Source organism: Lampetra fluviatilis, chromosome 4 (genome assembly GCF_964198595.1).
Source record: "Lampetra fluviatilis chromosome 4, kcLamFluv1.1, whole genome shotgun sequence".
Classification (NCBI taxonomy): domain Eukaryota; kingdom Metazoa; phylum Chordata; class Hyperoartia; order Petromyzontiformes; family Petromyzontidae; genus Lampetra; species Lampetra fluviatilis.
In genome coordinates this window covers 19,462,920-19,534,512 of record NC_136278.1, presented here as the reverse complement: position 1 = coordinate 19,534,512, position 71,593 = coordinate 19,462,920, and the positions used below count along the sequence as shown (strand labels likewise).

At 50.2% G+C, this 71,593-nt stretch overlaps 3 protein-coding genes across 7 annotated transcripts in view; 1 reads left to right on the top strand and 2 right to left on the bottom strand.

The window, feature by feature from the left end:
• The window catches only part of LOC144931635 (chymotrypsin-like elastase family member 2A), a 14,679-nt gene extending 1,418 nt beyond the window's left edge, over nt 1–13,261 (top strand). Inside the window, exons 3-8 of the mRNA XM_078855737.1 lie at nt 10,034–10,131; nt 10,437–10,565; nt 11,195–11,331; nt 11,662–11,804; nt 12,519–12,671; nt 13,157–13,261. Of these exons, the coding sequence (XP_078711863.1) occupies nt 10,034–10,131; nt 10,437–10,565; nt 11,195–11,331; nt 11,662–11,804; nt 12,519–12,671; nt 13,157–13,261 (765 nt within the window). The remainder of the gene's footprint in view (nt 1–10,033; nt 10,132–10,436; nt 10,566–11,194; nt 11,332–11,661; nt 11,805–12,518; nt 12,672–13,156) is intronic.
• Nucleotides 13,262–14,024: 763 nt separating this feature from the next.
• Nucleotides 14,025–21,600, bottom strand: KLHL38 (kelch like family member 38). Its single transcript, XM_078855109.1, has 4 exons — nt 20,857–21,600; nt 18,693–19,475; nt 18,185–18,290; nt 14,025–17,552 (listed from the first exon to the last, which is right to left on the bottom strand). Exons 1-4 carry the CDS (start codon nt 21,598–21,600, stop codon nt 17,260–17,262), a joined length of 1,926 nt encoding a protein of 641 aa, XP_078711235.1. The 3' UTR covers nt 14,025–17,259.
• A 15,128-nt stretch (nt 21,601–36,728) lies between these two features.
• LOC144931634 (uncharacterized) lies at nt 36,729–66,245 on the bottom strand. 5 transcript variants are annotated; one of them, XM_078855731.1, is made up of 10 exons: nt 66,094–66,245; nt 55,527–55,649; nt 53,208–53,366; nt 51,648–52,160; nt 51,287–51,376; nt 49,987–50,067; nt 47,763–47,864; nt 45,988–46,014; nt 45,185–45,376; nt 36,729–44,678 (listed from the first exon to the last, which is right to left on the bottom strand). In XM_078855731.1, exons 2-10 carry the CDS (start codon nt 55,612–55,614, stop codon nt 44,545–44,547), a joined length of 1,386 nt encoding a protein of 461 aa, XP_078711857.1. In that variant the 5' UTR covers nt 55,615–55,649; nt 66,094–66,245; the 3' UTR covers nt 36,729–44,544. The 5 variants fall into 5 exon arrangements, with proteins under 5 accessions (XP_078711857.1, XP_078711859.1, XP_078711860.1 ...); XM_078855733.1 differs by lacking the exon at nt 66,094–66,245 and adding an exon at nt 65,970–66,073; XM_078855734.1 differs by lacking the exon at nt 47,763–47,864.
• Nucleotides 66,246–71,593: the final 5,348 nt, after the last annotated feature.

Genomic DNA, 71,593 nt, shown 5'->3' with positions numbered 1-71,593 from the left:
AATGCTAACGGCCGGGCTAACATCATCAATCGCCCCCCCCCCGCTGCTAGGTTCCTCTCCCATGGTGTGGGAGCCGTCGCCCGAGGATTCCCCTCCACCGCGGGTCCGCGTAGTAGGCATGGTTGGATACCGCGTAGTATTATGTCCCCCTTTACGCTACCACGATACCTCCCTTTCCTAATCGCGTACCTGCGACCCACACGGAGCGAACGTACGCACACACACACCGCTCCGTGCGCTCCAACTCCACACTGACTACTCGCGTTATGATCGTACACCTGTATCACACACGGAGTGAACACACGCGACACCCACTCTCGCACCGCTCTGCGCCGCGCTCCCCCGAGGCGAGCCGCAGCACTACAGAACCACTGCGTACACACGCTCACCCACGCGCTCACGCTGCACGACAAGATCACGCGAGACCACGCTTCGCTATTGATGATTTATTATCTGCTACCTGGTAATTTAATGTTATGTCAGTATGAGTCGACGAGGCTGGCCTATCCTACTTCCCCTGGACCTATTCCCTATTTATCGGCTTACGATATCCTACTTCACCTTCTTACTCCCTGTTAGATGCCCACGGCGGTTCGTTGATCCCGTACTCGCAGTGTGGGGGTCGCTAGCCCCCGAGATCCCTCCCTCGATAATGCTAACGGCCGGGCTAGCATCATCAATTGCCCCCCCCGCTGCTAGGTTCCTCACCCGTGGCGTGGGAACCATCGCCCGAGGATTCCCCTCCCCCGCGGGTCCGCGTAGCCGGCATGGCTAATTACCGAGTAGTATTCTGCCCCTCCCTACTACGATACCTCCCTGTCCTAATCGCGCGCCTGCAACCCACACGGAGCGAACGTACGCACGCCCACACACACACACGCCGCTCCGCGCACTCCAACTCAACTCGCGTTATGATCGCGCACCTGTATCGCACACGGGGTGGTCGCACGCACACACGCGCAGCTCCCCACGCGACACACTGCTCAACAAGATCACGCGAGACCACGCTTCGCTATTAATGATTTATTATATGCTACCTGCGAATTGATGTGGAATCAGTGAGTCGACGAGGCTGGCCTATTCCACCCGAACCTGTACCTATTCCCTATGTATCGGCTTACGCTACCCTACTTCACCTCCCCACTCACTGTTTGGTGCCCGCGGTGGTTCGCTGCTCCCGGTGCTAACAGCGCACCTCGATGCGTCGCACGGACGTCCGGGTCGCTGGCTGGAGCTGCTGCGGGTCCGCTGGCCTGGAGAGAACCGTCCGATTTCCCCTTTGCGCTTCCCATTTATCCTGATTCCCGGACCCCTACCCCCTTCCCACGCACCGTGCGCCTTCGCTATGCTAATTAATCCTTTGTCCGCGCGGCGTGAACTCCAAACAATGGCACGCGCCCCCCTCGCCCGGGCCAGGCAGCTCCGCGGTGCCTTTGTTCCGCTAATCAATGAGCGACCTGCACGGCGCAAATTCCAATCAATCCTTTTCTCACGCAGGCCCCCCTCATCGAGGTTCATGCGGCGGTGTCCATCACAAAGGCCCGTCGTGGGAAGCTGTGCATGGCTCCTCGCGCGCCTCCCCTCTCCCAATTATTTATACTAATAGCCTTATCCTTTAACTCCCCTAACAATGGTGCCTGCGCGCTCAAGCGTAATTATCCCAACCCTCCATGACTATGCGCAACAGCTCCTGCGGTCCCGCTATTCGTGCTGTCCCGTCCCTCCCCTGCTTGCCCCGTCGACCCGTGGGGGTGTGTGTGGGGGGAAAATGCACCTCAACCGCGGTGGCCGAATGCCCCATGCCGCGACCACACCATATTACGGCTGGTCGCAGCGCCGCGGCGCAACGTAGCACAGGGGAGGTCGTCCAATTCCCTGATCGCCGGAAACCGTGAGAGTTAACCCCGATAAGGGTTTCTCGGATAAAAACCGGTCGGCCAGGTGACCTCCCCTCGGAGCTCTATGGGGGGGGGGGGGAATGCGTGCGGGTGTGTTCGTGTGAGGTGAGGTGAGGGGGACGCGGGGTTGGCTCCGTTGCTTGGTGGTGGCGAAGTCGGGGGTTTGGGCGCCTGCCGAACGGCTTCGTGGCGGCGGCATCACATAGCCCCCCGAGGTGCCAGTCCCCGTCCCGGGTTGACTGGAGCACCTCGCTTGGGCCGCGCCCACGAGGAAACGTTGCGGGGTCCGGGGGATCCGTCCGGACCTGGTGGCTGGCCTCGGGGCGGGTGGTTCCGTCCTCTGTAGCTCCTGCGGCGGTCTCCTCCTCCACTCCAGCGGCTCTCCCCGTCCTCCGGCACCTGTGGGCTGGGGCACAAACTCAGCAGCGGAAGGGTTTAGTGGCCGTCGTCCGCGTCTTCTCCGGACTGGATCGGGGCGTCTCGGGGGCCCGGCGGGGCCCATGTAGTGTGCGAGGCCCCCCAACACGAGGGGTGCGGGTACTCCGGGATTTCGGGGCCTTCGGGTGACGGGGTCCTCTCTCGCCGGGGCCGCTTTCCACGGTTTTAAGCGGCGGACGTTGACCACCGTCTCTCGATCCCTCTCCCCGCCATAGATTAGTACCGTCCAGGGGGATATCTGCCGCACCACGGTCCAGGGTCCCCGCCAGTAGGTCGTCAGTTTCCCCACCTGCCCGGCCCCGACGCGAGGGGTGTGTAGCCACACCTTAGCACCTGTCAGGAATAAGGGGGGTTCCATGCGGGGTCGGGTGCCCTGTTCCTGCCGCCGATGCGCGGCTTCCCCTTGCGGGTATGCTCGGCCTCGGGCTTCTCGCAGGGTCTCCAACAGGTGTTCCACGGGGCGGCTTCCCTCCTCCGGCTGGGGGGAAGGGACGCCGAATAGCAGATCTGCGGGTAAACGAGACTCACGGCCGAACATCATTAAAAACGGGGTTTGTCCCGTCGACGTGTGTACGGTGGTGGCGTAGGCGAAAAGGGCGTAGGGGAGGTGTTCGTCCCAATCCCGTTGATTTGCGGCCGCCATACGTTTGAGTTTCCCCGCTAGGGTCTGATTCATGCGCTCCACCATACCGTTCGCTTGGGGGTGGTACGCTGTGGTTCGGTCCTTCTGGATTCCGAACTCTCGGCACAGTGCCTGGAACAACTCGGCCTCGAACTCGCTACCCAGGTCGGTGAGGACTCGTTCTGGGATCCCGTGCTTAAGTACGTAGTGTTCCACGAATGCCCGGGCCACCACCAAGGCCGTTTTATCAGGGATGGCCACTGCCACGGGGTAGCGGGTGAAATACTCTACTGCGACAAGGATATATCGGTTGCCTCGATGGGATCGCGGGAATGGCCCCTGTAGGTCAATCCCGACCAGCTGATTCGTGCGGCTGACGCGGAACGGCCTTAGGGGCACCTGGTATCGTGCCGGTTTCGGCCCGCACTGCTGACAGGCGCGGCAGCCCTGTACCCAGGCCGCCACGTCTTGTGCCAATTTGGGCCAGAGATACTGGCGACGCAGGGTCTCTCGAGTGCGTCGTTCCCCATCGTGGCCCCCGAGTGGGTGGTCATGCACCAGCCGAAGCAGCTGGGGTCGCACCTGGGCAGGAACACAGATGCACCCCGGCTGGCCGGCCTCGGTTAACTCCCGTACCACTCCGTTCTGCACACACAACCGGGCATACAAACCGCTCCAGGGTCCTGGTAGGGCGCTCTTTTCCTCCCGCAGGGCCGCCTCCACTGCCGCCAGATCGGGATCTCGCTGCTGGGTCTGTCTCAGCTGCTCGTCGTTCAGGCCCGGGAAGGCGCAGCCGACGTCCTCCTGGATCCGTCCGATCGGGTCCCGAGCCGCGGGTCCCGCGCTTGCCGGGCGGTCGACGGGATCCTCGGTGCCACCTGTGAGGGCCTCTGTGGCGCACACTGCACTCTCTCTCGCTGGGGGGGGGTCAGTGGCCGCGGCCGCTCGGGGGTCCGTTGCCTGCCGGCAGCGTCCCCCCGTGAAACACGGGCAGGCCTCCTCCGCCCTTGTCTCGGCGTACAACGTGGGTCGCCTCGACAAGGCGTCCGCGTTTGCATGCGTCCGGCCAGCCCGATACTCGATTTGCAGGTTGTACTCCTGCAACTGCGCCAACCACCGGGCCATCTGCCCCCGCGGCTCCTTGAATGTAAGAAGGAACTGCAGAGCATAATGGTCAGTGCGTACGCGACATCTCCTGCCGTACAAATACGGCCGGAACTGTTTGCATGCGAAAATCACGGCGTACAACTCTTGGCGGGTCACGCAATAGTTCAGCTCGGCCCCACTCAAGGTCCGGCTGGCGTACGCGATGACTCGTTCCGCCCCATCCTGTACCTGTGACAACACCGCGCCCAGCCCGCTGCTGCAGGCGTCGGTGTCCAAAATAAAATCGGTGGTAAAATCGGGGAAAGCGAGTGTGGGGGCGTGGGTGAGGTGGTCTTTGAGAGTGGTGAAGGCCGTCTGGCAGGCCCCCGTCCACTGATAGGGGTGCTTAGGGGAGGTGAGTTGGGTGAGGGGGCGTGCAATCTCGCTGAATCCCTTTACAAATCGACGATAATAGGTGGCGAGCCCCAAAAATGATCTGATCTCCGTCAGATTCCTTGGCCGTGGCCACTCCACTACGGCGCGTACCTTCTCCGGATCGGTGTGCACGCCTGCCTCGCTGACGCGATGCCCGAGGTACCCCACCTCGCGTTGTGCGATGTAACACTTACGTGGCTTGAGCTTGAGATGAGCCGCTCGCAGTCGCTGGAACACCTCTCGAAGCCTGGACCAATGCTCAGACAAAGATCTACTGAACACTATCACATCGTCCAAGTAAATCAAGCACTGTTCCCATTGCAAGCCCCGCATCACCAACTCCATCAGCCGCTGGAACGTCGCAGGCGCATTGGTGAGTCCGAACGGGAGTACTCGAAACTCGAATAGTCCCATCGGGGTGGTGAATGCGGTTTTCGGCCGATCCTCCTCCGCCATCTCCACCTGCCAGTACCCGGACGCGAGATCGAGTGTGGAAAAATACCGCGCTCCGGCGAGGCTGTCGAAGGTGTCGTCGATGCGGGGTATGGGGAAGGCATCGCCGAGCGTGACTGCATTTAGTTTACGGTAATCGACGCAGAACCGGGTTGACCCATCCTTTTTCGTTACTAGTACCACTGGGGCTGACCAGGGGCTCGCCGAGGGCTGAATTATGTTATCGCGAAGCATGTCCCCAACTGCCTCTTTGATCTGGGCGCGTTCGGGTGCGCCCACTCGGTACGCAGGGAGTTTGATGGGTCGGGCTGCACCGGTGTCAATTTGGTGCTTAACAAGATCGGTCCGACCCACGTCCGAGTCGTGTTCACTGAATACGTCGGCATACTCCCGCAGTAACTCGCGCAGCCGATCGGCCTCTCCCTTAGGTAAATCCGCCCATGGTACATGTAACGCGTCGAGCAGGGGAACGACCTCGGCTCGGGGAGTCGGGCCGACTCGCCAGGCCAGGTCCTGGTCACCCTCAGGACGCCCGGGGTCCTCAGCCCAGAGTGCAAACACCGAGTCGTTAGAGTGGCGTGCGTGCAGGGGGTGTACGGTGGCTATCGGGGTGCGCCGCCGCAGTATCGCTGGGGTACTGTGGGGGTTAAACATCCGCATAAACAATCGGTCCCCATCTGCGTTTACCAACGTGGCGGATCCCACTATCCCATACCGTTTTGCCAACTCCGGGTGAGGAGTTAGCATTACCTCTCCTGATGGTCGGAGCGCGGGGTCGGTGGGGGATGTTGCCACCGGCACCAGCATCTCGGTGAGCGGGCCGATGGTGACTGCCGTCGCCAGGATAGCGACCACAGGTGCGAAGCGGGGGCGCGTTGGTTCTCGTCCCAGGAACGGTATCCGCTCGCCGTTGCTCTCCATGGTGGCGCATCGCTGGCGGGGTTGCACGTTGAGTCCCAGCCGTTCTAAGAGGTCGGTACCTGCGATACACTCGTGACACAACGCACTCGACACGTAGAACTCCTGGCTGCACACCTGACTGCCTATGCGGACCTCTAGGGTGGCTCTCCCCAGCAGCCCCATTCCGGCTCCGCTCGCCGTGTGCAGCGCGCGGTCCGGTGCCTGCAGGTGACGCACGTCGACCCCGATCGCGCTGCAGTGCGCTGCGCTCACGAGCGAGGCCACCGCCCCCGTGTCCAGCAGAATTCGGGTACGCACTCCGTTTACCTCCCCTTCCACCAGCGACGTGGCCCCCGTGATCCCCGCCACCAGCTCCCGTAGCCAGTCGCCAGGAGTCACCGTTTCCGTGGGCGTTGTTGCTGGAACCTGTGTGGAGATCACTCGCTCGCCATTACTCTCATCATCGTCTATTTGTATCGGGACCGCGTCGATTGCACCCCTAGTTGGTCCGCTCTCTAGGGGGCGTTGGAGTTTTAACCCCCGCGTCTGCCTAGCTCGGGTGATTTCAGGACAGTCCCTCATTAAATGCCCTCGGCGATCGCACATATAACATGCCCGGGGAGGGGGGGCGGTTCCGTAGCGGGTCCCCTGTCCGCTCCCTCTCCCTCCCCCAGTACGCAGTTGTCCCAAATCGGACTCTAATTGGGACACCCTCCCGGCTAGTCCCCCTACTGTCGAGCGTAGTTCCCCCATCTCAGTCTCAACGGTACACTGTAGCTTAACCATATTTCGGCTCATTTTATCGTCTATTTGGGTTACCCTCTCACCTACTTGGTTTATCATATCTCCCATACCGGCTTGTAACCCAGCTACCCACCCCGGGGTTTTCTCGCTGGGTCTCTGGGGCTCCCTTGCCCGTCCCCTTACTGCGATGGCGATCTCTTCCTCTTCGTCGGAAAGTAGGCTCGCTACGGCGCACTCTCGTCCCCTCCCTCGAGGCTGCGCGCGCTCACCCGAGAGTTTCTCGCATTTGCGCGCGCGCTCGACGAGGGTGTTAAAGGAGAGGCGTGTACCGTCGACATTTGGCTGCCACCACGAGGTGTGTGCCAAATATCGCTGGATTTTACCGGCGGCGAGGCCCTCAATTATTTTGGCCTCGTACTCTGGGTACGCGAGCTGGGTCAACATGCGTACATCCTCGGCGTAATCTCGTAAATCTTCGCCGGGTTGGCGGCGGCGTGCCTCTAAGGCCGTCTGCGCATCCTCCTCGTCATAGGCGCCGAAGCGCCGTTCTAGTTCGCACATTAATTTTTCCCACTGGGTTTGTGCGCTTGCGGGCAACGCTTCTACAAAGTCTGCTGCCCGCCCATCTAAATGTAGCTCTAACTGCTGCAACGCCTCCTCATCTGACCACCCATTAACCTTTTTCGCTCCCCTGATGCTGCGGGCAAACGATTTCCATGTTGGAATTCCTTTGCCCGTAAATGTGCATTTGATTTTAATCTGGGTTGGGGGGCCTCTTTCCCTTGGGGGTGCGGGGGATCGTCCCGTTTCTGACACCACTGTGTGGGGGTCGCTAGCCCCCGAGATCCCTCCCTCGATAATGCTAACGGCCGGGCTAGCATCATCAATTGCCCCCCCGCTGCTAGGTTCCTCACCCGTGGCGTGGGAACCATCGCCCGAGGATTCCCCTCCCCCGCGGGTCCGCGTAGCCGGCATGGCTAATTACCGAGTAGTATTCTGCCCCTCCCTACTACGATACCTCCCTGTCCTAATCGCGCGCCTGCAACCCACACGGAGCGAACGTACGCACGCCCACACACACACACGCCGCTCCGCGCACTCCAACTCAACTCGCGTTATGATCGCGCACCTGTATCGCACACGGGGTGGTCGCACGCACACACGCGCAGCTCCCCACGCGACACACTGCTCAACAAGATCACGCGAGACCACGCTTCGCTATTAATGATTTATTATATGCTACCTGCGAATTGATGTGGAATCAGTGAGTCGACGAGGCTGGCCTATTCCACCCGAACCTGTACCTATTCCCTATGTATCGGCTTACGCTACCCTACTTCACCTCCCCACTCACTGTTTGGTGCCCGCGGTGGTTCGCTGCTCCCGGTGCTAACAGCGCACCTCGATGCGTCGCACGGACGTCCGGGTCGCTGGCTGGAGCTGCTGCGGGTCCGCTGGCCTGGAGAGAACCGTCCGATTTCCCCTTTGCGCTTCCCATTTATCCTGATTCCCGGACCCCTACCCCCTTCCCACGCACCGTGCGCCTTCGCTATGCTAATTAATCCTTTGTCCGCGCGGCGTGAACTCCAAACAATGGCACGCGCCCCCCTCGCCCGGGCCAGGCAGCTCCGCGGTGCCTTTGTTCCGCTAATCAATGAGCGACCTGCACGGCGCAAATTCCAATCAATCCTTTTCTCACGCAGGCCCCCCTCATCGAGGTTCATGCGGCGGTGTCCATCACAAAGGCCCGTCGTGGGAAGCTGTGCATGGCTCCTCGCGCGCCTCCCCTCTCCCAATTATTTATACTAATAGCCTTATCCTTTAACTCCCCTAACAATGGTGCCTGCGCGCTCAAGCGTAATTATCCCAACCCTCCATGACTATGCGCAACAGCTCCTGCGGTCCCGCTATTCGTGCTGTCCCGTCCCTCCCCTGCTTGCCCCGTCGACCCGTGGGGGTGTGTGTGGGGGGAAAATGCACCTCAACCGCGGTGGCCGAATGCCCCATGCCGCGACCACACCATATTACGGCTGGTCGCAGCGCCGCGGCGCAACGTAGCACGGGGGAGGTCGTCCAATTCCCTGATCGCCGGAAACCGTGAGAGTTAACCCCGATAAGGGTTTCTCGGATAAAAACCGGTCGGCCAGGTGACCTCCCCTCGGAGCTCTATGGGGGGGGGGGAATGCGTGCGGGTGTGTTCGTGTGAGGTGAGGTGAGGGGGACGCGGGGTTGGCTCCGTTGCTTGGTGGTGGCGAAGTCGGGGGTTTGGGCGCCTGCCGAACGGCTTCGTGGCGGCGGCATCACAGCAGCGTGCCTCGATGCGTCTCACGGACGTTTGGGTCGCTGGACTGGAGAGCGTCCTGTCGCCTGGCGCTGGAGAGAAGAGAGCCCGATTTCCCCTTTGCGCCCACTATTTATCCTCCCTACCTCAAAGGGAATGCGGCTCTGGACAATAGGCTCGCGACCCTCTGGCACGCACACCGCGGTTCCGGGCGCTTTTGATATGCTACTTAATGCTCAACCTGCGCGGCGCAAATTCCAATCAATCCGCTTTTGATATGCTAATTAATGCTCAACCTGCGCGGCGCAAATTCCAATCAATCCCTTTCTCATGCAGCCTCCCCCATTATCGCAGTTTATGCGGCGGCGTCCGTCACAAAGGTGCGCCGTGGGAATTTGTGCATGGCTCCCCGCGTGACCCCGCTCTCCCGATTACTCATACTAACAGCCTTATCCTTTAACTCCCCTAACAATGGTGCCTGCGTGCCCGAGCGTAATTATGCCGTCCCTCCGCTCCCTGTGCGGGGGGGTGCCCGATTATGCAATTCAGATGCGCTGCGTGTTTTCTAATGATGCTCCTCCATCACAATGCTTATTCCCTCTGCCTGCCCTGTCGATACTTGCGTGTGTGGGGTGTGTGGGATGCGTTTCACCCGCGGTGGCCGAGTGGCCCCTCGCTGCGACCTTGCAATCTTAAGGCCGGTCGCAGCGCCGCGGTGCAAGGTAGCGTCGGGGGAGGTCGTCCAATTCCCTGGTCGCCGGAAACCGTGAAAGTTTAATCCCGGTAAGGGCTTCTCGGATAAAAACCGGTCGGCCAGGTGACCTCCCCTAGGAGCTCTATGGGGGGGGGGGAAATGCATGCGGGTGTGTTCATGTGAGGTGAGGGGGACGCGGGGTCGGCTCCGTCGCTTGGTGGTGGCGAGGTCGGAGATGGGGCGCCTGCTGAACGGCTTCGTGGCGGCGGCATGACAGCTACATTCCCAGCGACTGCTAACGTCAGTTGTGAGCGAACTCCTAACTAGTCCCAGGTTAAATCTCTTCACAACCAGCTCTGGCAAGCATTTGTGAGTCGATTTACAAAAGGGCTAAGTTAGTACTGTATTATTCGATATAGAAATTGGACTCATTCCGAAAAAACTACCGTAATCACCACCGCCACGCTGTGTGTGCATTGCAGGCGCTCGTGCAGAGGTACTCTGGAGGAAGATGGGTCAACTACTGCGGAGGAACCCTCATTGATAGTCAATGGGTGCTCACCTCTGCGAGCTGCTTCACGTGAGTCACGGCACCAGTGGCGTCGCTCTCGTGTGTGCAGGCGGTGCAACTGCACCGGGGCCCAGGTGTTGTAGAGTATGTTCTTGTACCACATTGCAGCCACCATTGGTGGAGCAGTGGATCTTTGGAGCAAAGAGGCAGCCTCTATAAATGACCTTTACACGATGCCGCAATGTGGCAGTGAAAATACCATGCAGTAACTCGCATAATTTCTGTTTATTAATTCCTCACTGCAATGTTTACAGGTGTAAGTGATTAAGACCTCCGTCGCTCTGTTTTCTCCCCACATCCACCACAACGTGCAGGAGTGGCTACAGCTACAGGGTGGTGCTGGGAAAGCACAGTGTGTCCACATCCGAGTTCGGGGAGGTCACCCCTCCATTGAGCCTGGCCGTCTGGCATAGCTACTGGAATCCCAGCATGCCGGCGAATGGGTGAGAACACACACGGGCGCGCTGGTTCCGTGACACCGTGACATTCTCAGTTGCAATCAACAGATACACATACATGGAGACAAACATTCATAGAGACATTCCAACAGACAAAAGACAGATTATTTTTAAACAAAGATTATCATGGACATTGCCGTAAAACGAAAGAACGCATAATTTGAATATCATATTTCAGTTAAGGATTATTTGTAAACAGTAGAATTGCATTATATTATAGAAGGCAGTGTTAATGGCAAGGCGATGAGTTGTCTTGATTTGTACTCGTACACTGTTTCCAGCACATGCCCATTCTTTGTTTGACAAAGAGACAGACAGATGCTACACAATGCTATTGCTTCCTCTCCTACAATGCCTCTGATAATCCAATAACTGGAATATAGTTATTGTGGGAGATGTGGCGTCCACACAATCTCATATTATCCATGGTCCAATTCTTCCTATTATCCGTCATTTCCCCACCATACATCAGTGGAGTATTATAACAGATAATAGGATCTGCGATATTGATCTCCCACATCACCAAAGGTGCACAGCGCTGAACCCCCATTGCTTGGTGTTATGTTCGTTGTTGAGCGTCGCATCACGGCTGCCCCTGTCTCGATCCCCCACAGGTACGACATCGCCATGTTCAAGATTGCGTCGCCCGTGGCTCTCTCAAGCAAGGTGCGCCTCGCCTGCCTGCCCAGCGCCAACCAGATACTGTCCAACAACTACCCGTGCTACACCACGGGCTGGGGATCCCTCGACGGTGAGTACCGTTCACTCAGTGTGCATTAAACACAAGATGAGGCAGAGCTATGTATACTTTGCATCCAATTCCATGTATCTTGAGGCACCCTGCGGCAGCCTAGCCAAGGGGACCCCATTGGCAGCTGTCCCTGTCCACCAGAAGGGGAATGCAGCATCCACCTACACGTGGGCATAATGATGCCAATAGGGTGGCGGTGTTGCTACGTGGCTTTTCTCCTTTGAGCACTGAGAGTTGGGCAGTTCGCTTGGGGAGCGCCTGTTAACGCCACCGAACCCCGATGCTTTCACCAACGCTCTCCGTCTCCACATTTTCTTTGCGCGTGAGCAGCCAGCGGCCCCTTCCCCAGCGCGCTGCAGCAGGCCAGCCTGCCCGTGGTGGACTACGCGACGTGCAGCCAGCCCAGCTGGTGGGGGAGCAGCCTGAGGAGCAGCGTTATCTGCGCGGGGGGCAGCACCCGCTCTGCGTGCTATGTGCGTACCGAGCGCAACGCGAGCCAACCCGCATCAATTCCTTAACGAAAATTACTGATGAGAATAGTTGTCAACAAAATGTTTCTTTAACATCTTAATTTAGTCAACAGTGACTGTGAGTGGACAACAATCACCAAGCATGGTGATAACTGTGACCACTGAGATCACTGATTGGCTGACCTGGTAATTAAGGGGGAGCGAAGGGGGCGCACATTCAACCCATTTAATAACTCGAGTCGACAAATAGTGTGACTGTTTTAATCGCCTCGTCTAAGAGAATTACTAAATGAAATCCATGGAAACTAAGATTTGACTAAAATTTCACAGTGTATGCATGACTGCATTAAATCAATAAATAACAAACAAGAAAAGAAAATGATGACCAAGTTAACGCCAGAACCAACAGGGTACGTATTGAGTTGTCACTTGTCATATTTTTACTTTTCCAGACCCTGCCACGTATGTATAGCTACCAGAGTAGTGTGGGGCAAGACACAGTAAGGTGTTTTGGAAGGGATCAGGCCTTGGGGTTGTGCGATATTACTCTGTTAATTAGCAACACGGTCCGAAAGCACACTTACTAAATGTTCTCATCCAGATATCGATACAAGAGCTCCAAGCTCTTGTACTTACCCTTGCTGGCACCTGCCATCATATCAAGTTTTTACCCAGAGTTAACGTGGATGCATGTCTGTGCTCTGCTTTGCATCGCAGGGTGATGGAGGTGGCCCACTGAACTGCCAGCGGTGGGACAATGCCTGGGTGGTGCAGGGAATCACCAGCTACGTCTCATCTCTGGGCTGCAACACGATCCGCAAGCCCACCGTGTTCACCCGTGTGTCAGCCTACAACAGCTGGATCAGCACCGTGAGTGCCGAGGCTATCAATGTCAATGTTCTTACCATTACCTCGCTGTCAACATCAATATTGTAGTAAAATGGTACAGTCAAAAACATTTTCAATAGCTCGTCACTATCAATATCAATACTGTTATTGTTAATTCTCAATGGCAATATCATTGTCAATGTTGAAATTGTTGTAAATACCAATGTAGGTGCATAGTCAGGGAAAGGTTGTATGGATGGGGCATGTGTGGAGGATTGAAATGGACATGTTACCATGAAAAGCAAAACAACCAAATGGAAAAATTAAACCACAAGATAGGTCAGGCGTTGACTACAATAGAAGAAGCGATGGCTCAGTGTGATGACCTATTTATCGTTATCGATGACAATGCAAAGGTGGCATGTAGACTCAGTGTGGCTGGTATCGGCAAGGTATAATTGCAATCATGTTCGTTTATCTGTAGGTACTGACGTTCAAACACCACCCATTTCCCGTTCCTCCCGCAGGTCATGAGCGTGTACCGTGAAGCCCCGAAGCTCGCCGAAGGAGAGCAGAGCATCAACAGCGGAGTTAATGCCACAATTGCCGCATTCAAGAAGCCACAGGCTTAAAGCATCACGCTCTTTATATCAATGCTACCACTAACCCAAGAATTACAGTTCCTTGCTATTGGTATGGCCTGTTTAATGTGGAACTGGGCCTGTGAGCATAGGATGGGTGGTTCTAGTCAGTGAGTTTGTGTGGCTATGCCAGACATGTTATTAGTGTTAATGACACTGTCACAATATGGCATTTAGATCAGATGATGAACAGTTCTATATTTTGACAACAAAACATTTATTTGGAATACCAACATGTATATTGCACATCCAGTACTGAAAATACAATTTGGAAACATTTTTTTAATTGAAGTTCCATCATAACACTACACTTTGCATACCAAGTTAAAATCCTTTACCTTTGTGAAGACATTCTTAAACAATATTGCATATACACTACTCTTCGACTGATGATACATGCTAAATTTAAACATCATCCATTCATCTTCTTGGAATATGAATCCCTGCAGTCACGAAAGCTTTAAATCAAAATCATCCATTCAGTTTACAAATTATATATTCCCAAGCCACAGTTGGAGTTGCAAGCTCACCGGACTATTAGACCACCTATTAATGGTTTCTTTGTTGCACATGTACAGCCCCTACATATCCAGGAACTTATATTACATTTAATTATTGTCATTGAGGCTTTAATATGTAGGTCAAGGAAAGGTAGCAATTGTGCAATTTCTTCCAATAGCAATTGAGTTTGGATTGGATCACGAGATATAATGCTGTATTGTGGAAAGGCAGTTGATTCAGGGTGATACAGCATTGTAAAGAAAATGTATTTGTAAATGATTCATGCATCTGATGTGTTTTCTGAATTCGTCATACTGCATTAAGCTCTATACATTTCTAATCTGCTGGTGTATAGTTTTGATTGGTGAAAAATAAAATAAAAAATGCGAACAACATTCTGATTTATGTAAACTACTAGTGAACGTTAGTGCACATTCACCAGACACCTAACACAAAGTCACGATTCACCAAACACGCTACTCACCACTCATCCTGCACTCACTGGACACGGTACAGTACTCATTCACCAGGCACTGCTAGGCTATGTATGGTGCGAAAGAAGTTCAACATACAGTACATACGACTCGCCTAACCATCTCTACTCGGCTGACCTTCAGACACCACTAACCTGCAACTCATCCGACACACTAAAAAGACGTGCATCGCTCACTTAACACTCACCACTTTCTAGACGCTACCGACTCCCGTTCTCACTCCTCACTGAACACTTGCCAGTCACTAGCTATGCACCCATGCCTGCAAAGCAAAACTTCGGTCTGAGGGGCTGTAAATACACGAATTGCAATACCACAATCAATATGGCAGGAAGAGCACAACTCAGCCATTAGCAGTCGCAATGAGTTTCTGCTGATCATATCCGGTAGTTGTCTCACTGAGCTTGTCCTAAGTTGAACTTTTTGCCGAATCTACAATGCCTTGTTTAATATTTCACAAGGTTATTGTAAAATAACAGTGCATTTTGAATATACAGTACTAGAAATCATTTATAAAACGGAGATTTTTTTTATGCGGTGGCAGTGGTGTTCAGGGGGTTCAGTTCCTGGTGATGCAGAGCAACCGTGGGAATTGGAGTAGAAACCTGACCTGGGGGCCACCAACATCATCATGAGCAATGCGGAGTTGCATAAGGATGGACTGTGTGTGGTGTTGTTGCCCACACCCCTCCAGGTATTGTCTGAGCCTAAATAGGTGCTACTCATCAGTGAGCGAGTGCGGGGCTTGTAGCACATGTTATAAAGGGGCCCTAATTTTTATTTTTTTAAACACAAAAATATTAAAACACACATTTTTTACTTGCATAGTAAAGTAATTGTATTTTTTCAATTGCTATACAGCAAGATAATACGACAAATCGTTAACCTTAAACACTCAGGCGTTCATAAATGTTGAAGGTAGTAATAGTACTATAGTAATAGACCAAGTGCAGAATCACTGAACTGAAATTGATAGCATAGCTTGAAAGCATTTAGCGCAGGGCCCGTAGCATATGCTACTTTTGCTACTAGGATAATACGGCACTGCTGCTCACCTAACAACACTTGCAGTGGCAGCATGTAAGACTGAAGTCAAGCCAAAGGTCAAAGTGTGTCGGTTGTCCATCAAGAATCGGGAAATACTGATCTTAATTGAAGACCCCTGCGCCAAGAATGAAATCTCCACAGAGCCTAAATATTGGATGTTCACGATTGGTGTGGTTTACAACTGGCAGTGTGTCCGCATTGTACAAAATTTCGTGTCCAATGCATTGTCCATTACTTCTACATCTAACACATCAATTTACAATGAACAATACAAATATGTAAAAAAAACTAAGCAAACACCGCAGATGCTGTGCATAAATTCTAATAAAATGTAATACTTTCAAAGTACTACAATTATATGGAATATAACAACACTTATAAAATGCAAAAAATGCTCGTGTGTGTTTATTGGAATTACTCAAACTCTACTGACTGTGGCGATTCGTGTCAATATTAATAATCGAGGCACTAGGTTTCACCTTGTGCCACTGGGTGTCGCTCTGGCAGAGTGCTCGAAAATCAGAAAGTTGAGTTCCAATCCAAAGCATGAGGATCATTGTGCATAGCCAAGTCAAATCGTCTCCCTGCCCAAACGGGCACATGGGATGGTCCTCATATCTCAGAATCTTTGTTAATACTGGAGGAAAACGATGAGATATCAAGCTCTTTTTCACAGATGTCCAGTATTTAATGGCCCAGAGCCATATATAACTCCTGTATTGATCTGTCCATGACCCAGAGTCAGAGGTGGAAATTCCACATTCACAGGTCATTGGGTGTCATTCCCAAATACGTGCTTCGTACAAAGTGACACGTCTCTCATTAACTCACGGAGAAATTATGGGCAGATTTTCACTTCCAGCTTTTCAATTGTGAGTTAACTAGTCTAACCTATGTGCAAACTATTCCATTATTACACAATACTGTATAAGGACGCGTCGTTCATACGTTATTTATCAGCAATACTGAGTGCTTGCGTAATGGACACAAGTATGATTGTTTGTTGATCTGAAAATCGAAATACTGTTGACTCCGCTTGTAACATTGAATGCGATAGTACTGAACCGTCACGTTTGTACTCTACAACACTGCACTTCATCATCATACTCCACTTGAAAGCAATATTACTGTGTACACATTCGTTTAACATGAATTAGTGATGTCAAGATTCTCCACCACCACAAACACTACAATTTGATTGCCATAACTTAAAGTGACGATTCCAATCGTGGATGAATTATTTTTGGGAAGAACAATAACTCCACGTGTACAATATAACTCCTACATTAATATTAATAATGTAGACAAATGTTTATTATCTAGAAAAGCCTCACTTAGTCTCAAGACATTGCTGTCAGACAGGTCCTACATTCAGATGTTTGGCAAATTCCTCTTCGACAGAAACACTCTCAAATGGCATACAGGCAGGTCCAGAACCCACTTGCTGTACTGCAATATGCTGCCCATCATGCCTTGCATCAATTTGAGTCTTACAGCGAGCGACGGCATCTGCATAATGCACTGTCATGTCACAGACCTGCGCCACTGCATTAAAACAGCTGAACGTCCTGGTTTTGCCAGGAATTCCCTTATTTTAGAAAGGATGTCCTCGTGTCTCGAAGCACATGCGCAAATCAGGATCTTTCAAATGTCCTGGCCTCATGCTCGACTCATGACATGAGCAAAGGGCGGGCTGCCCGATTTGTGCGCAAGGCTGGCAGAGGAGCAGGCGAGGCCCGTGAGCAGTGAGCAGGGCTAATGTTAGAGAGTGGGCAGGAGGCTTGCTCACTGTGTGGGCCAGGCTAGTGGTTGAGTGGGCGTGGCTATTAAAGAGTGGGTGGGGCTAACGGCAGGAGGCGCTCCCAGCTCTCCGTGCGTCCCACTTGAGCTTCCCAGGCACTTTAGTTGTTGTAACTTTACACCACGGCTGACACTGCGATCACATTCTCAAGTGGCGCCGTCGAATAGGAGCAGGGGGCTGCGCAGGGTGACGCACGAGTGGTGGAAGAGACGGTACGGCAGTCTTCCCGCGGGCGCCCACGCGTCCACGGCTGGGTCGTACAGCTCCAGCGAGTCCGAGTCCACGACGCTGGGCGTGGGCGTGATGGCCCTGCCGCCTGACACGAGGACGCGGCCATCCAGGACGCACGCCGCGTGATGCGCGCGGCGTTCCCGCAGGTCGGCCAGCCGCGAGAAGCGGTTTGATGCCGGGTCGTAGGAGAGCACACGCCGCGTGTAACCTGCACCACGCGCACCAGTCAGGGGCGTTCGATCAAACGGGCGATCTGTCGAACGTTTATCAGGCCAGGTGATGCTGTGCTGCATCATACATCGAATTGGTTAACTCGGGAAAAGACCAAGCATTGAAATGTGGTTGTGGGGGAGAGTACACGAGCCAACCGAACACTATCGTTACCCCTGACTTTAACCACCTGGCTAACCAGCCACTAGTACTAGCCCTTCCCTCTATCACTAACTAGTCAATCAACAATATTATCCATACCTCTAACATGAACCAACTAGCCAACCAATCATGAATACTAGCCCTACCTCCAACACTAACCAACCAGCCATTAGTAGTATTCCTTCATCTGATGCTAAATGACTATTCAACCAGTCACTTATACTCGTCCCTCGAGTACTACAATTACCTAATTGGAAAAACCACATACCAACATCACCCCTACTGGGAGCCAAGATCTGTTTCCGTGAATCACAGTGCTTTCCTTCATGATATCCTTGCATTCTAAGAACGGCACATGCACTGTGGGAATGGTTAATACCACCTCTGGTTTAGAGCCACCCTGTTTCTCAGTTTAGCAAAGGGACACTTCTGACATTGACTCGAACTCCTCTCTGAGTTGCCACGCACCGCCAATCACGATGATCTTATCATCCACGACCACAGCGGGGGCACTGATGTTCTTCACCATCCGCGTCTCCAGTCTGAACCACGCGTCGCACTCTGTGTTATAAATCTACAGGCCACATATCCACACGTACATAGACACACACACAAAGATAAATACCCTGATTAAGTGCGCAACATTAAATCGGGTTCTGCATTTAAATTGGCAAAATTCCGGCTCTGAAAATGAAAAACATTAGTTTGAGTGCCATGCAATGAACGCTGCACTCGCTACTCTAATGTGGCAGCCATGCACTAAAATGCTGCCCCCTTCCACGTGTTCCGGAGGTCACTTTTAGTATCCTTCTGCGGGCCATCTTCTAACAAGGCGGGTGGGCTCGCACCACTTTGCGAGAGATCCCAATGGATCCATCTCATAACAGGAGGCATCGCTGTTAATCGGTCGCACAATCAGCCTAAAATCCTGGTGGGGGTGGGGTGGAACGACATCAACAAAAAACATTTAAAATACCTGGATGATGCGCGCGGGCGTCTTGGACCGCAGCTCCTCTCCGCCGATTACGTAGATGCGTCCTTGCACCGCAGCCACAGCCGGCTGCCCCACGGCCACGGGCATGGGCGCAGCCCAGCGCCACTCGCCCTCGGTCGACTCGTACCGCTCCACCGACAGCAGTGCCGCCTCCCCGCTGGCGCCGCCCCCACCGCCAACGCCACCGAGCACGTACAGGCGGCTTCCCACCGCCACGCTCTGGTGCCCGTACCGCGGTGCGAGCAGCGGCGGCGCGGGCTTCCAGGCGGCGGCTCGTGGTGAGTAGCGGTGTACGTCGGTGCACGGCGCCCCCAGCGAGGCTCCCGGCCCCACACGGATCCCGCCCGTCACATAGACGGCGCCGTGCAGCGTGGCGGCCGACGGCTGGCGGTAGCGCCCGGGCAGCTTGGGGAGGCTCAGCCAGGAGGTCAGTGGCTGCTCCTCGAGCGTGGCGGTCTCCAGCAGCAGCACGGAGCGCGTGGTGCGGGCGCCGTCCGCACGGCCACCCAGGATCACCAGGTGCTCACGCAGGAAGCAGTGGCGTGGAGGCGGTGAGGAGCAGCCGGGCGGCGAAGAAGAGGAGGAGGAAGAGGAGGAATCATCCTCGGAGTTGTGGCAGTTGTTGTGGCGCTGGTGGTATTGCGGGGATGTCAATTTGGCGACGGCGTTGTCGGCGCGGGCGCGGCACGGAGGAGACGCGCGTACCAACTGATCGCGGGCCACGAACACGGCCAAGAACTGTGGGTCCACGTACTCGAGCCGGACCTGCGCAGCATGCACGTGCGAGAGTGTGCGCGCTAGTTAAGAACGCTGCGGTATTGAGGTGGCCGGGTGGCTCCAAGATCAGGGTGCTGACTTGGCATGGCTGAGATCCTGGGATTTAATACAAGCAGCCGCCCGTGCATAGTGAGTTGTTGGTCACAAACTGGTCACCAATGATTGCACAAAACAACCACCCCATTACATTTGGTTCTGCAACTACAGTTCCTATGGGGCAGATAAAGTATCACTTCATGGGAAGTCAGCACTGGTCATCCCATAGTGAAACTCTTCTCCACCATGGGAATGTGGAAAGTCCTCCACTGTTTCAGGGCCACGATGAAGAGGGTGCTGCCCAACGCTCTTTGGTTAGGGAAACATTTTGACTTGACTTGGTAGGTGACCATCTCACACTATCTGCTGCCAAGCAGTTACACACTAAGTGTTCGCCTTTCAGTGTCCCGAATCTAAAAAATATTCTCAGGAAGAACTAGCATTGGGATGTTGGACCAAGGTAAATTGTTTTATACATATAAAGGTTTTTTTTTTACGTGGGAGAAAACGAGAATATCCAGAACAAACCCACAAATATGATGAGACAACACATTAGCAATCAGAACCCATTTTCTGTGCTGTCACATTATACAGGACACCCTGATGATAGCTCAAGAGGTTGCATGCAATTGCATTCAGAGTAACGGATTACAGGTGTCTGCTGTAAACGTGAGAAGTGAAGAGTGAGTACAATTTAAAGATGCGACTGCTGAGGTTTTTGCGGTGGCGCTGCTCCCGGTGAAGTTCCCACATAACCTTAGAACCAAAAGTTGGCCACCATTTCAAACAGAGATCATAATAATGGCAATGGTGGGCAAACCGTTAGGACAAAAAACGCTCAGCCAGCAGCCTTCACCTAGAGCAGTGGTTCTTAACATGGGGTGCGAGATGCCCTTTCTGGGGGTGCGAGACATTGCCAAAAAAAAAATCGAAGGTAAATCATCAAAACACAAATTAAGCAAGAGCACATAAGTACAACTACTTTTTTTCATCAAACCTATGTATTTATTAACGTACATTTGTTTTACGATTGAGAACCAAAAGGGTGCAAGGCTGGAGTAAAGGTTAAGAAACACTGACCTAGACCTAACAAGCTAACCAAACACGAGCCGTAAGCCGAGCTCTATCAAACCAGATTCTAGCACTGGCCCTACCCCTGGACCCTACCTCTAACTCTAGCTCCACCTCTGTCACTGCCCCCCCCCTATTCGACATTTTATAAAAGTTATCTTTCCTTGTGCTCAATCATCCCCTGCACGTCCAGCGTGGCGTGAACAAATAAACGACCGACCGAGCGATTTAAACAAAAAATCAATCGCTCGAGCGAACGAACCTTCATGAAGAGTCGCTCGAGGTGCTGCAGCCGGCTGCCCGGGTCGTGCCGAACCCACGCCACGATGGTCTGGAAGACGGTCTCCTCGTCCGCGCACAGCTGGTCGTCCTCCAGGTAGCGCGCGAGCTCCTCCCCCGTGAGCGCCAGTGCCGCGCCGCTCTCCGCCACCTCCCTGAAGCGACTCAATGCCATCGCCCGCGCCCTGCCGCACAGCCCCGGGCAGCCGAAAGTGTCGGCGAGCGCCATGAGGCTCAGGCAGTTCTGGGGACTGAGCCGGCGCTCGAGGAACGAGCAGCAGGCCCCCTCCACCTCCCTGAAGTGCAGCATGGACGCGGCCTGCAGCAGCTCGCCGACATTCTCCTCTGAGATGGACACCTCGCCCGTGTAGGCGAAGTCGAGGAGCGAGGCGAGGGTGCGCGCCGGCACGGAGCCCAGTCGCACTGAGTCCTCAAGCCCCTCGCGGAATCCGTGGGAAAACATCGCCCGAAAGTAGGGGCAGCAGGCGGCCAGCACGACGCGGTGGCAGCGGAACTCGGCAGCGCCGCAGTGCAGGGAGATGTCGGTGAGGATGCCCTGCAGACGGAACTCGTTCATCTGAGGCAGCAGCTCCAAGGCCGGGGAGGACGAGCGGAAGATGAAGGTCTCTGGGCACCCGTGGCACGAGTCGTCCGTGGAGACATTACAGATGTCCGTGATGAGAGATGCGGGGGAAGTGGGAGACGCAAGCGGTGGCTGTGCCTCCATTGTCTCGTTCACGGTGGCTTGACTCACTGCTGGAAACTACCGTGCACTAAAGTGTCCCAACTAGTGTGAGCGACACGTCTATCGAAGCGACCTCAGAAGTAGTTCTGTGAAGTCATGTTTCTGGAACGTTCTCTGACACGAGGTAAAGTTACACTCCTCACTCAAAGGGTTCCAAGTGAAGATTATTTATTCTACAATGAAATTGTACTTAATGGCTTTATGGTGTTATTTATGTGCGTGTTCTATTCTTGGTTGTGCCATGTGGCGCTCGAAGAAGAGTTGCTCTGGTGCTGGTGAACTCTGAAAGTGAAATACAAAAATAACATGTCCATTTAGATGCGGTTTGAACAAATATAAAACAGCGCAATTATCACTGTTTGTGCTGTCTTATAACAGAAAAATAAATAGTAGGAATCTTGGGCTATGACCAATCTTAAAAGAATGGAGGTAATGGTCGTGTTGTTTTAGGAAGTGCTACTTCCATCCATTACAGAAAATCGATCATAAATCCGTGCACCAAATCTGTATTCCTTTTCGGTGATTGAACCAGCGTTTATTATAATCATTTTGCTGGAGCTGGGTAATTGCAGAGCCGCAACACGGCTCTACTGTTGTTGCAGGATTAAAAATATTATCTCCCTGTTAAGCCACTTCCTAGAAGTCAATGATTGGCGAAAATAATGAAGTAACCGAATATAAATCCATTCTAAATATCAAATTGGTCACTGCGCTCCTCTCCCGAGTTCACGTGCGTGTTTACCCGAGTGCTCTGCATTCCTCAACGCATCTGACCTTCACCACGTGCAGCGTGACGTCACAGACATTACCAGGACACCGGCCCTGTCTGATCGAGCGCACGTGGACAGGAGCACGAGCTAACCCAATCCATTACTGTAATCATATTACCAGAGGCTGGTAACGTTAATCACATGCTATTACACTACATTTTCAATGTGTAATACCTATCATATTCTGAATTATTTATTCTTAAACTTTTTATATTTTATATTCGTCCTGGTGGCTGAGTGGTAGAGCGGGCAGTTTGCAAGCAGAAGATTGCGATTTCAAATCCTGGTTGAAGGTTGACTGAACCCATCTCCCTACGGGGTAATTAAAATAAATATACCACTTTGTGGGGAAGTCAACAGTGGTTGCCCTAAGGGCATTAGAACGTTGAATTTCTATCACTGAGCAAGATTAACACATTGACATTTGACTTGACATTCTGTTTGCAAAACATTATAAAATGATTTTTTAATCTAAATTTCGGTATTGTCAGCCTAGGCTATGTGAAGACAGCGTTCGTGAATATCGATCATTTATTTGCAATTACGATATCTCAACATTAGCAGCGAAATTTCCAGAAGAGAGAAAAAAAATCGTTGAGTTGGAACACAACTGAGATGCGGGCATTGGTGGAGTTTTGGGGGCACAGGAGGGCCCCCCACTAACTGGACACTTTTATTAATTAATTTTCAGTAGTTTACCATTAAGATTAATAATAAATACATTTATTTTTTGCGCCCGCGATTCCTAATGTGAAGGCCAAAGCGAACATCTGCCCCTCCCCCGCCCCCAAATATAGAAGTCAAACTCTGCCTATGGATGCGGGATAAGGAGAGCAGTTGGTGTGCTTTCCAAAAACACCCACGGCACTCCGCATCATATACAGTACTTTGGTTCCCTCTCCGAGTCTCCCGTCACGTTACCCCTGCCCGCCTGCCCGTCTACCTAAATATAGGACGGGCAGACGTGTTTGGCCGTGTTGCTGGCGACTCTGAAGCTGTTATTGACGTGTTGCTATTTTTGTTTTAATCTGTGGCCGTAAAAAACAACATACAATCCGTTATTACACAACAGTCGCATCAAGAGGTCATCCTCATCACCACCACCACCACCACCATCGCGTCCTACCTTCTGCTGGATCCTGCAGTTGATACCCAGTGTTTGAGGCCCACTCATACAGTATCACCACGACCCCCACTAAAAGTCAGGTCTTCCCATTGTTACGCAGTCAACGTGTCCTTCAAGGAGCACTGGCCATATTATCCCAACTCGAGATCGTGCTTCCCCACGCTATGTGAAGAGTTATTTGGCACACATGCGCCGTCAGATTACTGTTTATTTTCTGTATTTTAGGCTTACGTTAGGATGATGTAAACAAACTACGTTCAATTGTTTACTTTGTGCAGTCATTGGTGATCTAGCTGAGACAATAACACTTATTTTAAAAACGGTGCTTGAAACATGTCAATCATCCTATATATTTATCACCGAAAGATCGCTTTGACCATATTAAGTCACACCAACATTTAACTAATTTCATAACTTGTTTTAATCACAGGTGGTTGAAACCTGGACTCAAACCCCTACTCTCAGGGATGGTGACTCACTACCCCGATACGACCATTATGAGCCCCCCTCCTCGAGTCAACTGGCCTGTTACAGCTAACAGCCGAAGGTAAATGCGCAGCCCTGCAATTTCCTTCTCAAGCCACACGCAGAGGGGCCTCCACTTTAGGGAATCCTCGACATCCCCCTCTAGAGGGTGTTTGACCTGCTCTTCCATGGTGGAACGTACCCACATTTTGTCCCACCACATGCGACCTACCAATTAACTAAACTCTTTTTTATTGTACCAGGAAAGACCCACTGAGCTATATAGCGCTTTTTCAGAAGCGACCTGCCCACAAATGATAGCTCAACTAAGTGGCTTATCATGTTAACATTAATAGCAGCCAAATAATCTAAACGCATGTTCCTAAATATGGAGGGAAAAGCCGGAAGACCCGGAGAAAAATCCACGCGACTGCAAACTGTATACATATAGGGTCGGGATCGAACCCACGACCTCCTGTATACCATACTAGAGAGTTAACATTTCGCCACAGTGGCTAACTTTGGTGTGCCCATTTATACTGCCGTATGGACAAATTTCAACGGCTGTGGCAGATTAAATCAAACCGACGGCCTCTGGATTACAAATCAGGCATGCAAACCATCACACCGCTGCAGCATCACTTAACAATCAAAAATCTAACCAAACTGCTGCCACTGAGCATTTGGCGAACGTAGGTTAGGTCACCACCATACCTTGAGAGTTCATTGCAGGGCACGCATCCTGATCCTCGCTCTCCCGCGAACTTGTCAAGATTCCGACGCTTGCACCTGGGGGGGGGGGGATAAGTAGGCGAAAAAGGGCTTCTTTAAAGACGATTGGCCCTACGCTGGGCGCGCTCTGGCCCCGTGTGTGGCTGTGTGCTCAGCTACTATTTGTTGCTGGCGCCGTCTGATGCGGCGTCGTTATATACGGACCACGGGACGCCTTGCTTTCTGGGCAATCTGGACCGCACAATCCCGGCACGTCACGTGTCTGTGTTATGCGTGTGCGCGTCCACACTGGTCCGGGCATGTGTTTACACCGAGTGTTTATTTTTCCAGCGCGTGGTTGGGAGTGGAAGTGACGCCGTCGGGTCATCTCAGTTTCGTCGCCAGTGATGCGTTTATTTATAGGGGCCAACTTCGCCGTGCGCCTGACATTTGAGATCCTTGCAGAAATTCTCAGAGGCGCCCACTAGAAGTGGAGGCGAAGGAAACAACAGTGCGAGGGAAATAAAAGACTGCGGAGACGGGACCGCGTGTGCCCTGTGTGGTGCTCGGTATCAGTCTCAGGGAACGTCTCGCCGAGGAAGCCATCTGTTGTAGCAATCTCCCGTCGTAGCTATGCCACGAGGTGTTGTTTTGTGTTCCTCACACAGCGCATGGGAAACTTGAACGATGTACTGAAGCTCAGCACTGTGTGACTGACTTTACAATGTTTTCAACTACTTGACGTGGCTTGTGGTTATTGGGTTTTTTGTATCTTATTTGGTAATGACCAATTATATCGGGGATGCTTTGGTTAAATCACCGGACATTGCTAATATTAATACAATAATCATCCCTCAGATTTGGATGCAGTGAGCTCAACGTTCATGAGTGTTGCCAGATCTGGGTGATAAACAAACTAAAATGACGGATGTAGATTCTCAGAAAACAACAAAATGTTCCCAAATCAGCCACCTTAGCAAAACAGGACATCAGTTAAAGATACTCTGGCGTCATTCGGAAGAGTAGGCCATTGTGTGCAATTCCAGAGTTCAAATGTGCCAATTGTGATTATACACTGCAGGAATCATCGCCCCCCCTACTGCAGATTAATGCCCCAGGTCACTATTGCAAATTATACTCCTATCCTGCTCTCTTGGAGTATATCCTGGTTTAACAAAATACATTTGAAACGTGAAACCGCCTGACTTTAGGTCTTCAGATCGGTGACGTGCGCCGAGTGGCGAGATGTTATCTCCCTCACCAGCTATGCACGAGGAGCTGGGTTCAAACCCGGACCCTGGCGATGCCTGTTGTATATTTGGAGTTTCCGTGATCTCTCCCCCATGGTGATCACGTGGATTATTATCTGGGTCCTCCGGGTTTGTCCCCCTCCACATTTAGAAAGACGCGTTTAGTTTATTTAGCGGCTACTATAAATTCTCACATGTGATTTAAGCCACTTTGACGAGCTATCATATGGGGCCAGGTCGCCTCTGAACAATAGCTAATAGCTCAGTGGACTTTACCTGGTAAAAATATATCTACTCAGAGCCGGCCCAGCCACTAAGCGACCCTTGCAATTGCAAAGGGCCCCGTGGCCAGCAGAGGGCGCCCTAGAGTCACTGCTAGCTAGTGGGTGAAACAAATCCTACATCAAAGGGGCCTCCAACCAAATTTTGCTTAGGGCCCCCAAAGGTCTAGGGCCGGTTCTGTATCTACTGTACAGTATATTAATCTACTTAACGTCTAGCAGTGTCATGCGAAATTTGAAATCGCTCAACCGGTAGAATTTACAAACCTGTGATGTAAAAATAATATCTTTATGTTATAAAAAGAAACGTGGGTTTGATCCAAGAGAGGGCCACAGTGGTGGTACGTGATAAGCGATTCTAGCGATACGTGTCGAGCAACTTCAGTGTTTCTAAGAATTGTTGGTTGCTGCAAGATGCCCAAGTAACACCAAGTCATGCTTAACGTTGTTACGATTCAGTGTAAATGCCAGCCGATGAAACAGCCAAACTAAAACAATCCATCGAAGACGCAGAAGTCAGCGGGAGAAACGGCCGAATCTGTTTAAACTGGGTGCCTTAAGGCTCTTATCAGAGCGGTTACAACGTGTTACCAGCAGGGGGCATTGTTGCCTCTATTGCAGTGTTTCTCACACTTGTTTGACTCGCGGACCACTCAGCCGATGGAAACATTTCCGTGGACCACCCAGCCCCACACCCCTGGTGACATAACGCATTCACTTACGTCTCTCAATACCACTCATGCTAAATGATTAATATTGCCGGAACATAAACATGTTGTTTAACACGCAGCGATAAGGTGTTTTTGCTTCTCCATGATGAGTATTTAGATCCTAGGCGCCGTCCATAAATGACCTCACGCGATTTTGGCCGATTTTTGACCCCCCCGTCCCCCCCTCGTCACACGGCGTCACAAAAAGTCAGACCCCCCCCCCCCTCAAATATGACGTAACAAAGCTTTGCCCCCCCCCCCCAAAACATATTTCCATTTTCAAAATAAAACATGCTTCAAATCACTTTAAACTATTGTCATTGTAGCGCGTATTTAATGTGGCGCTGCACTGATGTTGTAGGAGAAAACATGTATAACAAGTATAACCCGTAAAAACTAAGTTTTTCACTATAAATCCTTTATATGTGTGGCTGTTAGAGTCTTCTCGTTCTCTGGCTTGAGATGGCTGCCACCTATGGGTCAGATGATTGTCTGCCAGTATTAAGCAATTGGTAATTAAATATTTAATTTGTTTTCCCTAAACAGTGTAAAATTTTGGAGAAAAAAATTTCACGAAAATTAATTGTCACACACGAGTCTGTGTGAAAAATGTCAGCTTAATTGGATCACGGGAAGTGGGTTAAAAAACGAGCGAAAGATTTGCACGGTCCTAAGCAAGCAAGCGAACTTAATATAAAGGATTTAAAAATATATTCGCCTGTGGAGGACGTGGGGATCGATCCTATGACCTTTGGCATGGGAAGCGATGGCGCTACCAACTACGCTACTCCGCCACGGCCTGTGGAGGGGTTACGCTCTGGGCTCCTACACTGTGACGTTCAGCCAAAGCCATGAATGAGTTCTACTTGAATAAATGTAAAATAACAATTTTTTCCAAAAAAGTGTAAAAAAAATTAAAAAAAATTTCACGAACATTAATTGTCTCGCACAACGAGTCTGTGTGGAAAATGTCAGCTCGATTGGATCACGGGAAGTGGGTTAAAAAACGACCGAAAGATTTGTACGGTCGTAAGCAAGCAAGCAAGCACGCAAGCAAGCAAGCACGCAAGCACGCAAGCAAGCGAACTTACTATAAAGAATTTAAAAAGGAGGCGTTGGAAAGCTGAAATTTAGCATAAAATTCCCTTGAAAAAATTCAACGTCTAACTAATGGAGAAGCAAAATGCTCCTTCATGGAATAAATAAAAGGTGACCTTAGTAAATTTAAATAATCAGAGTTAATAATGAAAATTTATCAAAATTAGTGTTGTTATAACAATTCTATTTAATTAATATTTATTTAAAATTGCGCATGTTGATGTGACGTCACATTTCTCAACCCCCCCCCCCTCCCCCCTTGTCACACATCGTCACAAACATCTGACCCCCCACTAGGTGCGTGACGTCATTAATGGACGGCCCCCTAGGGTTTGGGTAGTTTAATCAGGGTAGTTTACCCAACTTCATTTTTTGTTATTAAATATCACGAGTAAAATATGCATTAATGTCCCAAAAAAAAGTTAGAAAAATTGTCATTATTTACGGATCAACCTGCATTTGCATTACAGCCCCGCGGACTACCTGGAGGAGCGTCGCGGGCCACACTGAGAACCACTGCGCTCTTCTATTCTTGCGTCCGATGGCAGCAGAGTTCACGAGCTAAATGCCAATGTCGAGGTTTGCGAGCCACAACGAGAGGGCGTAATGAGACAGTTTGTGTAGTTTTCCGTTTCCTCCATGGATGCAGCACAGACTACAGCGGTGGTTGTACGTGTGTAATAAAAGACTTGACCACGATCTCTGGCTCAGTGTCCTTTATTCGGTCCGTACTGCGTTCCCACACGGCTGTCTCTCTTATTCTCTCAGTGCTGGTTCCGATGTCACTCCAGTCACCATCAGCAGCCCCGCTGCTGTTCTTGTCGCTCTTGCAGCCCCACAGCAGCTCCGCTACTGTACTCCCACACAGCTCCCTTGGCTGTTTCTGCTGCAGCTCTGACAGCCTCGTGCTGTCTCGCCTTCTCGTCGCTCCTGCGACTCTTGGCAGCCACCCCGCTGCCCCTCACACACAGCCTTACTGCCTATCTCTATCTGCAGCTTTACACCTCCCAGCAGCTCCCTACTGTTCCCGGGGTTGGCTCCCGCTTCGACGGTGCCCCCTCGGCTCGTACGCCCGCGTGGCCCCACACCTTTCCATTCACACCCCGACTGCCTTCTCTTTCTGGTTTACCCGCTTAAAGACCCCAACCTTTCACCCACGTCACCTGGCTCCGCCTCCTCGTGACGTCACATCCGGAAGGTCGCTTTCGCCCGCATTACACCACCCTCCCCCATAGAAAAAACCCAGCCGACCTCGGCTGAACAATACCAAAGCGTAATGCGGTGAACCGACCTTCCCCCTTAAAGGACACTAAGCATGCAATATAACAACAAGAACAACAACACAAGTAACATCGACGAACGTACGAAAGCATGCGATAAATACGACGGCAAGAACAAGAACAATAACAACATACAATCAACGAAACGTAAGCGATTTGGAACGAGTGCGGGTCGCCGGCCCGTCCCGGACGGTCGGCGGCCCACTTGTAGAACGGGGACGCGATGGAACACGAGGAATGACAGGGGGTAATTCCCCTGCTGCGATTGGAAGTCCACCGACGTCTCGTGTCCCTGACGAATCAGTCTTGGTCGTATTCCGCGAATGCGCCTGCAGCGGGGTCGGAAGGGTCGCCGGGCTTGAAGGTCCCGCAGCCCTGGCAGGCGCCCTCCGAACAGGCCCACTCCTCCCCCGCGGTGTCACGGTCGGCCTGTCTGGAACAGGTACGACAGGCGCTCTAGCAAGATCAATGGACGCAGGCGGGGAAGAGTCAGAGTCAGCAGCAACAGACCCCGGCAAGGCAACATTGGGAGATGACGCATCACGTAGGGGAGCAACATATGGTTTTAACCGCGACGTATGAACAAACCAACGGCGAGACCCAATCTGAACACGCGCCGACTGTGGATTGGGAACCTCAATGAGGCGCACAGGACCATGCCAAGGTTTGTGCAATTTAGGAGAGGTCCCCGGCCGCACCTGCGGGCAATGGAGCCAGGCCAGGTCTCCCACCTTCCAGGGGCACTCCCCCTCAGACCGCCGAGCATACCGCTCGTTCCGGGCCTGGGCTTTGGCCGTAGCCACGCGGGCGTTTTCCCGCGCCTCCGTAACCCGGCGAACCGTGTCCTGAATGTATTCAGGGAGTGGTTTACGAGGTCCCTTCACCCCAGTACCCAATTGCACATCCACCGGAGGCACGTTTTCCCGACCATACATAAGGTAAAACGGCGAATACCCTGTAGCCGCATGGGGCGTCATCCTGTACGCCGAAAGCACTCCGGGGATGTGCAGATCCCAATCTGATTGCTGTTCACTCACAGTATGGCAAAGCATGGCAGACAATGTCCTGTTCAGCCGCTCAACCATACCATCCGTCTGCGGATGGTATGGAGATGTCCGTATTTTCTTAGTCCCAAGGCCTGCGCACACTTCAGCCAATAATTTAGAAGAGAAATTTCGGCCCTGGTCCGTGAGGAGTCTCTCAGGCGCCCCCTTGTCCATAATGTACCCAAACAAAAAGGCGTCGGTGATGGCCGCGGCCGACTGATTGGGCAACGGCCAGGCCATCGGCCAACGGGAGAGATACTCAACCCCTACCAGCAAATATTTATTTCCCCTCGCCGATGGTGGGAAGGGTCCCAATATGTCCAGTGCCACCAATTCATTGACTCGAGACACCTGAATCGACTGGAGAGGCGGCACGTAAGGATGTTTAGGCGGCTTACGCCGGGCGCATTCAGGGCACGCGCGCACGTGCCCTACGACATCTGTCACCATGCCGTGCCAAAAATAATGACGTTGTAACGTCAACAAAGTCTTCTGCACCCCTAAATGCAATAGTGTGTCACAATGGAGAGTTCTAATCAACTCAAATCGCAAGGACGTTGGTACCACCACACGCCAGCTTTCCTGGAACCTTTCTTGCCACATAAGCAGACCATCTCGGAGAGCGGTTCGCGGCCCCACAGCCGAACTCGGACTCCCATTGTCCCTCATAGACCGCTTCCGCATGGACAACAACGACTCGTCCATCATCTGTTCCCGAATCCAGACAGACCGCGGCAGATTCAAAACCCCATCAGTCGGTCCCGGTTCCATCGGAGTATCCGACTTCCCGACGGCCAACGTAAGCGGCTGAGGGGGGTTCAGAATCGGCGAACACCTATGCGTCCCCGACGCACATTTACAAGGGGCGCGCCCTGGTAATCTGGAAAGTGCGTCAGCGTTCGCATGGCGCACTCCCTTCCGATGTTGAATTTGGAAGGAAAATTCCTGCAGCGTGTCCAACCAACGTGCCCACTGTCCCGATGGCTGGTCCATTTTGAGTGCATATTGCAAGGCCGCATGATCCGTACGCACAATAAACGAACGACCGTAAAGGTACGGTCGAAATTGGCGTAGGAAAAAAACAACCGCCAAAAGTTCTCTACGAGTGACACAGTAGCGTGTTTCCGCAGGCGACAAGACTCGGCTACCATACGCCACGACGCGCTCTACGCCCCCTTTAGACTGTGATAATACCGCCCCAATACCTGTGTCACTCGCGTCCGTATCAAGAATGAAAGGGCGATCAAAATCGGGATAATCCAATGTCGGGGCCATAGCCAATAGATCACGCAGACTCCGAAAGGCCGCCTCTTCCGGCTCTCCCCAAACAAATTTCCGTCCTTTACCCGTAAGGAGATGCAAGGGCCTCGCAATCGTCGCAAACCCCGGCACAAATCTTCGGTAATACGAGGCAAATCCCAAAAACCGCCGAACATCCCCCACGGAGGCCGGAGTCGGCCAATCCCGGACGCACGCCGTCTTTTCCGGATCCGTGGACACCCCCTCTGCACTCACAATGTGCCCCAAATAACGGACGGACCGTTGCAGTAGGTGGCATTTCTTTGGTTTGAATTTCAAATTGGCAGAGCGCATCCTCGTGAACACTGTCTCCAGCCGCGTTAAATGTTCCTCGAATGTGCGGCTGAACACAATAATATCGTCCAAATATATAAGACACGTCTCCCACTGCAACCCCGTCAAAACGAGCTCCATCAACCTTTGAAACGTAGCAGGGGCCGCATTCAATCCCATCGGGAGGCAGTTGAATTGAAATAACCCCTGCGGCGTACGGAATGCGGTTTTCTCCCGTGAGGACTCGTCAAGGGGAAGCTGCCAAAATCCCGAAGAGAGGTCCAGTGTGGAAAAGAACTTAGCCCCCGACAATGCGTCAAGGGAGTCGTCCATACGCGGCAGGGGGTACGCATCTGCCACCGATATCTTATTCAATTTGCGGAAATCAACACAAAATCGCAAGTTGCCATCCTTTTTCTTAACTAAGACCACAGGAGCGCCCCATGGGCTGTTAGATGGCGATATAATGTCCGCAGCCAACATGTCTTCCACCGCCCCCCGAACGTGTTCTCCCTCCGCTGGACTCATCCGATGCGAATTTAACCGAATAGGGGCAGCGTCGCCCGTCTCAATGTGATGGGAAAGCAACGATGTGCGTCCCAAATCCAAATTGTCGGAGCTGAACACATCCGAATACGTCAGCAACAATTTACGCAGCGCATCACGTTGCCCCACGGACAGGGAAGAATTTTCGTCACATAAGGTAGCGATCCAACGATTATCCGAACCCCTTGGCTCGGAAACACCAGCGACCACTCCCCGGCGATGCGGGCAATCGTGCGTCGCAAACGCCGTAGTGGCATGTGCCACAACCGTACCGGCCGGAACACGGATGTTTTCCACCCCCGCATTAAGCACCTGTAAAACCGGTAATTGATCCGGCCGGACGATGGTCTGTGCCCCAACTAACGCCAATCCTGTTGTTATCGTGGCGGATGGCGACAACAAGACCCCTACTGCTCCTAGCCGATTGGGCAGGGGCTTCCGATACCGCAAGGGTATAAGCATCTGTGAACCAGGTGGGATGTCCACAGATGCGACGGACAGCGCCTGCACCTGTACGGCCGAAGCAGGTCGCCCCCAGGGCGACGGCAGAAACGAGATCCGACGGCCCCCCGGCAATTCAATACAATTCTCATTGATTTTAATCAAAATGGGCATCTTTGCCAAAAAATCCGTGCCTAGTAAGCAAGGAACCGCCAAAGATCTCGATATTAACACAACGCCCGAAGCCGACACATCCCCTATAGATATCTTAGCATCCACCTGGCCCACGATACCCATACTACCCCCGTTCGCAGCGACGCAAGACCCATAAACCGGACGCACAGCCCCCGGCGGAATGCCCAACAGATGGAAAATGACATCCGATATAATAGTCGCAGACGCTCCCGAGTCGACCAAAATGCGCACGTCCACACCTTGTATAGACCCCGGTACAGTGGACGAACCCGTAGCGGCCGCGACAACTCTCCGTGCCAATTTGCGCCACTGCGTAACTGAATGACAAGGCCCCGTCGATGGCCTTTCTTTAACAACAACAATAGGATCGCGCAACAAAGGTGGTGGGTGAGGTGTAAAGCCTTGCCGAGTGTCTGGTGCGTGCCGACATGCCTGTTTCGGAGGTTCCTTGGTCGGCTTGTCCGGTGTTGTGGGCTCCTGCTGCGGCGGACCCGGGAAGCGGGCCCAGCAATCTTTGGCGTAATGGCCCCTACGGCCGCAGCGGAAGCAATCGGCCTCGTTGCGCCGAAGCGCAGGTCTTGCATCCCGGCGGCCCCGTCCCGATGGCGTAGCGCGCGGCCCCGGCCTTCCGCGTCCCGACCATGGAGAGGAGGCGGCCGTCAGCTCCCGAGGACCCCGCTCATCCGGCACATAGATCGCCCTTGTGGGGTCCCACCCCATCGCGCCTCCTTCCTTGACGGGCCCACCCGTCCATGCCGCCACTTGCTTCCAGCGACGGAGATTAAACTGCGCATCCAGACACTTTGCTGCCGCCCGGGACGTGAGCTTCTCATGCCCACACACAGGCATGGGGATCCCCAGATCCCGAGACAGCTCCAGCATTTTTCCCAATATGAGAGGCTCAAGCAGATCCTGTGGCGTGTCAGGATATGCTGCCATGGCCAGCTCCAACACCGCACCCCTGAACGCCACGGGCGATTCTTCGGGTGCTCGTTGTCGTTGAGCGAATCGCCGATGCGCGTCGTCAGGTGGCTCATAGGCGTCGGCCATTTCCTCAAAAACTCCACATAAAGTCTTCTTCTTATCGGCCGTTATGGAACGGAAAAATCGAACAGATTCGTCGTCCAGTAGAGTCGGCAACACTTCCAAAGCCTCCGCATCGGTCCATCTTGCTGAACGAACCGCCGCCAAAAATCGGCAGGCGAAAGCGCTCCAATCGCCCCCGATAGAGAATTCCTTAACTGTAGTAAGGTGGCGACTCCGACTCCTCTTTACGCCGTCTTCCAATGATGGTTGTTCTGGAGGCAAATTCAAAATGGCGTCGGCCCGCGGCGTGGCCAAGATGGCGGTTTGGCGCCGCGGAGCGCGCAAGATGGCGTCTTCTTGCCGCGTGGCCAATGGCGGCGGCAGGGCAGGCAACGTGGCGGCCCGTGGAGCACCTTCTCGTTCCGTCGTCGTCCTTGGCGTAACGAGGTGACATAGATGCGCCAGGACGTCCTTGAGTGTCTCCAGTTGTTCTGCCACCTGTTGCCATCTTTGCTCAGCGTCCGATGTTGTTGACGGACCCGCCATCGCGCCGACATCTTCCACGCCTGTCCCCGTGCTCGCCTCAGCAGGGCTCTCCTCCACCACCCCAGCAGAATCCGTGGTCGGAGGGAATTCGTCGTCGTCGGACGAAGAAGCCGATACTGGCGCCGGGGGAATTTTCTTCCTTACTTGCTTAGACATGCCGTTTCACTTCTGACCTCAGTGTAATAAAAGACTTGACCACGATCTCTGGCTCAGTGTCCTTTATTCGGTCCGTACTGCGTTCCCACACGGCTGTCTCTCTTATTCTCTCAGTGCTGGTTCCGATGTCACTCCAGTCACCATCAGCAGCCCCGCTGCTGTTCTTGTCGCTCTTGCAGCCCCACAGCAGCTCCGCTACTGTACTCCCACACAGCTCCCTTGGCTGTTCCTGCTGCAGCTCTGACAGCCTCGTGCTGTCTCGCCTTCTCGTCGCTCCTGCGACTCTTGGCAGCCACCCCGCTGCCCCTCACACACAGCCTTACTGCCTATCTCTATCTGCAGCTTTACACCTCCCAGTAGCTCCCTACTGTTCCCGGGGTTGGCTCCCGCTTCGACGGTGCCCCCTCGGCTCGTACGCCCGCGTGGCCCCACACCTTTCCATTCACACCCCGACTGCCTTCTCTTTCCGGTTTACCCGCTTAAAGACCCCAACCTTTCACCCACGTCACCTGGCTCCGCCTCCTCGTGACGTCACATCCGGAAGGTCGCTTTCGCCCGCATTACACGTGTATGTGTGTTGAACTTTTTTCGCACCGTGTTTGCCAACCGTCCTAATCGATCAGTTTTATAGTTTGGATTTCATGACCAGAGTTGCACTACTGTGGCTTGTCTTTAACGTAATGGATCTCAAATGGATCTTCATTTATCTCTATGAATCTCTATGGGTTTACTGTGTGGTTCATAGTTTGGGGTGTATGGCCACAATCGCAACGACTGTGGTTGTCTTTAATTTTCCATTTAGATGTGTGCATCGGCCTGGTTATGTTCTAATGCGGTCGATGGTTGCACCAAGCCTATGGCTTAACGTAGTCACCAAGCAACAACCGTTCACGACTGCACGTACCATATATTTTTAGCAACAGATTTGAAAACACTGTAGATTACAGCGCAGGAATCAAAAGGTCAGATCCCGAGGCCGCTTCATTGAAATAAACCGGACATTAACTCCCAGGGACCGAATTGCCAGTGTTGTACAAATGATGTGCAACACGAGGACGCCGCAGCTATTAACGCAGCATCCACCATCACCGTGCTCAAAGCCACCAAGCGAGACCCACCATCGGAAGCTGCGAGTTTAACTCGATCAGTGGTGGAATCGGCACCACCACTCTGCGGAAGTCAACATCGGTTGTCCTACGTGGAAATGAGTCCCCGCCACGGGACTGTGGAATTTACACGGCTGGCGCAGTCAGGGCTGCGACTGCAAATGAGCAGCTTTCATTCTTTGGGGCGTCTGCTGTCCCTCCAGATCCGGGGAAAGAAGCAGAGTCTCGTGGAGAATAACGTCCCCCTGCAGATATTCATCCCAACCATAAACCCAAAAACACTCAACACATACGTTAATAACACGGCCTTAAAAGGAAACAATAGGTGACGTTTCGGGCAAGGTCCCTTCTTCATTGCATATGCGTTTATTTGCTACGAAGGGCCATTGCCTGAAACGTGCACATCTGGGAGGGAGAATCTTTACCTGAGTTTAACTGAAATTGAGTCTTGGAGAACGTCAATTGACCTGAGTGCTGAGGCTTTATAAAGTTAAAGGCCCACCCATCTGTCATTGCCAAACCATGTGTAATCGCACACTAGAATGGTAATACATCGAGGAAATACCCACACATGCGAGGATCTTAACAAGGTCAGCAGAGACACAAGCCCACTTGTTGTACTGCAAATTCCCGGGAAACTCGCCGTCCAGTGGGTTTGTAAATATCACAAGGTCATGCGATCAACCCACCCTTGCCCGCAAAGCTCTGGAATGTAATGGGATGTGTGCCACCACTCCCAATCAAAGACGCACAAAATAAATACAGACGTGGCCCGTGGTCGTGCAATATTTTTTGAGTTTTATTTCTCGAGCAATGAGTGAGGGGCGCTGATGTCAAAGAACAAGGCTCAGCCATTCATCGCGTGCACCATTGCGTCTTTGCAACTTGCGCGGCAACCCTCGCACTTTAAACAACCGCGTGGGCAGCCAGTGGCACTCACAGACATAAGAACCACATCTTCATGGTTCTTTCGGTAAAGTCACGTAGAAGGGAAATAATAAAAATAAAACATAATAAAATACAATTCTCACGACGTTTCGGCCACAACACAAGCAGTAGGTGAAGAACAGGTCTGTCGGAAAGACAGTGTCTGTCGGAAAGACAGTGTCTGACACTCTTTCCGACAGACCTGTTCTTCACCTGACGGCTGCTTGCGTTGTGGCCGAAACGTCGTGAGAATTGTATTTTATTGTTTTATTTTTATTATTTTATTATTTCCCTTCTATGTGACTTTACCGAAAGAACCAAGAAGATGAATCTCTGCAGTCACGAAAGCTTTAAATCGAAATAAGAACCACAGTGAACTGTTACTGGAGCCATGGTGGTAGGCGGCAGAGCCGGGATTAAGAAACAGCCCAGTTCATAGAGATCACGGGAAAACCGCAACGTCCTTGTTGGGGGTGAGTCAAAAAGGCCTGAATACAATTGTTTCAGTTACAAAAGCTGATGTTAGAGCTGTTGCTGGCCATTGGCTCAATTGACAGAGTTCACTGATCAGATGTAAACGATGTGAGCTGATGCCCACAACTACAGGACTGCACAGCGTAACCCGGAACACCGCCACAGGCTCCCGTGCAGATGTTACAGTTGCTGCTGTTATTAAAATCAAGTGAGTTTTAAGTAAGGCTCAGTTGGCCGATTCGTCACGTAATCTCAATCTTACCTACCAGATCTAAACATTAGTAGCGTTGCCTTTAAAATCAGCGGAATCACCATCATGGTTGCCAACATCATCGTTATCGCAACAAAGCACATTTCGCTTTCAACCAGTACAGATCAACGAGATTATCAGACAACGTTCCCTTGTGCGCACACACACACACACGTCGTGCATTTGTTGTTACTCACTCAATGCTAAAGATTCAAAAAAACGCACAATTGCTTGCAAAAACAACGCAAAAGGAATACATTTTCAAGGGAAGCGTTGCAAAGCTTGAACAAATTCACGCAACGTGATTTTTGTAAAACAGCTTTGTTTGGCGGAAATCATGTTGTTGAAATCACTGCTCATCACAAATTAACGAAGCAGTTTTAGTTCAATCGTCAAATTGAAAGCCAGCATAACTTCTTCGCCTCTTATTCTAGACTGTATACACCACACACGTACATATAATGGAGTAAAATTGTCTCCATGATAAAACCGAGCATTAGTCGGTGCTCATCTCTGCTGTTCATGAGCCAGTGGTATGACATTCCATGTTATTATGACAGGGTAGAGTCATTTCAATGATAGACAGCTGACGTCGCTGAATGAAGTGGCACTGGTTTAATCAACCCTGGAAGTCCAATGGTCGGCTAAGTTGACCCCAATTCGACCCCAACTGAAATTTTAACAGAGAACATTCTCAGCTAATATAAGATGTGGGCCTTTAGTGTCCACTTCAAAGCAGATGGAGCCGTTTGGTAAATCCTGTGGGGCTGTATCAGGAACCATACCTTCGATGCAAATTGGCTCTGGTAAGCGTTCTAACTGCTGGGACACCCAGCCATCCAGAATATCCTGGCTTGAATATACCACTGACATATGTAGTGTGTATGTTTGACATTGGCTATATTTACCAAAAGATTCATACTAAATATGTCGAAGTATTACGTTTCCATTCACAAAACAGCTTCGCCATCAAAACTTTAGTCGTGCTTTGCAACTCTTGCCTTTAAAATATTCCAAGGCTGTTTAGAGGCTTCTAGTAAGCAGCCTCCTATTTTGAAATACTACATTTAAAAATTTAAATTAAGAAATATCGGAACATGTTGTATAAATAGTTGTGGATGTGCAGTACCGTGGCTCATTCAGTTTTATTTTTCATTTTTAAAGGAACCATAAACAAGGCACAAGAAATACCCCGGGGCAGCCATCAACTTTGACGACACAAAATGTCTGCTTTTGACCAACAGGTGTTCAACGACATGGTCTTAAAATGTACCATGAACTTACGTCAAACACCAAGGGAAGCTTATTAAAAAAAAAACATCTCCCAGGCTAAGTGTGTTTAAGGGACTCAATTCTATCCAAGAGTGTATCTAAGATGCCCTCTGGCAATTTTATGCGTGCGAGGCCGTTCCAGATTCCCAAGTCATTTTGGGAATGTATAAACACATGGCTATATTTTACACCTCACTGTGGTATTAGTCATGTTGTCCGATGGAGATGTTATCTTCCAAAACACCTACAGGCGGCAGAGCCTCATGTCATGTCATGGAACGGCTCCGGAAGTTGACACTGCAGAACTACTGAGTCACTTTAACTGCTCCTCAAATCTAAAACTAGATGGCACTCGTTAATGCTCTGTAAAAGAGTGGTCTGTCGAATGCTAATCATCCAAGATATTGGTCCACTTTAGCCTCCAAATTAGGGCTACGCCAAAATAAGGAGTAACATTTACACTGGAAGATGTTTTTTGTGTTCATTGATGACTGGGTTAAGACCACCAAACTTTCTACACTTGAGATGGGGTGTTTGATCACGGGTGGGAGCCGGGGTTTTGAACCAAAAATCTCCGACATTGCCATTACAGTCCCATGAGCCGTCTGGCCACCTCAGCCACATTAAAAATTTCAACCTAAAAAGAAACGTGTGGCCCATTGCCAGACATAATATATCGGCATAAGGAACGTAAAACGAGCCATCTCAAGTTTATATTCAAAGTGAGGTCAATCCATTGCTCAAGCCAACTGTGCTAAATCCATAGCCGTTACCACCATTACCAATACTTAAAGCACCCACGTGTGCTATTGGCTTGGTCAGTGGCACGTGCAATGTGGCATCCCTCAATTGTGCATTACTGGTGGCTCAACCCATGCCTCGCTTTGTTTCGCTCCGCACGCAGACATTTTGCGTCGAGGGCACCAACTGGCAGCTGCCAAGGGCTTCTCTCCATCACAGATATTTAGGGTCCAAGCCTCAACACTTGGGAAAAAAAAAAAACAAGAGCTTCCGGCACTGCACTCCAGACGGCCAACGGCTACCAGTTGCAAGTCGGGACGTTCGCACACTGACGCCGCGACCGCGATTGCACTTACGCCCATTGGCAAGGTCGATACACAAACACGTTTCACGATTAAATGAAGATTCGGGGGGCCCGGTCCACACGCGGCACACTGTTACAGGGCGAACAACGGGAGTCGCCATCAATCTGGATGGCAACGTAATGCTACAGTCCCTGGCTACAAAAACGCAATAGGCGTGCGCAGCTTGATTACCTGGCCGCAGACGTGTGGCAATGACACCGGAACACGATGGCATATGAAGTGACACTGCCCTAGTAAGGGACATCACATCGTTACCTCGTTGCCCAATACCAAACGACGATCAGGGCCAATCGCTAGCTTGAACAGGCGTTCCGTCAAATGAAAATCGCTCTGTATAGTCGCTACGTGTAGACCGGGTTATTATAGTCTAACACGCTAAATATGCAATGGTATGTTTATCTAACTAAATTAAGGCCCGCCGCACACTGCATACCGGCAGCTGCTAATAAACGGGATGGAACAAACGATCTCGTGGGTTCACACAGAGAATTGGGGGCCACTGCAAAGGATCGTCCCGAAGTATAACGGTGCATTCTCCATCAGAGAGTTTCATAACGGCTGGATGCGCAAGAAGGTAACGGTGCCCGCAAGCACCCAGGGCTGCCCTTGGCAATCGCCGGGGAGCCTGGGTTCGAACCAGCGAACCCCCTCACAGACGCACAGAGTGGAGGAGCCACTTTGTCCGAGCTGTGAAGCTCCCAGATTATTCCGGGGCAGCACTGGTGCACGCAGGATTTGCTCAGGCCCGAAGTAACGGTCTCATCAACTGGACACGACCAAACACGTGGGGATGAATTTGTGGTGGCTGGACATCCCCACCTAGCACTGGGTCAGTCCTGTGCTGGCGTTTATAGGTGTTCGCTAACGGCACTTGCCCCTTCAAGGCTAAAGAGATCTTTGTGTGTTTGTGAAGGTGCATTTACGTGTGAGAATGTTTATATTTGACATATACTGTACATGAGCGAGTATTGTATGTCTCTGTGTGTTGTATATGCATGTGTGTATGTACGGCTTGTGCGCCTGTCTGATATGTCAGCAGAGTACGTGATTCACTGTGAGGACAGACTTTAGTGGGGGAAACCTTGCTCTCACGGGGACCTCACAATTGAGACATTTTTTTACATACAACTGGCAGAGAGAGCAAGGATTTTTTTCGTTTATAATAGACGTTTTTTGGGTTAGATCGCGTAAATGTGTTGTTAAACCCGCCACCACCCGACAGTCAATTAGTAAGGTACATAAACAAAACATGCCAATTCGTTAGTAAGTCCCCACAGGTGTGCTGCACTAGTAACGAATTGGCATGTTTTGTTTACATGACAAACCTTTCTAATTGGCTGTCGGGTGGTGGCGGGTTTAATAACACATGTATACGTATTATGGATATTAGTCGCAAAAGCCTACGTGTTAAGCCGATTCTTTCGTTTGTTTACATGGGCCATCCAATCATCAAGCACGTTTACCCTCTCTCCTTAACCCAGCTCGAGTAACGCATCCTCCTTGTTGGGACGATGACAGTGGCCTCCATCCCTCCACAGCAGAACTCTCGGTCAGTAGCGTTCATTCCCCATCATCTCATCAAACAGGTTGGATTACACCTCACTAACCCCTACCTCGTGGGGTTTTTAAGCAAGCTACCCAACTTCACGTTTGGGCAAGTTGTGCATCGTTTTGTTCACTCTTTGATTCATGCAGTGGACAGGGTGCGATTCGTTTAAACGTGGGTGGTAATGTATTAGTTTTTTTTAAACGCACACAGCTAATCCGCAATAATCCCCATTTCCCAACGTGTTCTTCCCTCGCCCCGAATTCTCCCAAACACCCCCAACATTTTGAGGTGTAAATTAATGTAACAATAGCTTAAAGATCCTGCTACGATTCTCCGGGAACCACCGTGCCCCGTAAGTAAATGCTACGGTTACCACCTGATACACTTTTAATTCCTACAAACACCTGCACAAACCCGGGTGGGAGAAACTTTACCGGATTTTAACTCAAGTGGGGTTTTCCTGGGCCTCTGCATTTGACTTCCAAGAAATTAAGCCGTTTGAAGAGGCAGCCTAAGCCAAGACAGCATTCGAACCTCATCCCCATCAATAAGGCACTGAGTTCCAACCACCGCTTGCTGCACCAACACAGCATCACCGGATAAATGGGAGTCAATCAAAACAACTGCGCGAGTGATAATGGCTAGGGTGGGCAAACGGGGGCGGGGGTAGGATAGCTAAGGAAACCGTAGTCAACTCACAACGCGTAGGTTTTCGCAGTTATAGAGCTCTCCCAACATGTTTTTGGGTGGTGCCGCGCACTGTTTGGCACCACGTACGACAGTTCTCTCCACGTGGCCGGAGGAGCTTCTTTATGCAGTGTATGGTAAACCTATGATGTCCGACGTTTCACGACTCTGGCTGGCAGCTTCTTCAGGAACAGACTGAAAAAGCTCCCAGCACATGTACCGAAATGTTGGACACCGTGTCGGACAGCATGCAGCATGACCCGAAAACACTCCGGAGAGCTCCAGTTATCTTGTGCTCTTCGCTTCTTACAATTGCTACAGCATGGGTCCAATTGCCTGATGCCAATTAATACCAGCGTACACCCAAATACCCGCATACACTCGTCCTGCTCATGATGACCCAACCGGGGAAAGGGGGCGCAACAGTAAACCATAGCCCAGGGGCTCGATTCCTCCGCACGACTTTTACCGTGGCCACCGCGAGCGAACTCATGGTGCTGCCACTCAAGTTGCAAGCAGCGGCGCGGAGCGAGAAACTCACGCTCGCTGACGCTGTGGCTCCCAGCGAGCACCGGGGTTGCTGACGGCTTCACAATCAGCACCAGGGTAGATATGTAGTTGAAGAGATGGGATAATTTGTTAAAAATATAGAAATGTTGTCTTTTCTCTGAATTTTTGCCAGACTGTGTTTCATGTCAAGAGACAACAAATCCGTGTAAAACTGCTGTACAGAGTTGCATTACCCTGTGTTCAAAGAATGGTCAGCGCAAGAAGATATCACAGAACTATTTCAGGTGAAATCTCTCTTCAGGTGACCTACACTCTGACGCAAACAATACTACAGAGCAAAATTGTCGGTGCTTGGCAGTCAACCGATATTTATAATTCTCAAAAGTTAGAATTTACCTGAAATTCCATATTAAGTTGACCAGTCCGAGACCACCAAATCATTACACTTGAGAACCTGCCTCAGTCAGAGGTTGCCGCCAGGATTCTAACCCACGGCCTCAGCGTTGCCAGCATAATACTCTGACCTCGAAGCCACCTGGCCACCTGGAGATATGATAATTTTCAATTGCCAGGTAGCCGAGAAGGAGGGAAGTGATAAGCTTTCATATTAAACTATTGGAATGACTGCCTTAAATCATTGGTAAGAGTCCATGACAACAAAGGTTTTGGAGATTACCATTATGCTGCAGCAGGGAAGGGCTAGCACCAATAAATTAACAAACCTTTAAATCGTACGCTCCTATCTCCAGAAAATAGTCAACAAGTGCTACGTTCCCCAATGCCTTTATGACAGCATGCACCACTCACCTCCTCCAGTCTACTGCCTCGCTTTCTCTAGTCATCTGTCATTGCCATAATACTGACCCGAAATCTGCACCTTGGATATGTGCATTGGTGTCTCATGGTTTCCTGGTGGTGGTTAGGAGAGGGGATTGGCCGAGCAGGGGGGTTTACAGAGCCGGGCGTTTTGGATCGATTGTGAAGGCTGCGGGATTGCTTGTGAATACGGTTGGCTTTTTGGGGAGGAAGTGTGGGTTTGAGAGATGACAATTGACTGAACTTACAAGGGTCCATTAGAATCATACGTTTGGATTAAGGTACAGGTCAAGTGTCCATACCTGTTAACCCCCCTTATCAGTGCCTAACCTTATTGTAGACCACTTCAGACCTTATTGGTCACCCCGTGCCCTAATAAATCTCAACATTCATCCTACAAAGTCCCATCACAAGGAAGAAACACAAACAGATTATGTTTTTTGGCCGGAATTGAAACGGCTGTACGCCGTATGGACTTGAAAACTAAATTTCCCTGTACAAGAATATGGGGTAAACCATATGGGTTGACAGGTATGAGTGTCACTGGTATACCTCCATGTCAGTCTTATGTTCAGGTTTAAGGTCAAGGCTCTGGCCTAATTGGAATTGCAGCTGCAGTTTTAAGTCAAGGGTACGGTCAATGACATTATGTATAATAAGCTCAGGGCTAATTGGAAGATAAGGTTTGGTCACGGTGCATGAAACAGCCCAAGGTCGTGATTTTCATTTATTTTGTAATGTGAACCAGTGCAGTAAGCTAAGAAAAAGATTAACTTACTCTGATTTATGCAACTGGCCACAGAACTGTGGTTAATGTCAAGGTTAGGGTCACTGATGTCACTTACTTTAAAGGTTATGGGTCGGATTTAGAGAACAATCATCAGTACAAAGGTCAGAGAACGTGAAGACAAGCCAGGGTCAGGGGTCATGGTTGGTCTCACAGCATTGGGAAAGCCATGACCACCGGGCTACCACCACCACCGAGCTGGCGCTGGCGACTGCCGCTGCCCCTAGGCCTGGCAGACGACGCCCACGTCCTCGTCGTGATTGCAGTCGCTGATCTCCCAGCCGGAGAAGGCGCAGTCGGACAGCGAGCGCTCCGAGCCGTCACACTCCAGCGCGTCCATCCAGACGGGGCCCTCACCTGCGACGCGGCATACACGGCGCAAATGACGCGGTGTCACTCGCGGTAACTGTGGCTGCAGCAGCTGTGTACATCGCCAGCAACGCTGATCGCCAGTCATGATGTTACCGACGACCTGATTGGCAACCGCGGCAGGATTACATGCTGCCAGCATATCTACATACGGTATTTACACCATCTCTAGAGCGTGAAGACCATTATGAGGAAGCTATGCCTTATGCATTCAAAGCTTTACAGAATTGTTTCCGACTTGAGTCTACAGTTCAGTGACAGCCAGTTACAAGAACTCCCGGGAAACTCGCACAGATTTCTATATTAAACCTTCACGGGCAACCAACACGAGCGAACTGGCCAGGCGACCACCCCACCTGACCGTCTGAAGCAGGACTGCGAGACTGTCCAGCCCACGAGACTGTGACCATGCCAGTCTACGAGACAATGGGGCTTCCAAGTCCACGGGTTCGTCTGTGCCCGCGCCCCCGCAACCCGCGTGCCACACGGCTCACCCTGTCCGTATCGAGCGCTGTCATGGAAGTTGATGGCACCACGGTGGCCGAGCGAGCGGCAGGCTACGTCCGCGTCGGCCAAGTCGAACTCGTCGTCGCACACGGTGCCCCAGATCCCGTTATGCAGCACCTCCAGCCGGCCCTCGTGGGGGCCTGCGCCCCCAACCAGGCGCACGCCGCACTCCGCTCCACCTGACGAGCGAGGTGTGCGGGGGGGGACAGGAACACGGTGGAGAGGCCGGGGTGACGGGGGATATGGAGAACAATGGGGAGAAGAGAGAGCGTTTGAGAGATTTGTAGGATGCCGCGTGGGGACCAAGGTTGAATGGAACATGGTCGAGATGGGAACGCATGGACACGCGTATGTGATGTGGGAGTACATGGGACATTGGGATACGAACGATGTGGTGATACACGGAGACATGAAGAATGTGGGTGAAACATAGGACACACATTAAACCCGAAGCAGAAACACCTCAGACATGAGATCAAAATTAAACATGGGGGATATCTGGTGACAGGAGACACGGCTGGGTTGTGTGGGATACATGGGATGGACACACAAGAGATACATAGGACACATGAGGGACACATGGAGATACAGAAGCAGCATATTCATTGGGCCAGTGGTGGAAATTCTACTTTCCCTTTGGGGTAACAAGTGACTCTGTCAGACAGCTACTGTTGGCATCCCACGAAGCTGTAATTATTTTAAGATCTCGCCACCTGCTGGCTTCAGGGCACCAATGGCATAAATAAAACCACGCACACACAATACAGAATCAACACATTTTTCATCTCACCTGTTTCTCCCTTCAGCCCAGGTGGCCCTGAAATGAAGGCCAATAGCAATTAAGCTTAATTTAAATCAATGTCCACATTTCATTCATTAATTGTACTCACACGGTTAGTACCCTCCAGGGGCTCACACGGATTGGGTAAAGATCGGGGAAGAAGCCAGCATGCCGAACAAACGCGTGCATGAAACAGCAGTTGAGGCCTATGAACACCCGGATGCAAACGGACTGTGTTTTACAGGAAGGCAGTGGGTTTTTCTGCAGCGCAGCCGATGGGCCAGGGGGTGCATCTGGCGAGAGGCACGGTTGGGGAATGTGCTGCAAACAAAGCAGGCAGCGCTGGAAGCAGGGAAACCTTACTTCTGTATAGTAAAACATGTTGTCTTTCGGTGGTCGAAAACACATCAGGGGATTTGTGTCACTTGCGCAAGAGATGGATTAAATGCATCTTCAAAGTTGATCATTTTCATTGTTTTACGAGTAAAGTAACACTTGCAACTAGGCTTGAGACTCAGGAATGCGTTGATGTTGTTTTCCAGCTGAGTCACCCTTTTAAAAGAGCTTCTTAGCTCAATGGGGCTTCACTCGGGGAAATTCATTTCTGATTCAGACTTCTGATTCTAAACATAATTTCTTACTCTTGTGATTGATGAGGTTACATGGCCTTTAACAGTCCACCTCACAGCAAACATCATGCTTTGGTAATTCTTTGCATAAATTGCCAGACAATGGTAGTGGGAATCAAACCATCAACTCCATATAAACTTGCAAGTGCACTCTGACCACCAGGCCCAAGGCTGTACTGTTGGCATCATCTTACCATGGAATTCAGATAAATGTCAGATCCTCAAACAATGTCTCTACTCGGATGCATTGTTATTTTTAAACCCATAGCTTCTCGTCAGAAAAAAAATATTCTTTGCACTGAAAAACAAAGACAATTTGCATCCACGCCTTCAAATGCTCTCAAAAGTGGGAAGCTTGAGTTACGCGATGTGAATATGGGAGTGGAGGGAGGCAAAGATGAGAAAGGAAATAAGATAAATGAACAAATATCCCTATAGAGCAATGTGCTTAACCAGAAGGTAATGGAGACACACTGATGTAGGCATTCATGTAACGGGACATTGCACTGCAATTATTTAACGAAACCACCCACTTGCAGCACAAAGATCGGGAGCTCCCATTGATCCTCACCATGAGTGGGCCACACGATGCAAAAAGTTGTGGTTTGAGCTGAAAGTCGTTTTCATGTATTTCGGAAAGTATCCCACCAAAATGTTTTCCATTATAATAATTAAGTGGATTTAATTCCAAAGATGTAATTATTTAATAACATTTACATCCTTCATGAAGGTTCTTAGTATTATCTGTTCAGCTTTGAAAGTGCTAAATTAAATATACTTTATTCATGGTTTGCAGCATGAATATTAACACTGTAGTTCTCACTCTGACGCTAACTATAACCATGAATAACACAAATGGAAAAAAATTATAGGACGACGCCATCGGTCAGAAGTCAACACAAAGCTCTCTCTCATTAGTCAATCTTGGTGTTGCTCATATGCTTAAAACTCTGCCCATCGCTTTCAAAATCGAACCTAAATCGTTTCAGAGATGAATGGAACGCGATGGGGGAAAGTGTGTGGAATACATTCTAAATCACAGGGGAAAACGACCGTTAAGCTCCCAAACCATCGTTTTATTTGCACCGGAGCTATCAAGCAAGTAGCAGTGCCACCTCGACAAAGCGTGCAACGTGCGACGCTCGGTCCCCTTACGAGTGACGCTGGCGGGGATGGGCGCAATCTGGGTTTGCATGTCGACAAACTCGACTCTATGTTCTTCGGTCACCGGTTCGAGCCCCTGTTCTGACAGCGGGGCTGTGTAAACAGGCAGAGCATTCACGTGTTTAATGTTTGTTTGTCTGTGCGTGGGTCGGTCTGTAAATTCACCCCCAATTACTTTCAAGGGCTATCATGACGCCTGCTAAGGTGGCTCCATTCTGACAGGAGGTGGCAATCCACTCCAGGAAGCTGCTGCAGTACAGATGTTGGGTTCTCTTTTAGAGAACAGTACCAACATGTTAAACAGCGCACTATGCAAGGCACTGCTGGATCCTAATTCTCCATGACATAATGTAAACGTACGACCCTTTGACACTCCGCCGCTGTTCAGTGCGGGGTTAGCAAAGGCGGGGAGCATAGAGTGGGAGCATAGTACAGTAAAACAATGGATTTTGCTGTACTGCCCTCTGCTGTCCACTGAATTATATATAAGGCATCATTGCATATTTAAATCCAAACCACACATGCCAACAGTGAGAGGCATTTTGACTTAAAACTTTTATGACTGCAGGAATTCATATTCCTGGTTCTTTCGGTAAAGTCAGGCAGAGCGATGATGAAGACCGCTTGTGTTGCGATCGAAGCATCGTGGTTTTTTGCTTTTATTTTTTATTTATTTTTCAATATAAATTTTATTTTCATTTTCTATCTACATGACTTTATCGGAAAAACCAAGAGAGGCATTGTAAAGTCAAACGCCTTTTTACAACCGGGATCGGGACTCTATGCTGCTATTGGCGTCAACAGAACTGTCACAGCTGTAGTGTACAGTTATAATCTTTGATTGTGATCATCAGCACCACAACGTGGGCATTTCCCAACCGCAAGTGTGCAATCAGAGATTGAGTGCTATTTCCATGCATGAGTGACATGCGAGTGTTTCTTGTACGTTGCAGTTTCCTCCCAAAAAATATCCAAATGGTATTGGTCAAAAATCCCACTTTCCCAGGATCCTACTGAAAGAGAATTGTGGTTGTTATTTCTCCTGGCAAGAGAAAACTATGGAATCCTGCAAAGGCAGCTTGTTAAACCTAAATGCGATTGTTATCTACGATCCCAAGATCCTTTGTGGGCTTTCGGCCTTTTGAATTCGCTTAAAAGTTAGGCTTAACTTTGTGGAGGTCTGTCTGTTTTTCTAAACATTGGCTTTCGACAATGTGATAAACACCACTCATTCATCATGAGTAATCGCATATTCAGCTAATCATGCCTTTGCCAACTGAACACAGCACAGGATTGATTGAGCATCTGCTGCTGAAACAGAGCCACCTTGACAGCTATACTGCAGTGTGTAGTCTATGAACAAATTTTTCTGAAAAGCAAATGTTAAAACACGACATACCGTATTATGTTGGACATCACGATTTTAAATTCCTTAAGTTAAAATATTTCCACGTACGATTGATGTGTGGGACTGACGGCTTATAAGCTGTGTTATATTTCACAACTTGTTAGTAAGAGCGCTGCTCTGCGCTTGTTACTTCGCGAACGCCAAAACGACTCTCACATTGGCTCTCGTCGTGTTAGTGCTCTGCATCCAAAGCCATTACTGAGCGAGCGTGAGTGGGAATCGAATCATCCGAATGAGATTAATACACAAAGTCAACATCCGGCAAATGTTACTTTCACAGATGACAAATCCCATTAAAAGTGTCTCCCTACTCAATTAAGTGTGGGATGGAGTTCATTTCTCTTCATGATTCTGAGCCAGTCGTGGAAATTCCACATTCCTATAATGGAGGGGGGGTGGGGGGATCAGCCATTCCAAACGATGACAACTGTTGGCTTTCCACAAATTTGTAATAATTTTTACGGACCACACAGCTAGAGATGGAAATATTACATCTCATGGTGGCATCCACTAGATCTTCAGGAAGATCACCATTTACTTTCCACAGAGTGGTACTCATTTTACCACCCTTGGAGCGGTGGCAAAGATTGGGATGAATCAGTCCCTGAATGAGATATAAATTTACCGTCTGCCAATTGCGAGTCGGGTACTCTCACCGCAATGCCACGTCGCCTTGCGCCCACTTAGCAGAGCGCCGGCCACACACAATTCAACCCCACTCCCCATCCCTCCGAGCTACACTTCTCGTAGTCGCTACAATGGACTAGGATCCCCGTTAGATGTGGATCAGCGATTCCTTTCTCTTACCTGGCGGCCCAGCCATCCCTGGAGGACCCATGGGGCCTCGGAGTCCCATCTGTCCCTGGGGGCCCGGGAAGCCCTGGGGTCCTGGAATACAGTTGGATACGAAAGAACGTTTGTCGTCATCCGAGACGAGATACGAAACGAATGCAACCACAGCTGGTTCAAAACCGAAGGGCTTGGTTTGTTGGCAGAATAAATAAATACAATAAACATTTCACACCTGTTCTTCAACAATTACGATGCCTTTAGCAAGGACATGCATAATTTTAAAATCTTGATGTTTAAAGAATTCAGTGGACTTGCACATCTTATAAAATAACGATGCAAGTAAATAATAATTCTCAGCCCTTCATCAATCCACTGCTGCATGAAGGTGTCCCCCTTCCATGTCAGTTGTGCCATTGTTATTGAATGAAACTGGTAAATGTACACATGCAGCCAATTCACCGTGAGAATGCGACAGCTGAAAGAAGGACACACGAACCCGGAGCCTCACATATCGGTTACACGTGTTCTTCAATAGAACATGAAGTTCGGGTGCCAGCCATTATGAGCTTCTTAACACGTAGGCCCTGTTTGATTGTGAAAATCCGCAGCTGCGACACCTATGCACGGTGCTGGATGGAGGTCAGCAGGTTCCACAGTCGTTGCTCATTGCTGCCAGACCCACCCCCCAGTGACCACAAAGCCAGTGGGCTGAGTCTATTCTGGCCACAATCACCTTGCGAAATAGCACAGCTGGCTGTGGTTTGGCAAGAATCTAAAAAAATAGCTAAACCAGTTTATTTACCAGATAAAACCCACTGAGCTATTAGCTCATTTTCAAAGGCGACCTGGCCACAAATGATAGCTGAACGAAGTGGCTTATCATGTGGAAATTTATAGCAGACAAATAATCTAAACGCATGTTATTAAATGTGGAGGGAAAAAATACTGGAGGAACTGGATAAAAATTACCGCGACAACACGGAGAACATGCAAACTTCAAATATACAGGCATCAGGGTTGGGATCGAACCCACGACCTCCTGCATACTAGGCAAGGGAGATAACATTTTGCAAACGCCGGCACCCAAATGGAGCGTCTCCCTGTTCAAGTAAGCGAATGGCAGTGTTCACCTCCAATAGCAACCCGAAGCCAGTGGTGGAAATAAAAAGTCCAGTGGTGGAGGCGGCGCTGGATCAGCAGTGTGCATTACACCCACTGCCGCGCGTTATCGCGCAAACTAAAGCAGTCATTTACCTCGAACATACGGAGAGGCAGCCTAGCGGTGTGAAAAACGAAGCAAAAACACGCAGTGTACCTCTCTCTCCAGCATCCCCTTTGAAACCCTGCGGTCCCCTCTCGCCAGGGAGACCAGGGTCCCCTCTGTCTCCTTTGGGCCCAGGTGGTCCTGCAGCCAAAACCATAAGATGCACAGATCCATTCGTTAAGCTGTGGGATGCTGGGTGCAGGTGTTGAGAGTGAGGGATTAGATTCGGAAGCCAGGAGGGACCGTATTCTGTGCTGATGTAGTTTCATTTAACGGTGCGTGTGAGAAGTCTGGCAGTGGCATTGTGGATCACCTGGAGATGTAAAGAGGCAAGCGTGTGCACGCACGCAAGCCGTTACACGCGGATGTACGCATGCATGCACGCGCATCTCCCTCATCCATCGGCCCTCACCTCTCGCCAAGGTCAAGTTCACCGCTCCCGCCAGTGCGGCGCTCCAGCGGTCGACGGCGCGCACCTCCTCCACGTCATCGCGCAGCTCCGCGACCCCGTGCCGCACGTCCCACACGGTGGCTGTGAGGTTGGCGATGCGCGCCGCGAGCGCCGCCGCCTCCTCGCGGCCTCCGTCCTGTGCGGCCCTCGCGCCGTCTCGTGCCTCAGCTCTCAGCTCCGCCAGCGCCGTGTCGAAACGTCGGGCAGCGACGGCGGCGTCCTCCCGAGCCCGCACCAGCCGCTCCTCCGTCGCCTGCGCGAGCAGCGCCAGCTGCTGCAGCCGCATCGTACGCGTGCTCGCCGCCTTCTCGGCGACGGCGAGGCGCTCAGAGACGCGCGCCACGTCGTGCCGAAGCAAATGGACGGCGCGCACCACGCTGCCGCCGCCACCACCGCCGACGCCGTCCAGGGCGGCCGCTTGCTCTGCCGGCGCCCGATTGCCAGCGTCGATGGCGTAACGCGATGACAGCGAGACTGGTGGTGGAGATAACAGGGGGTGGGTTGGGGGAAGGTGATGGTGCCATCATCGGCAATTATCAATCCACTGCTGGATGAAGGCCTCCACAAGGCGTCACCATCTCTCGCGATCCTACAGTGTAGTAATCCACCTAGTACCTACAGAGCAGCTGATTGGTTCAAGAGTTCAAAACAGGGTCGGTGGTTGACTTATTATCATCATCCTCATATTATAATTATTTCCACTGGTGTTATTGTCAACATCCTATTTTTAGTGTCATCATATGATGGAAATAATTATCATCATACTATTTCATCAGCAAAATTAGTCATTGAACCGTCCTCTGTCATCTATGCTCCTCACCTTCAACAACCTGTATTGACCAACATGGTCAAGTATGGTAAAATAATCCCCTATGTAGAGAGACCCTCATCCAGTAGTGGATTTGCAAAAGGGCTGTAAATTATTGGTGATGTGGAATTTTCACCCCTAGATTTTACTCTTCCTCTGGAGTCGAGACACAAGTAGAACTTTGTGGGAATTGGCCGATCAACAGACACACACACTCCTCTTTTGTGAATGTTTAATTTATACCCCTAGTGTGGGCGTGTATGTGTGTGTCCAAGTGCATGTACTGCATATGCCTGTGTATGTCTGTGTGCCCGGCCTTCATAGGTCCTTGCTAACAGAACCCCAACAGACTTGTTAAGGCTGTACGGGGGATCTGTGTCTTCATTGTATAGGAGTATGTACAGTATTGGGGAGTGGTGGCGTGGTGGTGAATGCACTGCTCTATGAACCAAACGAACTGAGTGCGATTCCCGGCCATGACTAACATTGATAGCGAATATCGGAACCGGTCCTGAGCTTCCCCTGAAGTTGACTCAACCTTAAGTGAGTACCTGGTGCGGTGTGTAGTAAACATCAGCACTGGGAAGACAAAGACGGCCACACGTGGTGTGCTGTTCCAGCCTTCATAGGTTCTCGGCACTTGCCCCAACAGCCTGTTAAGGGCTATATGGGGGATCGTTGTCTATGTGTGTGTGTGTGAACGTGTGTCATACCGGTGGTGAACCAGAGTGTGAACTGCACGCTGCAAAGGAGGTACAGCAGCAGCACGGCCCACTTGAGACAGCGTGGGCTCTCCATCCCCGAGCAGCACCGCTGTCTTCTGCATCCTTCGCTTCCTCCTCCCAGCTTCTGCTGCAACCTCTCTTGGGAGCCTACACAATGCGCGCACACACACACAGGCATACATTCAGATTTAAGACAAGGAACCCCTGTATAGCCTTAACAGACTGTTGGGGCAAGTGCTGTTAGCCGACACCTATCAAGGCCAACACGGCACACGAGGGAGTGGGTGGCCAGCACTTTGCCCAGCCACCTTCGTTTCCAAATTGGCGATATTTACACATTTGCACCAGGTACTAATTTGAGGCTGAGTCAACCTAGGGCAGGCCCTGGACTGGTTAAGATATTTTGGCTGCAAGTGGGAATCGAACTTGGCTTTCCGGGTTTGTACTAATCACTGCAACACAATGCTCCCTGCACACATGGGCCTTAATTTGAACTTTGTCTGTCCGAGTCGGTAACCCGGAAAATACTTTCACGTGAAGAATGCTTCTTGCTATGGCTGTGGCTTCTTGTCACGTGCCACCTATTCCAGTCTACCACCGACCCAGATATTATTCAGTTTGAATTAGGCTGTAAATATACAATTACACACACGTTCACACACTATGTATGTGGACCTTCTCTCGCACTGTATGTAAGGGGGCCATCCATTTAGTACGTACGCAAAAATCTGTCAAAACTTGACCCCTCCCCACCTCCCTGTATGCACGCGTACTTTTTACACCCACCCCCCCCCCCGAATCCTATAGAACGGCTGATATTTAATCCACGCAGAAACGATCAAGAATTAATAATATTAACGTGTCTAAGCAAACAGAGAGTCCACCGCCGGACGATCATTTGAAGGCCAATGTAGACAAAAATTATCGAGGCTTCACCGCCCCCCCCTCCCCCATTTCCTATGCGTGCGTACATTGTCAGTAGACCCCCCAAACGCAAGCGTACGCATTTGGGTTAACCCCCCCCTCCCCCCTCCATGCGTCCGTACTAAATGGGTGGCCCCGAATCAGGAGTGCGGGGGAAGGACAACAATCGAAACACAAAAAATAATTTACGGTACACGTGCAGTAATAGGGTACACGTGCAGCCCTGACATTTCATGCTTAGGCCACTGCTGGCAGAAGGGCCTCCACTAGAGGAGAGATCTCCTTTAAGAGGGTATTTTGCCATACTTTACCTCCCTGGCCAGGCATCTTGAAAAGGTGTGAGTACCCACACTTTACCCCACCACATGCCACATGTTGATGGACTAACTGTATTCACACACAGTACCGAATAGAGCGTTCACGGCTCTGTGGGAAAATAACCTTGTACGTGCTGGGTCGTTTATTTAATTATTTCAACAATAATACTGGGTTTTCATGTGCCAGTTATTTTAGTTGTAGAGCAATTGGGCTGCACATCAAATGCGCCTGGGAGAGTTAAAACAAAGTGCGGGCGGGCGATGTTCGTGCACTCAAAACACAGAGCCACGTGTCCCGAAGTCACTGGGAAGGCAGCGACGGCGAGCCTCTTTGGATGTAGACGAACTCCGTCTACCTTCACGAGAAGACCAAATGCACACTCCTGCCATCATCAGCCATGATCAATCCACTACTGGATAAAGGTTTCCCCGCTACGTAGAACATCTCTCAGTCCTGCGATGTAACAATGTGATGCTAGCAACTGCACACGAGTCGACTTCGTCGCTCCATCTCCGCGGTGGATGGCCTCTCAGGCGAGTTTCCTGCTTTGGCTTCCAGTGATCTGCTAGTCTCACCCACTGGCAATCATCTCTTCCAGTGACCTGTCCTGCGCCCAAGACTACTCACTTTTCTTAACAACAAGACTCATTTAATCTACTTGTGTTTTCTAATCCACATGTTCCTATTTCTGTCTATCACATTAATCTCTCAATACTTCTTTGATTTTTTATTTATTCGTTAATGTGTATGTTTCTCATCTACATGCCATAGCGGGTGATATGCACTCATTAATGAGCAAAGAGAGAACACATTAATATTGTATAAGTATGATTGAGACCTCTGGTTAGAGTGCTCAACTCACATTCTCAGGGGTCAACAAAATAGGAACCAAATTGTGGGATATCAACAGTGGCTGTCCCGTGGTTAGATTACACCTCCTCACCCACTCCCAACTTACATAAAAAATATTTCCCTAATTTTCTTATCGTGCTAACAGAAGCCCGAGTAATCCGCAATGAGCAATCACAGGAGGACTGTCTCTAAAATAACCCTCCCGGCACGTACCGTTCATGATTATGGACTCCGTAGCGGAGAACTTGTCAGAGGAGCCGTCATGGTCCTCTCCGGGCTGAGAGGCGAATCGTTCCCACATGGCGGCGCGCGTGTCCCTGCGTACCGCGGTCAGTCCTTCGCAGCAAAGGGGAGAGAGATACCAGAGTCACTCAGCATGAGAGTTGGAGAATCACATTGAGATTACAATTGGCACAAGGTGTCCACCTACATACACTGTACACCTGGCGACTCAACGGAGGCAGTATTCCTCTCCTGGCTACTAGCCGCGTGCTGCCCACTCCAGTCTTCAAGTGACCGGGTAAAAAAAAGGGTAAAGGTCAAAAAGGGATGCTACTGTGTGTAATAGCTAGCCCACTGGACCCAGGATATATTCGGTGAGAACTCGAGTCGTGTATGGAGGTGTACTGCATCAATAGCACAGTTGCTGATCTATTCATTGCAAAGCTGAGATTACCGTGAGCATGAAATGATGCATCATGCCGGCACCATCATTGGGAGTGCGGCAGGAGCACGGTGCATTCCCTACTGCGGCATGAACCCACGACGTCTCGAGTTGGATTTCCAGCCTTGGCCACTAATATGAGTGGCGAGTGATATCTGAACAGGTCCTCTGAACGGGTCCTGGATTCTACTCACTTCACCACACCACACTGACCGACGCGTGATAAATTATGGTCAAGCAAAACGGCACGGAATGGGTAGGCCTTCACGAAGCAGTGGATTTATAAAGGGCATCAATTTTTTAAATTAATATTTACTATTAATTCGTTTCCATTAATGATTGTACTGTTCAGCCCTGGTTATTGTTAGAACGCACCCTGGCAATAGAGATGTACAATTTGCACCACTGGCTCAGGGCTGTAAGCAGAGGGCCTCCCCGATGCTCACAAAAGCAGTCGCCCTGTAGATCCCCACCGTACCAGTCGCATCCACATAGTCACTGTGTACCCCATAAGGAGGAATAATTCAATTTGCTTAAATCAAAATCTATTCATACAACTTGAGTTAAGTTCCACTTTCCAAAAGCTTGCTTCTCTGTAATGATCACCACTGTTACGCTGCGTCTGAAATGCATGTTTAACTGTATAAAGGTCATAATACACAGATAGAACATGTTTTAATAAGATGTATACTTTTGATCCAGCTTATCAATACAAGTTTTGATTGGAATACAATTCACAAAGCACTACTTTTATTTAACTAAATGGCGATTATTTGCATTCGATTTTTTGTTAAAGACTCGAACATGGAAATGACTGCAATCCATTCCTGTTCCTAATACAATACAGAGCGCAGAGTAACACTTATCATGAAACAACTCGCAATGGATACCTCCTGGCCTTGGCCCAGTGTCCTTCACGGGTCTGTCTCACAACAACTCGACTGCATCCCTTTCAACTGTGCATTTGAGCTCGTGGTTACGCCTGCGTCTGCTTCCAAAGCTTTACCTCTTGCGGTCATGCAATTAAAACCAATTTTTGAGCACACTTGCAGTCATTGGTTATCAGGTTGAAAAAAGAATCCGCTCTGCACTTGAAAACCTGGTTGGTGACGGAAAACCAGATTCAAACACAAGGTCTAAGCGGAGCTGGCTTGTGTCTCAGATAAACATTATGAGCCTATTAGCACAGTTGGCTGCGTACAGTGCGAAAGAAGTTCAACATACACACAATAAACCTCTATATAATTTAACGAATCAAACACCATTGATCATGTACTAATCACAAGACAGCTTTGCATGAGGATTAGTGTAGAAGCCTCTGGAAGGACGGACACACTCGGTCAGTGAGCTCTGATATATGACCTGGCCTCACTGTGTTTAGAGTACAACATTTCGCCAACAGCGCTTTAAGTAAACAGTCCTCAATTTACCTCAACTCGCAAGACGTTGCAAAGCGCTGTAAATAATTCATGGGACACCAATAATTATGTTGTTACCCAAGCGGGGAGCACTGTACTTACAGTAGCAGACTCTAAATTACAAGGTTGCAACTTCAAAGTTCACTCAGGGGTCAACTCAGCCCATCATCCCTTGCAGAGTGAATAAAACGAGTGCCACTTTGGTTGAAAGTCAACCGTGGGTGTCTGTCCCCCACCACAGAAATGTGGAATTTTCACTGCTGGCTCGGGGCTGCCAATGGAGGTGAGCGCCATCCCCAATACTCTTTTAAGCCGGGGGAGTTGTGTACTTGACCTGTGTTGAAGTTATTGTAAATTTAAGAGACATTGTGAACTATTCCATCCAGATCTGGTCTGGGTTATTCTGGGGAGAACTAAAAAAAACTGGGGTCGAGTAGGAACTGCACATTTCCTCACAGGCGAGCACGTGTGCGGCTGGGGTTTTTTGTTAGAGATTTACTTTCCCAAATATGTTTTGATTAACCCATGTGGTGCAGCGAAATCCTGTGGATAAACTCACCCCCGGCCATTGGAAAGAGTAATTTCAACCACTGGATCTGGCGCTATGAACAGGATGTTATCACCACCCCATGCTCAATTGTGCAAAAAACCAATTTGACTTTTGAAAGAGCAATGTTCATGTCATTGTCATGTCATGAGATAAATAAACTTATTTTCGGGATTCTCACAGCAACTGGGTGGCACTCCTTCCTAATGCCGGTCTTGCATTAAACTTGCAGAGTAAATTCCACATTTCTATGATAGGACCCTATTGGTGGCCTAGCATTAGAACAGCATTCTGAATGCCACATTCATATGACATGACCAGTCTGTCATAAGTCAACCACCGTTGATGTCCCACAAAGTGGTACTGATTTTATCAACCCCTACATATGGATGATGATTCGTCGAGTCAACTCCCGACTAGGATAAACTTGCAATTTTCCTACTGTACAACCACGTGGCCAGATTGCTCCTTGAACAGCTGCGATGGGGGAAACGTCAACGAGAATTAACCAGAAAGCCCCCCATCCCCCTCCACTCCATCCACATCCTGGATTTTTTTGTGTTTATGGAAGCGCTGGACTTAAATATCGCCCCGCTGCGGCTGTGGACGTGCAGGACGGGCGTACAGTGCAAACAAGGCAGCCCTTGGCATGTCCGCAAGAGTGTGACCTCAGGACACGAGCACAACTATCATCCGCCGCGCTGTAGTAAAAGCTAAGGTTCCCCTGTTACTCTGCTGTAGATAAGGCTGCCACTGGGTCACCTTGCCAAGGTCATTTCTAATTGTACTGCACATTAGTTTCCTATGCGTGCGTACATTGTCAGTAGACCCCCCAAACGCAAGCGTACGCATTTGGGTTAACCCCCCCCTCCCCCCTCCATGCGTCCGTACTAAATGGGTGGCCCTGAATCAGGAGTGCGGGGGAAGGACAACAATCGAAACACAAAAACTAATTTACGGTACACGTGCAGTAATAGGGTACACGTGCAGCCCTGACATTTCATGCTTAGGCCACTGCTGGCAGAAGGGCCTCCACTAGAGGAGAGATCTCCTTTAAGAGGGTATTTTGCCATACTTTACCTCCCTGGCCAGGCATCTTGAAAAGGTGTGAGTACCCACACTTTACCCCACCACATGCCACATGTTGATGGACTAACTGTATTCACACACAGTACCGAATAGAGCGTTCACGGCTCTGTGGGAAAATAACCTTGTACGTGCTGGGTCGTTTATTTAATTATTTCAACAATAATACTGGGTTTTCATGTGCCAGTTATTTTAGTTGTAGAGCAATTGGGCTGCACATCAAATGCGCCTGGGAGAGTTAAAACAAAGTGCGGGCGGGCGATGTTCGTGCACTCAAAACACAGAGCCACGTGTCCCGAAGTCACTGGGAAGGCAGCGACGGCGAGCCTCTTTGGATGTAGACGAACTCCGTCTACCTTCACGAGAAGACCAAATGCACACTCCTGCCATCATCAGCCATGATCAATCCACTACTGGATAAAGGTTTCCCCGCTACGTAGAACATCTCTCAGTCCTGCGATGTAACAATGTGATGCTAGCAACTGCACACGAGTCGACTTCGTCGCTCCATCTCCGCGGTGGATGGCCTCTCAGGCGAGTTTCCTGCTTTGGCTTCCAGTGATCTGCTAGTCTCACCCACTGGCAATCATCTCTTCCAGTGACCTGTCCTGCGCCCAAGACTACTCACTTTTCTTAACAACAAGAGTGTGACCTCAGGACACGAGCACAACTATCATCCGCTGCGCTGTAGTAAAAGCTAAGGTTCCCCTGTTACTCTGCTGTAGATAAGGCTGCCACTGGGTCACCTTGCCAAGGTCATTTCTAATTGTACTGCACATTAGTCTTATCTTAAAGGAAATTCATGTCGTGACTTAAACCAAGGCGCTTTACAAAGAATTAACAATGGTAAAACATATTAATGTAATGGTGGTGAGGTGAATGAAATAGAGAGGAAGCAATGGGCGAATCTGTGATGCGTGAATTCGGTGAAAGGGAAATTAATACCAGTAAATGATGATGATGATGGATTGATGATTGGGCAATGAGTGATAGCCATATAATGAGAATGAGAAGGGGGAACAGTAACGGTGGTGGTTATGACGGGGAGATTAAGGGGTCGTGGGAGCAGAAACTAGTAAGCGAAGGTGACTTTAATGTGGAGGTGAAGTTTGATCGAGTGAAGGGGGTCGAGAAGAGAAGCTGATACTCGTGTGCGAGTGTCTCTGTATTTCTAAGACTTCGCCACTTGTCTTCTACAACATTCACAGCCTCCAGAAACACCATGGCTGTCATGAGGGTTAGTTGACCATACTTCATTACACTGGTCATCGCAGGTTAGTAGGCATGTAATAATGGATTGGTGCAAATAATGAGGCACCAAACTATCAACCAAGGTCAATCCTCACGATACACGCATCAAATTGGGTGCGTAAGACTCGACGACGTAAAAGTTATTCAAATCACGTGAATAATACGCTAATCTATCCACTCATTTGTTCCCATTTATTTTTTTTAGCAAAAATCTAGCAACAACGCCATGTTTAAAAAAAACTACTGATAAACTGTGGCCCTAATCTTCTTTAACCTAACACAAATGTACACGTTTAAATAGATTTCCCATTTTGTGTAACTTTGCTATTTTTGCGAATCGCATGTTTAAAGAGGCACAAACCCTTGCAAACCTGGCTTTTCTTGATCTTTCTGAATCTGTTTTTGTCGTAAATGCCAGCTTCACTGGATAGGTCAGTATGAGCCTTGTGGCAGTCTGCTTGATAAACGCCGACTGAGAGATGTCTGAATTGCAGTCGGCTCTCGACAGCACGATCATTATAATGTTGACCACTATTAAGCACACAGAGTATCACCACGCTGTGTTGCAGTGCTTAAGTTTACTTGCGTTTTTTTAAAATACTCTCTGTATTCCCGAGTCTGGGTTTTGATGGATAGTGGTTCTAAATAGCAGCATCTGCTTCTATTCCAATATTCTTCTTCTATATAAATATATTTAACTCCCCAATCTACTGAGGTATTCCCAATGACCTTGGCTATTCAATATTTTGCACTGCCACCACCATTTGGTCTTTTGTTTGAGTTGCCACCTTTTCCAAAGATAAAACCGGGACTTATTTCTCAGTCAGTCTACCATAAAACTATGCAACACACTACAATAAAATTCAACACATCAGACCTCGGTACAAAACAATTACTGCCACCCAACACACACAAAAGATGCTAATTCGCGGACTGCCTGGGTCAAATCAGGACAGGTAGCAAGCGGCCATTCTGTGTAGTGTCACCAGCGTCTGACATTGATTTGTATTTGACTTTCAAGCGATCTGCTCAGACATTTGTGGCGACATATTTATTTAATCGTGTTCACATTTCATGGTTGTTACACCCATGAATTACTGAAAAGAGTATTTTAATTTACTAGTTGTACAAGAGGTGGCACATTCGCAAGAACATTATTTTCTTGCGTGTGATGACAGCAATATGTTCAGGAGCTATATATCAGTCTGTTCTCACATAACGCTGCGTGTTGTTTTCATAACGCGAATTGGATATATAACGCGACGAATGTATTTGGGAACACATTTTTTTATAACGCTGTTTGCGAATTGGATATAACGCGATCGAGTGAATGGAACCACGTCGCGCGAGTAGTGGCATCGCACAACGCGTGACATGACACAAGGCATTGGGATGCTGCTGGATGCTTCTAGACGCTACCCACGCGCCTCAGTCTTTGTTCGGCCTGCGTACGCATCTCACGTGTTATCGCGGACTGCGTTTCATCCCTACATTATTCATTACAACGCGATTTTTCCATAACGCGGTGTTCTTCAAGAACACAACTACCGCCGCGTTATAGGAAAACAGGCTGCACCAATGCCGAAGTCTGCTGAGCACAACGAGAGGACTTCGGGAGAGAGTTTGTGTAGTTGTGCTCCAAGTGTTCCCTCTCCCCCACTCCCCGCGTTGTCAAGGGGGCCCGCGATGTTAATGCCAATGGGAGAGCACTCGGGATGTTTGTGTATCACGAGAAATGGGCATTGGAGGGACTTAGGCCACCGCAACAACTCGCTCAGATGTGGGCAGAGCGGTCGGGGATGCGATTTGGCAGCACAACCGATGGACTAAAAGGTTCGGAATCGGTTTTTAATTAATTTAAAAAATCATAAATCCCAACGAAATTGGAAGGGGGGAGGGGGTCATTGTTGCCCATGGGTTTAATTCGGGAAAATGTCAAAACTGGGTGGTTTTTAACTTTTGCCAACAAAACTGGATCCCAAATGTCAAAACTGGGTGCACCCTGGGTGGCCAAAAACTTGAGTTTTGGACACTCAGGGTGCACCCAGTTTTGACATTTGTCAAATTCACTTGATAATTGTATACTAGCACAGTGTGCCAGCACCCCATTCATCCAAACACTTGGTATTTGTATACTGGCACACTGTGCCAGCACCCCATTCATCTAAACACGTGGTATTAGTATGCTGGCACAGTGTGCCAGCACCATATAACTACACACACTTGATATTTGTACGCTGGCACAGTGTGCCAGCACCCCAACGACCAACATTTCAAGCTACGGCTCGGACTCGGAAGTGAGCTCGGGGCGGGCTTGCGACCAGGCGGGTGCACTGCCACCTTGCTCACATTCGAATGGCAACCCTCCACCCCAAGAAGACTTTTACCACGCGCCGCGAGGCCATCCACGGCATCCAAGACTTTGCTTTGCAACAAGGCAAGCGCGCGGTCCTTGACCTCAAGCGAAGCGGCGGACGGCACGTTGCCATCGTCTGCTCTAGTTCAACACCTTGTTCCTTCAAGGTGAAGCTGACGAAGCTCACGGGGGAACGACGCGGCTTCCGCGTCTCGGCGCTGTGCACGGATCACCACGGCTGCACAGGCACTACCAAGATCACGCAGCGCCAAGTGGAGGCGAACACGACAGCCCGTTCGGCCTTTCGCGCCAACCCCCGTACCTCCGCACCGACTGTCATTGCCCAGGTCGCCGTCGTTGCTCACGTCATTGTCCCGACCCGGATGATGTACCGCGCCAAGGACACGTGCATCGCGGCGAACGAGAGTGCGGCCCATGCAGGCTTCGAGTTCATCAACTCGCTGGTGGAGACGTTCGGCAAGCTCAACGCGACGACCTGCAGTGTGCGAGAAGATGCGGGCATCTTCTGGGGTGCGTTCATCTGCAACCCGATCGCACGCTCGTTACAGCCAAGTCTTCAACGCGTCGTCGGCATCGACGGGTCGCACATGAAGGCGCGCGCCTACAATGGAACCATGCTCGTCCTCGTTGGGCGCGACGGCAACAACCGCAACGTCCTTCTCGCCGTGGCGCTGGTGCCGTCCGAGACGGCAGCGGCCTACGACTGGTTTCTCAACTGCTGCACGACCAACGACATCGAGCTCGACGGTACGCCGGTCTTCTGCGATCGTGGCACGGGCATCCTAGCCTCCGACTGGAAGGACCTCATGCTCATCCACTGCACGCGGCATTTGATCTGCAACGGCGTGGACAACATCGGCTCCGCGTTCACGCCCGACCTCCAAGGCATCATCTACGATGCCCAAGGGTGCGCCTCCGAGGCCGCGTTCCGCAGCTCCTTGGGCTGCTTGGGCGTAGCTCTGCCTGCGGCGGCCACGTACTACAACAAGATCGACCCCCACACGTGGGCGCTCTACCCGCACCTGCACACGACGCCATTGTACGGCTGGCGCACGACGAACTTTGTGGAGTCCACGAACAGCGAGGCCCTGCCGGCTCGCGAGATGGACCCCTTCCACTTCCTCATGCACCACATGGAAGACATGATGACGATGGCCTTTGCCCACCGCAGCGACGCCGAGAAGTGGGCCGCTCAAGGGCGTGTCATTACGCCGTACGCTCAAGGACTCATCGACGCTCAGCAGGCGTTGGCCCCGAGGTACAAGGTCTACGAGAGTACCTCGACGCGTGCATACGTCAAGGATCCAGACGCCTACGCCTCTGCCAAGCGCCGAGTCGATCTCAGCTCTCGGTCATGCACGTGCGGGTACATGAAGCAGATGGGCTTGCCGTGTCGGCACTACATTCGTGCCCTCATGGCGTTTGGGCGGATGCCCGAGCTCTACGACGCATGTGCGGTGTGTTACCAAGTCTCTGCCATCAACACGACATGGACCTCGGTTGCCGGTATCGAGCTGCCCATTGCCGAGGAGCTGCAACGCGACAACACCATGATGCCACCTCCTCGCCAGAAGAAGGCTGGCCGCCCGAAGAAGCGTCGGATTCGCAAACGTGGCAAAGGTGGCCCATTGGGCCTCACGCGGTGCTCCTTCTGTCGCGCCAAGGGCCACAACAAGCGCTCTTGCCCGTCGAAGTAGTTATATATATGTAACAAACATGTTTTGTTCTAAGTGTGCAGCACCATACTTCGACGCAAACACTATCTACCGTTGTTCTACTGTAGTAGGTGTAGCATGCAAGCTGGCACACTGTACCAGTATACAAATGGCAAGTTTGTGTATGTTCGCGAGCTGAAAGTGTTACTGTAGTTGCAAGCTGGCACACTGTGCCAGTATACATATGGCAAGTAAGTGTTACTGTAGTAGCGAGCTGGCACACTGTGCCAGTATGCAAACGGGAAGTTTGTGGTGCAAGGTATGGAACATGAGCCACGAGAAACATCATTTGGAACGCTCTAAATCTGTGGCGACATATGGATGAATAACGCAAGGACCTAAACGTGTACAAAATGATACATTAAATCGTACACCTTCTTCACCCAGTTTTGACATTTGTCCACATTGAACATCACCCAGTTTTGTCATATCAAAAAGCACCATCCTGTTTTGCCTGTCGTTTTCCAAGACCACCCAGTTTTGACATTTGGGATCCAGTTTTGTCGGCAAAAGTTAAAAACCACCCAGTTTTGACATTTTCCCGGTTTAATTCCTATTCACACGCAGCACATGACGATGTGTTTTGTGTGTGTCGCACGCACCGAGAAATGAAATCATGGCAGAATGTCACAGAAGGAATGATTCTCCACTTAAATATCAATGCGCTTTGCAAAGGATTTAATACAGTATTGACAAAAGGACTCGCAACAATTGTACAATTCATGAGCATAGAGCAAAAAAGCATTCACGTCAAGGCCGAACTAATAATCAACCCGTTCATACAGCGGCGCATTGACACCGAGCTGCAACAGTTTGATGATAAACCACGCACGCAGGTGGGCGGACTGCTGCTACGGACTGCATGGAACACGTGGCGCTGTTTGCGAGCACCTATTAAGTACGAGCCACAGTCGGGTTAACACGTGGACCCGTGTGGACTGTCGGGAGGAGGCGCGGGGCTTACCAGTGGCTGGAGCCAAGCCCCGACCGCCTTTGTCTCCCCAGAGCACCACCGCACTGGCAAATGATCGAGGCCCAGTCGAACCCAGGCAAGGTGAGAGCCGGGACAGGCAGAGGGCAAGTGTCCTCGTTGCGGCACAGGTCAACTCGGCACAGCGAAACGCGTGGCTGGGGCAATGGTGCGCAGCGGTAAAAGCGCACTGCGGCGTCCAAGTTCGAGTGCAGCTCTCACGGCTAACATCAGTGGCGAGTGATATTAATTGGTTCCTGGCACTTCCCCTACCCGCCACCAACTAAACCGCGTGAAGTACAGTATAGCAAGGTCAATCATCCCCACGAGAAACACGTGGGGGGGGGGGCACAGGCCTTGTCAGCAGTCGATTAAAGCCAGGGCCGTACATTGAATGGCAAATCACCACCAACAACGCGGGCGATGGCTGTCGCTTACAGAGGGAAACTCGTGCTGTTAGCGAGCACATACCGAGGTCGCCTTGCACACAACGCACGCCGCCGCCGTCACCACCATCACACACGCACACACCGGCGAGGCCTGCTCAGTTTTCAGAGGGCACAGCATCCTGCCCACGAAGGGTATTCAACACACAGCCGCAATGTCACTTGCACACCCCCCAACCCACCAAGAAACCACGCGGCTTAAGCGGACGAAACTCATCCCATTCCATCAATTCGCGCGAGACATCGGATTTCCGGCCACTCTTTTGCGATGCGTTCCTCCTCTCCCCTCCGCCTGCCACCGCTTACCCGGTCCGCAGGAGCAAAGCAGCGGCAGCGGCTGCTCTCGGGATCGTTTTTGTGTTGTAACTCCGACTCGCACACGCTGCCCGTGACGTCGCCGCCGCCGCGAGGAAGGAGGTCGACACGTTTCCAATTACGGTGTGGGGAGGTGTGAGGGATGGGGGGTGGGGGGGTGAGGGATGGGGGTTGAGGGTGGGGGGTGAGAGATGAGGGTTGAGGTTGGGGGGTGAGGGATGGGGGTGGGGGGGTGGGGGGGTGAGGGATGGGGGTGGGGGGGTGAGGGATTGGGGTTGGGGGTTAGGGATGGGGGTTGGGGGTGAGGGATGGGGGTGAGAAATGGTGGTGAGGAGTGAGGGGAGGGGGTGAGGGATGAGGGATGGTGGGTGAGGGATGGGGAGTGGGGGGTGAGGGATGGGGGTGAGGGGTGGGGGGGATGGGGGGACAAATTAATGTAGACCCCCCCCCATGGGTCCTAGCGTCGGTTGCACGTGTAATGATGAGGTGACACTGCTGCTGTGTTCATTTACGAAGTTTGTTGCGGTGGATATAGAAGAATCCACATTTTCTGCATCGCAAACATTTTGCATATGCAGGGTCGCCCAACAGTCAGGACACATGAGGTCATATTTATTTTAACAAATCACAAGGTTATTGAATTTATTTTAACAAATGTTCAAACTGTCTGCCAGCATTAATACGTACATGAATTATGTTTTGAAATTAATTTAGGATGTTTTTTTTAAGGTTACAAGTGCAATCTTTGAACATTCATCAGTTATGTTTCGTCTCAATTAGTGCAGGGTTTTTGGACGAGTTTTGTAAGCGATTGAAGAAAATGTATACATATCAATAATAGATCAAATATGAACTTAAAAAATAAACAATACCCATTTTTTTAAAACATTATTAGTGCGTGGGGCGCCATGAACCCAGCGACCCGAGTTCGAGTCCCTCTCACGGCCAACATCAGTGACAATTATCTGAAGCGGTGCCGGGCCTCCCCTAGGTCGACTCAGCCTCAAAGAAGTGAATATCTGGTGCGGTGTGAAAATACACACCGCACAAAAGAGGCCGGGCGTGGTGCTGGCCACCCACCCCTCGTGTGCCCTCCCGGCTTTCATCCGGTGCTCGTTCACTATAGTTGCCCCAACAGTTTGTTAAGGCTACGTGGAAGGGAAATGTGCCCTTGGGAAGGATAGAACAGTGCGCAAGGACGCAGGTTTAGTATGCGTGTCGGTGCAGTAGGGGGCAGTGCAGCAAAAAACGATTCTGTATTACAACCCCAACTTCACCCACCCGTCCTGACCATCGCGGTGAATAAGTAATATTTAAAAATACTTTTTTTAAACACGCTTTAATGAAATGTACCGTACGAGTAATGGTAAAACTCCACAACTCCAGGAAGTGGCCACAAAGCTTACCATAACGTAAGGGGCCATGGTGATTTACAGCCAACGTCAGTTGAGTGTGGACAATTAGACCCAAGGCGAAATATTTAACCTATAAAAAGATGGTTTAAAAAAATGTAATGATAGAATATAGTATTGTCATCAGTATGACATAAGTATACCAAGTTTGCAGTCGATACCACATTGGGAAGTGGGTTAAACTTGAGTTACAAGATTTGAGGATACGACAACAACAACAGACAGAGTTAATAGAAAGCGTGTAAAAAGATTGTTTAAAATATGTTTTTATGATAGAATATAGTATTGTCATCAGTAAGACATAAGTATACGAAGTTTGCAGTCGATACCACATCGGGAAATGGGTTAAAATGGAGTTACAAGATTTGAGGATACGACAACAACAACAGACAGAGTGAGTTAAATAAAAGCGTGTAATAATAAAAACTATCTTTCGATTTAAAGCTTTCGTGACTGCAGGGATTCATATTCTTAGTTCTTTAGGTAAAGTCACGTAGAAGGGAAATAATATAATAAAATAAAACATAATAAAATACAATTCTCACGACGTTTCAGCTACAACGCAAGCAGCCGTCCTCAGGTGAAGAAACAGAGCTGTCGGAAAGACAACGTCCTAATTTGCTTGCGTTGTGGCCGAAACGTCGTGAGAATTTTCTTTATTATGTTTAATTTTTATTATTTTATTATTTCCCTTCTACGTGACTTTACCAAGATAACCAAGAATAAAAAATATCCCCCACCAACAGACGACCCACACACAGTGGGGAGGCCCTCGTCCAGCAGTCGATTGCCCTTATTTTACAGGACATGGCAGAATCAACGACCGTGAGTACACCAAGACCCCAGTGGGAGCTGGGACAAAGAATACACTGTGTTAAATTTTACTACAAGACAGGCTCGTTTAAGAAAACCCAGGACAGTTTCATGCGTCAGTTCGAATGTGAAAAGGCTCCATCCAAAAGCAGAATTCAGAACTGGGTGGCCCACTTCGAGAAGTATGGGACCGTGGAGAACCTCAACGCTGCCAGTGAGAACCGTCCAAGCCACTCGGGACGTCCCAAGAAGCGAACAGCCGAGCTGGTCGAAAGTGTGAGAGAGTCTCTCCAGCAGAGTCCGAAACGCTCTGTGCGTAAGCGAAGTCAGTCCCTCGGTATGTCCCGTGAGACTTGCAGGAGAGTGCTGGTGAACGATATCAGGGCTTACCCATACAAAATACAGACGCTGCAGACCCTTACAGCCTCAGACAAGAAGCAGAGGAGCGCTATGGCAGTCAAGATGCTCGAGAAGATCGAGGAGACACCAAGTTTCCTTAACCTCCTTTGGACCTCAGATGAAGCCCACTTCCATCTTGACGGAAAGGCGAACTCCAAGACAAATGTCTTCTGGGGGTCCTCCAGACCCAATGAAGTAGCCACCAAGCCCTTGCACTCTCCTAAGTGCACGGTGTGGGCTGCAATCTCGGCCAGAGGCATCATCGGACCAATCTTCATCGAAGAATCTGGCGTAGCAGTGACAGTCACCAAGGAGCGGTATGTGGAGGTCCTCAAAACCTTCAAGAGTGAGCTCCAGACCCTCTACCCGTCGCTCATGAGCAAGTTCTGGTTCCAGCAAGACGGAGCAAGTTCTCACACCTCAAACCTGTCCCGAGATTGGCTGAAAGAGAACTTCGGAGGCCGAGTGATCAGTCTCAAGACTGATTTTGAGTGGGCACCCCATAGCCCGGACCTAAGCCCCCCAGATTTTTTTCTTTGGGGCTATCTTAAGGACAGAGTCTACGCAGGGAAACCCAGAACCATCACGGAACTCAAGGAAACCATCAGGGAGGAGATGAGAGCCATTACCAATTCAGTCTGTAAGAACGTCATGGACAACTTCGTGCTGCGCCTCAAGAAATGCACGGAGCTAAATGGAGGCCATCTAGAGCACATGCTGTAGAACGGAGAAAAAAAGGCCAAAGACCCTAGTGTTTTGATTTGATGTTTTGAATATAATAAACTAGTTATGACCAAAGTTTCATTTCATTCGGACAAAACACTAAGAAACGGGGCCTAATTAGAGTTGGGGCCCGTTTTTTTTGGGTCACCCTGTATACATGAACTTTATGTACCGAATTAGCAGCCCCCACATAATCCGCGTATTGGGAAATAAACCCCACTTTATGAACACTGAACTAGTGTGAGTTATTACCGTATTATTCCAATAACACGCATTATTTACCCCCCGTATGTTTAAATGGAAAGTTGAAGGTGCGTCCAATAAATGTGTGTCCAGCTTTACTTTGTCTATCTTTCGTGTCATATAATCCGGAGAACACGGTAAGTCTTGCTCTTGAAAGCGCTTTGGAGGTGGGGTTGGCGGAACACGCAGATATTGCGTGCTGTCAAATTATTCGAGGTGGCCGGGAGATGGCAGTACAGCAAGTGGATACAGCGAGTGGTTGTTGACTGATTGTCTCCCTCGTATGCGTGGGGTTTTTTTTCTTCCGGATACCACGTTTTCCTCCCACATTTTAAATATTCCAAAGATTGGACTCAAATCCCGAAGCAGCACTCTCCTGGAAAGTGTTCAGTCTGTGACGCGCACCAAGATACCATTTTAAGACAAAGCATTGTAAGGGACTCGTTTTCCGAGACAATAACATACATTCAACATTCCCATGACGGGGGCTAGTCTATCCATAGAATGACAGATGTTTACATCCGACAATGTTGTACTCGCTTTAACTACCTACATGGTATGATGGTATGAATCAGTCTCGGACAGGGATTTGAAGTCAACACATGACTGTTCGTAATTTTGCTTCAGAATGTCATGGTCCCCGTCATACAAATGTGGATTGGCGACACAATGAGATATACAATACTGTACAATAAAGCATGCGTTTACATTCAATATACATGCAGCTTCATCTCAATCTCGAAAGGAAATGCTCGACATTTTTGACTGCACGCTCACGTATTTTGGGAAACGTCAAAAAATAGTAGACAATAGGAAGACAAACTTTCCATTGTGACTGCTTAAAGGTCTCGACACTGGCAAATCACAAACAAATTGCTTCAGCGGTATAGAACGTCACTGTATTTGCAACTGGCGTCCAGTAAGCTTTCGCATCCAGTGTGAGCTAGCCATTGTGGCACAAGAAAGCTCTGCATGGTCTTGGACCAATGTACGTGCGGGCCCGACTGATCTGCCATACGACTGGGGTTTATACGCTCCGCTCTTCAGAGCAGGACATTACTACTACTCTTCCAGCCTCGGCTCTTGCGCTCAACGCTGGTGGGGGAGGGTGGGGGGCTTTTCAAGTGTTGCCCCAAAGATCTCAAATGCCTCGCCCGCGGTGATCCGGCACGCTACGAGCCTCAGTGTGTTTAGAAGGGAGTGCAAGGCTCATTATTTTCTCATGGCTTTTACTTGACCGTTATTTTGTCTTTGAATTTTATTTTAGTATACAATGTTTTGATACGCCCTTAAGTTGAGGCGATATTAAATTCTATATAAATATGGTTTACGGTTTAGTATGTATATTCTTGGTTCTTTCGGTAAAGTCACATAGATAGTCACGTAGATTCTATCTACGTGACTTTACCGAAAGAACCAAGAATATGAATTCCTGCAGTCACGAACGTTTTAAGTCAAGGTTTAGTATGTCTCATGGATAACGCATATTTGCCGTCACCCATAATCTTTGGCAACCCAGCACAGAAAGAGTTGTTTTAGTTGAGTACGCCTCACTGCTGATGAAGCTCAAAAGAGTTCAACCGGTACGTCCAACATGTGCCTGCTTAACATATAATGCGTAAAAAAACATTGGTCCACAATAATCTTTGTATGACATATGGAGATAGATTTTCCGTCTATTATTTTCTCTTGAGCTCCCCGTTGTGGAGCAGTGGTGTGAGCAAGTAGGTTGCAAAGACTGAACATTTACCCTTCATTAATACTTAGTTGCACATATCTCCGAGTAAGGTACAGCACGCAGTCCTGTAATAATTTACATTTTCAAGGCGCATTCCATCCTAATGGGATCCTATTCTATATTGAAACCGTCTGAAAGGAAAATAACAAAAACAACTGATAAT

Coding starts and splice junctions, on each gene's coding strand:
- KLHL38 (XM_078855109.1), bottom strand. CDS start 21,600: ATGGAGGCACAGCCACCGCTTGCGTCTCCCACTTCCCCCGCATCTCTC. Junction 19,476..20,856: donor TCGAGCGACTCTTCATGAAG/GTTCGTTCGCTC, acceptor CATGCTGCGCAG/GTCCGGCTCGAGTACGTGGA. Junction 17,553..18,184: donor TAAGATCATCGTGATTGGCG/GTGCGTGGCAAC, acceptor CGCGTGGTGCAG/GTTACACGCGGCGTGTGCTC.
- LOC144931634 (XM_078855731.1), bottom strand. CDS start 55,614: ATGTGGGAACGATTCGCCTCTCAGCCCGGAGAGGACCATGACGGCTCC. Junction 47,865..49,986: donor AGGGATGGCTGGGCCGCCAG/GTAAGAGAAAGG, acceptor CTGTTTACACAG/CCCCGCTGTCAGAACAGGGG. Junction 46,015..47,762: donor CATCCCCGCCAGCGTCACTC/GTAAGGGGACCG, acceptor CCTTCATTTCAG/GGCCACCTGGGCTGAAGGGA.